Here is a 72,089-nt window from a genome sequence, read left to right on the forward strand (position 1 = left end):
GACAAATGCATAATAATGAATTTAGTAAAGATGCACAAGTCTGGTTGGCTCTCACACAGCATCAAGTACAGAATAAATGAAAAAAATATCACATTAGATTAGCTCATAATGGGAGCAGGACAACTGGGTGGCTCACTTGTAAGACAGTCTGAAAACAACAGCTCTGAAACTTTACCAGATCAAAATCCTTTTGAGTGGTATTTAGCATCTCATCAAAACAGAGGCTATTATTATAGGAAAAGATAAAAGTGCATTCAATGATACAAAATGTTCAAAATATTTTTCAGTGAGCTCATAAAAAGAAGCGAGGAGATGCAATTGTCCTATCTGGATTAGATAGGGTGGGCACACTCCAAGTTCCTTCCTTCCCTTAAATGTTTCATGGGACTTACGAAGTGGGCCTTTCCATTGCAGCTCACAAAAAACGCCTTCTTCCTGAAGTTTGGCAGCCCCCCTCCCCCACCTTTATAACCTTTTGAAAAGCACTCAAGACTTGGCTCTTCCCCAGTTTGATGAGATTGATGAGATCAACTTGTTACGGGCTGCATGTGAAAGTTTAATTATGCCATTAGGTTTTGGGTTGGGTTGGTTTGGTTTGAATACTCGTAGCTTTAATATTTATTATAAATGTTGTTTCCTTTTTTGGTATACATATATATATATGTGTGTGTGTGTGTGTGTGTGTATCTTTGTGTGTATTCGTGTGTGTATGTGCGCGCACACACACATGTATATAATAAATGTTATCTGTTTCTGACCAGAAGGTGGTAGCTCTTCTTCTTTTGTTGTTGCTCTTTGTAATGTTTGATGCACTTTTTGAAAACCCTTTCATCCTGTTAGTAAAAGTTCATAAACTGGAATTTAGGCACCATGTTTAATATGTTCCCAACTTCACTTTCTAGTCTGGCACTTTAGAACTGATAACCCGGTTGAAGCTCATAAGAAAATAGAAAATAAGTTTGGTTTCTGGTAAGCCTTATAATTGTAGCTCTGATACCTTTCCTTCTTATGCTGTGTGAGTACTTGCCACACCGCCTTAGCCTGACAATAAGGACCCACTTCTGTGCATACGAGGGCTTGCGATCGTTACGCCTTCATGTAGAGTCATGGATGAGGAGAATCATCTGCGAAGCATTTCCCTTATCTTTTAATCTTAGTTGGGGGAGAAGGAGAGATTGCAGTGGCTTTCAGAGCTTTGTAGGAGCCATTCCAAGCTAGAGTTTCTTCCGTCAGTTTTTCTTCAATGTTCATTTCCTTCTTGACATCTTGAGAAGGAAACTTACCAACAATCTTGGAAGCTTAGGACTGAGAAAATGAGGCTTTCAATCGAGGTGATTTAAAGCTCCTTCCATCCCTGGAATTGTCTTTTTGGGGCTCACTGCTGCCTACCTATCTTTAGACCTAATGCCCAAATAGACGATTTGCATGGAGTGTAGTTCCATCAGCAAAGCAGCTTTGCTTCTTGCTCCATTCTGAGTGCATTTCTCTACCAGCAATTTAGAGGATCTTCCAGAATAACCCAGGCATTGTGCCAACATCACTGTAAGGAGGAAACTTGGTACTGCTTCAATTATGGTTGGATGCAGGAATGATTGGGGTTACAAAATGATGGGCATGGTGATGGTGATTCAAATGCTCCCTTTTTAAGATGCGTCACATGCACTCTGTATTCAGAAAAAGAGGTGGGGCTTTGAAGTCAGGTCACACCTGCCTACCCCTTTGAAGTAAGTGACTGTCAGTGTAGACATCCCTGGTTGGGTGATGCCACAAAGATGCTAATGGAAAAAGAGCCTATCTTTTAGACAGTGTTAATCAATGGGATGACAATTGCTTATGTCTAATGTATACACATATTGGCACGATTGTGCCTGCATGTGATTTTATATAGGCACAGAAAGGCAAAAACACATAAATTCAGATTTTGAAAATTAGCGGGCACATGACTTGGAGCTTTGCCCATCTGTTTGGGATCCCTCCACCTCGGCCATCTGAATCTCAAGATTCCCTGGGACATGACCTCAGGGTAGCATGCCTACTGCTCCCTACAGTGCCCACAAAGGATGCCAGAACAGCAGTGCTTGTTTCCTTGTGCCTGCCCCAGCAGGAAACAGGCCACAGCATTCATTGCTGTGGTGATCAAATCTATCCCTGGGAGCCAAGGAGAATTTACTGCTGGCCTGTGGGAGGGAAACAAAACTAAGCAAGGGAAGGTTTTGTGTGTCCATGTGAGGAGGGAAGGGCAGAAAAGGCAGCATTTTGTTTCTCTTCACTTTCTGATTTAACAAACACAAACAGCTTGGAGAACAAAGAAAGGCTGAACTTCTCTTGAATTTGGGCTGGAAAAGGCGGGGGGGGGGGGCACTATAGTGTCTGAACCACTAGCTCTCTGCCTGCACACAAACTCTGCCTGAGTCTTGGTGTTATTTCTTAGCCTTGGCAGCTAGGTAGCAACATCATATGAGTATTGATGTTATCTGATTCCACTTGCAAGAGACAGACAAATGAGACAAGGCCGCATACTTAAAAAATGTAAAATTTAAAAAAGTATCTTAGATACTGGGTGCAAATTGGACATTGTTAGAATGCTAGAAGCAGAAGATCCACATTCAATTCGCCACCTTCTCCCTCCTAGTTTGTGGATGCCTTAGACCAGGGGTCACCAACCTGTGGTCTGTGGCCCACTACCTGACTGTGGGCTGTTGGCCACTGGGTCGTGTGAGTGGCTGGCCAGTGCACGCATGTGTGCACGCTTGCAACCCCCTCACTCATGCTAGTGTCACGGCTAGTAAGCATCGGGCAGGCACTAGCGTTGCCATGAACACACCGTGGCAGTGTGCCAGCGCTATCATTGCTGCAAGGACAACATCCCCACTCGCAGTAGCATTGCAGCATTCCACAGACGCTAGCGTCACCAGAGCATCCAGGGGCGCTCATGGCCCTGTTTGCATCAGATATGCAATCACAGCCCCCTTTGTGCATGCTCGGTCCTCTTCACACATGCACGTGCTCACAAGCAAGGTTGGGGACCCCTGCTTTAGACAAGACACAGTTTACCTAGCCTATTGTAGAAAATTTTTGTGAGGATACAGTAGGAAAGGAAAAACTTTCTATCCATTGTGAGCTTCTGGGTAGAAGAACACAATTAAAATATTACACTTTTAGGTACCAGAAATAATAAACTGGTTGAAATTAAAACGGAGGTTACAATTTTAATAACTTAGGTATCATAGAACAGCGGTGTCAAGACTGAGGTTCTTTCCTCTATTACAGTTTACATTACCATTATATCACTCTGGTGACTCCGGTGTTCCTCCTTGAGCACTTAATGTTGACCTGGTCTTGCTCCCAGAACATGTTTTAAGCAGCTTCATGCTGACTGCTTAAGCCAATGCACAGCCATGGTATGTAAACTTCATTGCACATTCTCCTTGTTATGGGGGTATCCTCCCATCATCAGCTCAGCTTTGATCAGTCATTGATAAATCCCCAGAGAAGGCACAAGGTCTCTTAGGAGACATGCAATTGGCTAGTCATCAGTCAGTCAGCAACCACCAAGGAGTGGTGCTCTTCTTAGCTGCGTATTCATGGAGATGGTGCATGTAAAGACAGAAATGAGAGTCAGGAAAACTGGAAATGAAACTATCTCAAGAATTCATATTTGTACAACAAAGATCTAAGAATCACTCGTGGAGAGAGAATATCTCTGAAATAAGCTACTCCATAGATTTAGCAACTGGGTGGCTATTAAAAATCTTAAAATTACACACACACCTAAACAACATTAATCCAAGTAGATCTGCTCACACGTATCTTTCAGGAGTTGAGCAGTATGTACAGATGAGCCTATCACACAGTTCATCTACCCAGGAACTGGGTTTCCCAACTAAACCTCCACCCCACTACTGCAAGCTTGAATAGAGGCAATTAGTCAGCTCTGATAACCCCTCCATGCCCAGACCGTTCAAGCTGCTGGGGAGAAAGGGGTTTTTCCCCTAATAAAAAGGACCTGGGAATGTCTCAAGCAACTCACTTAGGACAATAATAAAGCTATTTGTCCACAGGGGCCCTCCAAGCAGTGAATGGAGCAGACCCAAGAGGACCTTGTGTTGTGTAACACCAGCCAGGGGTTGTTTGGATGAAGGACTGGGAGCCTTACCTTGGCTTTCTCTTCCTGCCTCAGCAGCATGCAGCAGTTCTGCCACCCTTATTTCTGCTTAAAAAATATTTTATCAGGTCAGAGCCCTTGGCTGGCCCAGACTTCCTAGTAAAGAAAAAGCTCTGGGTGGAGCTTCAACAAACAAAATTAGCTGTTACTCAGTAAGCAAATAACTGCATTTCTTCTTTCTTGTTATTTGTAGAATCAGCAGAATGATCTGGCAGCCCCAGTTTTACCCCTGATCCTATAGTCCTGTCTGTGTCTTCTCTACATGATATATAAAGCTAGAAATTAAGAGATGGTGAGTCCCAACCCCACTTTAAGCACAGTGCCAGTTGGGTGACCTTGTCACTCTCTCTCAACCCTATGAATAAGGCAATGGCAAGCCACTTTTGAAAAGCTTTGCCAAGAAAACTGCAGGGACTAAGAGTCAACACTGACTTGAGAGCAAATCAATCAATCAATCTGTGGTTTAGGTACCTTTCCTCCTGAAATGATTCTCTGTGATGTATCGTACATGTAATACTCCTCCACTCCCTATTTTCCAGATAATTTGCCCACATGACTCTATGCCTAGGTAAGGTTTACCTAATGCAGGGGTAGGCAACCTTGGCTCTTTTATGACTCGTGGACTTCAACTCCTGGCTGGCTCAGGAATTCTGGGAGTTGAAGTCCACGAGTCATAAAAGAGCCAAGGTTGCCTACCCCTGACCTAATGGAAATGTCTCCACTTTGAAATTCCAAGGGGAATCAGGAAGACGTAATGTTTTGTGATGTCTTTTGAAGAGGGCTGAAAAATGTTCATCCTATTTTTTAAATAGATTTGAGGGAAGGGGAAGCTGAAGAATGGGAATAGGAACTGCCAGCAACTGTGTGCTTTTATTCCCTTCCTTATAGCCTTGTTCTTTACTCCAAAATGTTTTTCCCCCCCAACAAATGAAGTCACTTTGTCACTGAAGTATTTTGGCCTGTTCCTGGGGTGTATAGGACTTTAAGGGTGGGAAGGAACGTTTACCTCCCATTAGGACTACTAAGAAACTACTAGGAATGGCCATTCCTAATCATATTTTTTGTCTCCTTAAACAACAACAACAAAAAGTAGCATAGAATACAACTATTTTGATCATAGAAGTACAAGTGAGTGTTGTGAATGACAAATACCCTTTTTCTACATCCCTGAGACAGATATGCAGAAAGCTGCCATCTAGTGCTTCTCCTGGTTTTTGAAACCCAGGTTTGATGGCTCTAAATACAGCTGCTCACTTCCAGTTAGACACTCCAGTATATTATCTAACCACACATGCATAGTTAGCCAACCACAAGACATGAATGCTGAATTTGTTCAACACAGTAGATTAGGCTAAATGGGTTGGGCTGTTGACAGTCCCATGTTTGTGGAAGCTCAGCTATAGTGTTGTGCTGCAGGCTAATAAAACTTAATTTTCAATAGTTTTGTCAGGTTGTGTGAATTGAACTCTCATTTGATGCCATATTGCTTATTTTGAGGGTATTATGAGAACACAGTTATTGTAACTTGTTAATCCAAGTTTAAGAGTAAGTATGGTGCAGGGGTAGTCAACCTTGAATTTTATGACTCGTGGATATCAACTCCCAGAATTCTGGGAGTTGAAGTCCACAAGTCATAAAAGAGCCAAGGTTGCCTACCCCTGGTATGGTGGGAAGGAAACTTAATGATGGTCAAGAGTTAAAACTGCAAAGCTGATGCGACCATCATGACCAAAGGCTTACAAATAAAGTCCCATTTTCTTGTGGAAAAGAATTATAGATTTTTAAAAAGTAAAGTGGGATAATAAAAGAAGCATCTCTAAATGTATTCGTGATCAGCCATGTGTGCCTTTGCTGTACATTATTTTTTTAAAAGATGCACACTTACTGATCTCTTGGCCGCTGTCTCACTAACTGCTGCTTTTTCTGTATTCATTGGAGCTCTTCCTCAAATTAAGCAACATTATGGCATAGCAGTGGAATGAATGCCTCCCAGTTCTCATCCCTGCCCTGAAAGCTCTCCAAAAGACTTCTAACAAAAATGGGTTGAAATCTCATAAAAATACCAATACCAGGCTGGGGAAGGAAGTCAGTGCAGTTTGTTTCTCAGAATTGTCCCATCTCCATTCTCATCTTTAACTTTATTGTTGTTCTTAAGAAATACATTACTGAAATTCGGCCACTTTGATGCTGAAATTTAGTAGTACAATCTCCAGGAGTTTAAAGATCATGGTTAGAGTTTCAAGAGGCCAGCAAATCCTAGTCTTGTCTGGTTGCTAGTAGCAGTGGCTATTGGAAACCATAATTTCTGCTATAAATGTTCTAGGTATAAAATAAAAATAACCTGGGCAGGGGAAACAGTTAAAAGAGTCAGTATGGTAATCACAACAGAATAATTGAAGCCTTACCCTTTTCTATGTGCATGTGACACTGATAGTACAGAACTGGGTCTTTGATTCCATGACTGTGACTACTATCTTGTACATGCACGTGCACACACACACACACGCACACACACTCATATGTCCATGCTGCCAGCTTTATCTCTCTCTCACTATCTCTTTCAATTAGATTTTGGTATAGACCCCAGTGGTCTTGACTAGAACAATTACTATTTATTTTCACCTCAGACATTTCCTAAAGGTAAAGGTAAAGGTTCCCCCACAAATGCATGCTAATCATTTCCGACTCTAGGGTCCGGTGCTCATCTCCATTTCAAAGCCGAAGAGCCAGCGCTTGTCCGAGGACGTCTCCGTGGTCATGTGGCCGGCATGACTAGACGCCAAAGGCGCACGGAACGCTGTTACCTTCCCACTGTAGTGGTCCCTATTTTTCTACTTGCATCGTTACGTGCTTTCGAACTGCTAGGTTGGCAGAAGCTGGGACGAGTAACAGGCGCTCACTCTGTTACGTGGCACTCGGGATTCAACCCACCAAACTGCCGACCTTCTGATCGACAAGCTCAGTATCCTAACCCACTGAGCCACCGCGTCCCTTAAGACATTTCCTACTGGGGGTCTTACATGAGATTAACTAATAATTTTTAATATTTTTTTTTTGCTGTTGACAGTTGTTTGACAGTCCATTTGTGAAGAAGAAAGCCACTCCATGCCAAAAAGGTAGGGCTGCTCCAAATTCCCAAGAGCTTCTACAGTCCTTCTGTCTCATTCCCTGTAAACAAGCAGTTGAGTTGGAATCCAGAACTTCCATTAGATGAGACTCAGGGCCCTCAATGCACTAAGACTGCCAACTTCTTGAAGTAACTTTTGTCTGTTGACTTTTAGGATGCTGCCAGAAGATTTCCCAAAGGCATCCAAATAAAAAAAAAATCTGACTTTCTCAGAAAAATAATTTATCACTAACTTCCCCTTTCCTCACACTGTTTTTGCACAACCACTTTATTGTGGCTGCCTGAAATCAAGAAGAGGCCACATCATCCTCAGCTGGAATCATTATCCTTTGGAGAAAGAAAGCTGAGGGAAAGGGACACCTTTCCTTGCTTGGTCTTCTTCGGAACATGGGCAACAAGAGATGTTTCCCAAACAGGAACAAATTCCAGCTCAATTGATAGAACACCTCATTAAGTGTGGATTTGTAGGATTCACTCTTTTCTCTACATTTCAGGAAGAACGCAATATTTTTACATTAAGTTTGCATATTAAAAGGCTCTTTAAAACAAATCACTACCATTGAAGAAAATGTCATTAAATGAGGAGGAAGAAAAGGAAGAGGAAGAACAGGAAGTAGATATATCCATTGCCTCAAACAATTCTGGTAAAGTCTTCTAAAGAAGGCTAATCTCTAAGGATCTAACCTTTGATGTGCTTCTACTCTCACAGTATGTTGTATCTATGCCTTCTTTGTGTATGTATGCAGTGGGAAGCATAGAGCAGGCCCATATGACTAGGAGGGAGGAGGGAAAGGAGGCTTGGAATGGAGCAGTTGGCAGCTTTCTGAGCTATCCAAAAATGCTAGACAAATCAGTCATCAACAGACACATAGAGATGAACCACATTTACACACCATTCAAAAGCTAAGAAGGAAACAAAAATACCAGAACACATCCTCTTCAGCAGTCTACACTCAGATAAATGGGGATTAACACCAGACAAATAATTAAGCAGAAAAACAATACCCTAACCAAGGAACTCTCAAGGAGAAAACCAGAATCCCATTGGCAGGCAAACTACTGTATTTAAACAAGAAACATGCCTCACATTCACAAGCACTTATGATGTTACTTAGGTGGGTAATAAAATGTCTGCAAGCAAACAACCAAGCTCAGAGCACAAAGGACTCCATATTGTAAACTTGCATAGATGCATCCAAACATCCCACCCTCACTCTACACACATGGCAAAGAGGGTATATAAATAGTTAGCCTTTGCACTAGACTGCATTTACTGCACTTGCTCTCCATCTCACCAGGCTTGTTTTGTGGTTTTTATCAAAATGGGTTGCTAAGAAAACTCCATATTGCAGGAGTCAGGACATGGCTCATTGATTATTTAAGGTGAAGTGGAGATTTCACATCTAGCCTTACACTCCTACATTAGACCAAGAATGTAATATGTATGAATTAGTTTATGCTACAGTTAAGTGGCAAAAGTTCAGTCCAGGGAGATCCACTGAATACTAAGCTCTCTAATAATGTCATGGTCTGTTTATTAACTTCATATATTATATTTATCTTATCAAAGATAACTTACTAGGTTTTGCCTCCTATGAAAATCTCTTTCATTGGCTGGGAGGAGTTGGTTTAACACAAGATTTGGTTTAAAGGAGTTGGTTTAACACATCTGGAAGCCATCAGATTAATTCATGACCCTAATCAGGACTTGCTGCAAATTTCTAATTGGGGAATAGGGTAATCAAAAATTCTTCTGACTAAGTAATGAGCAGGATGTTCTGATTGCCACTTGGCAACATTGCTCAAATAAAAAGGCTGCCCAGAACTCTTGAGTCACATTAAATTCCCACTCACCCATGAGTCTCTGAGAGGCTGTGGATCAATCAATCTGCTTTCTTTTGTGGCATTTTTAAAATTGTTTAATTAATGTTGAACCAAATGTATCCCAAACAGGCACTGATGTTCTGAATTTGGTAACTTTAGTTGGCACTACAGGCATAAGAGTAATTCAAGCCAGACTAACTAACAAACATCCAACTAACAAACTTCAGAACTTGATGTCTACTGTTGTAAACCCTATTCAGTTGTCAACTCAGGCACAGGCCCATCTACAAGAGGATTAGAATGGGTGGGACAAATTAGGAAATGTGTGTCACAACATTGCAATGTCAACTCAACCCCCAATGCAAGTATGAAAGGCCAAGCTTGTGAAATGTGTCATTTTGGCTTTATTATGGTGAGGAACAGAGACTCATGGATTCAGTATAAAACTCTAAGACGTGCATCACTTTTTCTGTTTGTTCTGGTGATCAGCACAGTATTGGTAAAAGGATAAAAACAAGAGAGTGAAAAAAAAGTGGTGAGGTCCATCATTATAAAAGAAAAGAATCCTATCCTAAATGTTCATTTGAACTAGATCAACAGGGTAAGAAACACAGCTAGTGTAGCCAAATTACACTTATTCAGTTCATGAGTCAATAGCATTGCACACATTGATCTTAGCTGGTCAAGTGAATCAGACAGGAAGGAACACCCAAGAATAAGAATAAAAGGCACTTTGCAGGATGTTCTGCTTTTCAGTTGAAGTGCCTTGATTTGACAGCTGCCCTTCCTCTGATTAAAGGGCAGTGTTACAGATATGTTGGAGAAGGGTCCTCTTGCTGACAACTATTATTGGGTGAGAATAGTTGAGGAAGTGGCAGATCCACAAAGCAGTTATATCTCTCCAGAGTATCAACTGCCTCCCTCTAAGTGCCCAAGTGGTTCTAATCTGCCTTCCAGAAATAATTCTCCCCTCCCTAGTGCATCTCTAATGGGCTCTTCCTGCATTTACAGCTTCCATGCATTGTTGAATGTCATGGTTTCCCCCCCCCCCCCAGAATAACAGTACTTTCGAAAGGGCACCCAACTTACGTAAGACATCAAGCTGAGCAGTTGTAAAAATGATTTAGAAGCAGGGCTTTTTTTCTCATAGAACGCTCAGAATGGAGTTCCGGCACCTTTTTTGGATGGAAGCTTGTAGGGTAGGCAAGGCAGGTTGTATGATGTGTGAGTTCCGGCACCTTTTTCTTTTACAAAAAAAGCACTGTTTAGAAGTATGGGGCTAGGTAGTCAAATTGTCTAGAGACCAGCAAGGACAGAGGTGCCCAACCTGAGACCTACTAAATCCTTGGGTGGAGCCTCTAGAAACTCCCCGAAATGGTTTCCAAATGGTAATTTTTAATGGGACCCAAAGGGGAAAATTATTCATTTCATGACTAGAAAATAAACTTGCAAATTATTTTTTACTTTGCATTCAAAAGCATTTTAAATGAAATCGGATTCATTTTCTGTCCTGGCCCCACCAACAATCTTCTGGACTGCAGCCTCCAACATGTCATTCAAAGGGGATGAGTGGCTCTTGAACTGGTGAAAGCGGTGACCTCCTGGACGAAGAGAAGGAGAGGATGGGGAAGACCCTATCACTTCTGCTTCCTCCAAAGGACTAATTGTAATTGTAAAGAAATGCTATAATTACTAAACAAAAAACAAAAAACCTTCTACCAAATACGTAAAACAGGAAATGCAAACTAATTGCTCAGAGATATAAATCTGGAAGTTTAAAAGAGGCCATGCATGCCGGTGGCTAGAGCTTGCAATTGTAGCGTTTTGGACCCCCCTCTTGTTCTTTTGTTGTAAGCTCAACAGTTGCAATGCTGTATATTTGTCTAGGGGCTTCCGAGGAGCAATTACATCTTAGAAAACAGCTATCATTCAATCATTCTGCTATGGAAAAGGATTCAGTGCCACATGGTAGCTCCTGTTACAGTTGTGGGTATCTGAAGCAGAGGGCTACCGGGAGAGAATTAGAGTGAAGACGGAAATGGGTCAATCTTTCCCAGACAGTTTTGTAGAGTATTTGAAACATGATGTCCTAGGTAAAACCTAGTTTTGTAACATATTCCATCTCAGTCCATCAAACACAGAATAAAAAAAACTTTCCCCAAATTGATCCAAATATACTGTATTGGAACTTGCAGACTTTCTGGGCACACAATGGATCACATTGCCACATTGGGGAAGATTACACTAGTCATTGCCCATTGATGCATTTATTCTGAAGGCTGGTATGAGCAAATTCTCTTTGCCAACAAAATATGTTTCATTTCCTTGGGACATTTCATCTGACTGTGCCTGAGATGGCATCATCTCTGCCCTGACCCCCTCTGAGTTTCTTGTTATGTCTGTAGCATTCTCTAGACAAGCAAAGACCGACTCTACAATAGTCTCTTTGGCTCCAGGGAAGGACTGGACAATGAAAATTGCCACACATTTCTTTCTCCTCTTCTTCAGTTCTCAATAGTTCTTCCAAGGGCATTGCAAGGACAAAAAGGGCCATTTTGTCCCTGCATCCAGAATGATTCAAGACTGCTGGGAAAATTATCAGAGAATAAGCAAGAAGGGAAGATTGATTATGAAACTGAGAGAGGGCCGGAGAGGCAGGATCTTCTGAGATTGTGCTGCGACCCTTTGACTATTTCTGGCTGTGCTCAACTTTGAGGCCAAAGTTAAAGCAAAGTTGGAGCTGGCCTTTCAAATAAATAAGAGGTTATCCTGACATCAAGCAATCAAGAAAGTGAAAGTGTATATACCACTTCTGATTTAATGTAGCAATTCAAGTTTAACAAATCAGATAGCTGAGAGGCATTGGCAGCAATGAGTTGGGGAATAGTGCTGCTGAATTGCTCAATGCTAATTTTGCAGAACTTTCTGGTGGAATAAAAATAGCATTGGAACGTAGAATATGTCTGATTGCTGATCTTAGTGGGAAAAGATCTATGTCCATGTTTTTTTTTAGTCCTTTGAAGCAGGAAACATAAAACTGTGTGTATCCCACCTGGCATTAATGTCTATCTCTGTCAACATCATTGTCGCGGAACAATTAACAGTCCGACCAGAGGTGGATGGACCGTGGTTCATTTGCATGGTCAATATCAAAGAAAAGAAATCCAAGACATATTCTATAGTAAAACTTTTAATGAGAAAACAAAAGATCTAGACTGACCACATTCTCTGTCAGGCAGAAGAAGAAAGTAAAACTGAAACTGAACTTTTTTAGGCCTGCGCACAAAACAGTTTAAAACCAAAACATTGGCTGGACATATCTGGAGTCACTATGGTTACAAGATAAGATAAGGTGCAGAGCAGAAAGAGATGTACAATTAGAAATGAGCGAAGCTGGCAAAACTAAAAAAACACGCAGTGACATTCATCTTCTTTTCCAATATTTTTACTGTGACCATTAGCCATCAGGGATGCCTAACTACCTCTTCATTGATTGATTGATTGACTGATTGATTGATTGATTGATTGATTGATTGATTGATTGATTGATTGTGTGCCATAAAAGATGATCCCCAACTGTAGAGGAATACAGAGATAACTTGGAGATGCAATGATCATTACTAAAATGAGTTTATCCCAGGAAAACAAGGACTCATGAGAAATAAACTTGCTACTCCTCGACTCTCTTTGGTATATGGAGGTAAGGGGAAAACTTGTCAGTTATTATAGGTTGTATCAATAAAGCAGAGTTCTAATATTTCTTGTGGTGTCTGTCTGGCTTACCTCAAAGGGCAGACTTCAATCTTGAAAGCCTGACAGCATTTCTTTTTCCCCATCAGAAAACTCCAAGGAAACAAGAGAATGATTTGACCATAACAAAGGACTAATGGAAATATTCCCCATCCTCAGATCTAACCTCATTGGTCTGAAAGAGAAAATAGGTCTATGGGTGGTCTTCTCTGTGGGTTGAGTCCATGATCACCTGGGACAATCTGTGGTTGTCATGGTGCCCATGAACTCACAATCTCTTTCTCTGTTTTCCTGTTCATGGTTGGAAAGCTACGAAGCAGGCCTTTTCTGTTGCTACCCCTGCATTGTGGAACATCTTGCCTCAGAGGTGAGGAAAGCCTCCAATCTCTTGGCCTTTCACAAAGGAGTCAAAACTTAGCTGTGTAGGCTTACGTGGAGGTCAACGGGCCCACACAACCATGTTGGTTCCATGAGAATTCCCCCCTCCCCCGTCTGTATTAACAACTGCTAATCTCCCATCTTGGAATACTTAATCTTTTGGAATTTTATAATGTTGTTTTATAATTTTAAATTTGTTAACCCTAAATTATTTATTGATTAATTTTACACTGCCCAGAGCCCCTCTCTGAGGGAGATGGATTGTTAAGAAGTATGAAGAATACATGCATACATACATATATACATACATACATACCAAAAAGTCCATCATAATAAATCTTCAGTGGAGTTGAATGACCTTAAAAATTGCAAAATATTGTTTTAACTTACCCAAAAATGATTTGGTGTTTTGTCAATGATGTTGCAGTATTTTCTGCTGAACATGTTGTATAGCAGGGGTGTTAAACTGCTGGCCCGCGGGCTGGAAGCATCACGACGAAACCGTGCCCTCCCCATTTCCGGCAATGGGGGAAAAGTTGCGATACGTTGTGCGATGTCACGTGATGTCGCGAGTTTGACATGCCTGTTGTATAGCATGTATAGATTTGGTTTACAGCTGAGTAATTACAACAATAGGTAATTCCTTTCCAAGTACTGGCTGTAAGGGGTGCAAATCTTACTTCAAATCATTTGATGAGTGCTGGTTTCCTTATTTGTGTTATATGATGATGCCACTAGGAATTTTCATGTATCTGGAAGTACCCTAGTCATTGTTGCAATTCCTATGGCAGCACAACAATATGTATGCCCTTTTACTACTAAATTTTAGCTAGGTTGTTGTATTTTTTTTTGCGAGAGTATTCTCCAATTATCTGTACATTAAACAAAGTAAGCATTTATTGCAAAACTCAAAATCCATTTGGTTTTTTTTAGACTTAAAACCATAGCCACTTCTATCAGAAATAAAAATAGGTTTCTAGGTTTGATCTCCTTTGAAACTCTGTGCATTTGCCTCAAAAGAGGTGATGGTGGGTTGAGATCGACTTGACTATGGATGATAATTATGCTCATTTCAGACCAGACCAAATCAATCTTTCCTCTTTTATTCAGCATCCCAGCAACTTTCCAATCGTTGAAGAGCCAGCATTTACTGGTTTGTTTGATGTTTGGGATAAAAAAAAACCCTTAGTGGTCCATAGCAGTGTGCTGGGAGTACAGTTTAAAAAGTCCATCTGCAGTGGTGGCTGCAATGGTTTGATAGGAGCTCCAGATGTTACTATATGTAATGTGATGCTTTCTTTTGTTCTTTCCTGGAAACAAATTTCAGAAACTAGAGCTTCTTCTTCTTCTTCTTCTTCTTCTTCTTCTTCTTCTTCTTCTTCTTCTTCTTCTTCTTCTTCTTCTTCTTCTTCTTCTTCTTCTTCTTCTTCTCCTTCTCCTTCTCCTTCTTCTGCCATATCCGTTATCGGATGTTAGCAATCATGTTGGCAATCCTTCTTTTTATCAGCAGCTACAGAAAAAACTGCTGAGTTTTGTCCAAACCAGTCCCTTAGATTTTGAAGCAATGAGGTTCTTGTTCTGCCTGGAATTCTGCCTTCAGTCATTCCCTGGAGGATTAAATGGAGTATGCCGTATTTTTCTGGGTGTCGCATCACATGTTGGAAATATTCTAACTTTCATTTTTTAATTGTTTTGATGATTTCCCTTGGCTTTCCCAGGCTGCTTATCACCTCCTCATTTCTGATCTTGTCAACCCAGCTTATATGTAACAGCCACCTGTAAATCCACATTTCAAATGTTTCTAGTCTCTTCAGGTGGGCCTTCTGTCAGAGACCAACTCTCTACTCCATAGAGCAGGATAGAAAAAATATGACATCAGACAAGCCTGATTTTCAATCTAAGGCTTATGTCGTGACTGCAGAAGACCTTTTTCATTCTGAAGAATGCTGTTCGAGCTTTCTTTGTCCTTGTCTTTACTTCAGTGGTCATGTCCCAGCTTTCATGTAAATTAGAACTGAGGTGAATGATCCTTTCAACTTTTTCTAATGGTATTCCTTCTGAATTTATTGGTGGTAAATTAATGGGTTGTCTGCTGACAACCATGATCTTGGTTTTTGAGGTATTAAGCTTCAAGCCGTATTTTTCAGATATGTCTGTGACTCTGTTGATGAGGAGCTGAAGGTCTTCATGCTTACTGGCAAGCAGTATCGTCGGCATATCTTAAATTGTTGATCCAAACACCATTTACTTTGATGTTCTCCAGTGCCTCATCGAAGATTGACTCAGAGTAGATATTGAACAACAGTGGAGATAGAATCTATCCCTGTCTGACCCCTCTTCATATTTCTGCATCAGCTGAGTATTTTTGGCCTAATCTCACATTTGCTACCTGATGCCAATATAGATTCTTTATGATTTGGATGCCTTTGTCATCTACTCCCCCTTGTTTCAGGATTTCTAATAGTTTGCTGTGTCTTATTTTATCAAATGCTTTTTCAAAATCAAAACTAGAGCATTGTTTCTAAATATGGTGCTTCCATAATGACCTCGCCCTATTAATTTTTCTCATACCTTTAAAGCTCTCTGAGCCAGCGTAGTATTCTCACTTCGCACAAATGACCAGGCTCAAATTATCCTACTAAGAGGACCAGCAGCAGCAAGTTGGATGGTGCCAGTTATAGTGGCCTTGGATCAGGTTAGAGACAGATCATGATGGAGAAAATCTATCCATGTAGTTGTTACAAATCAAAAACAACTTGATGGCATATTATCAATGAACAAATTCATTTTCTTTGTTCTGAATTTATTTGCATCAATTGCATAGGCTCTGTTGTAACAGGAAATGCTGATTCTTCTCTTCATCTTTCAACATTTCTATAAATATTGCCCTTGGCCTTTCTTCTGAGCTTGAAAAAAAAATCTCACAGTTCATTTTGATAGCCTATATTTTTTCCAGGTGGACAATAATATTTTTTAAGAATAGTGGATTCGTGTTCTATTTATATTGAATTTCATTTGCGTTATGATTGTTCTGGAGTTTTCAAACCGACTTTGGTTTACAATTCAAAATGTGTTGGTGTTAACCCAGAATCTTGCATTACCTCACTGAATATTACTGTCATCCATACATTTGGCTATACCAAAGGAAAGTTCATGTTTTCACAAAAAGAAGTTGATTGCTTTGATCATTTACATCAACATAGTCTTAACTTATAGATGTGTATCAGAACAACATAACTGTCTGCACCTCTGGATTGCGAGCAGATGCTGAAAAAGACTGGAAATTATTAAAATATCCTTGGAGTAATTATCCAAGATAATATTTTGATTCAGAGCCATCAGAGCTACTAGAATGCATGCTGGTATGCAGCCTCCTGAATTAAAGATGGGCTGATAGAGACCAAGAATGGAATAGAGAAGAAGTGTCCATGGGGAAGAGGTTAAAAAAAATGTCCATATGGCAGCCACAACCATACAATTGAAGCTCTGCTCTTTTTTATGGCCACTGTGACACCTTTGGAAGAGAACTCCTATGCTCTCATATCTTATTGTCATCTTACTGGAGCCATCTGTTTAAGTACCGAGTAACACAGGATAATGGGTTAAATGAGCTTTTGGGCAGATCCAGCAGAGCCATTTCTTCTCTTATTTTTGTAATAGCATCCATATTATGTAGAAAAATCCCTCTATATCAAATTATATCCAAACATGTGCAGCAAATAAGCATTAACTTTAAACTAATGTTTGCTTTTTATCTTGTTTGCGCCAAGTATTTTGTTTTATTTCTTTTTTCTCTCTGCTAACAATTAACCAAGCAAAACAAATGTGTTTTTGGCACATGTGAGACATTTGATACAAATATTCTGTTCTTCACCAAATGGTAACAGTCATTTGAGCTAATAATACGTTTTAATTGCTTTGCAGCCAACTTTACAAGCAGAAAAGTGGATTTCAGATTCTAAATTTTATTCAGAGTCAGATATGTACCCTGCTTTGCAGAGGCCTGGCTTGCACAAAATAATCTGAATTTCTCACAAGGCTATTATGGATGCTATGCAAACCCCTATTTGAATAATCTTTAAATGTACGGTATATTGATACTGCAAAAACATTTAATAGATTTTTTTCCTAATATATACTTGTCCTAAATTTTTTATGGATCCATAATATGGACTGGCAAAGGACCACTAGAGACTATGGATTTAGAACACATCCACAATGACAAACTGTATTTGAAATTGCTATTATTTAAAGAAGAATACAGCCTTTATTTGATCTGATAAAATTTAATTAGAATGAGTTAATTCATTTGGGACATAGCAATAGGAATAGCATTTAGACATATACCATTCCATAGTACTTTACAACACTCTCTAAGTGGTTTACAAATAGTTACTATTGCTCCTAGTCTACTTTTTAAAATTACATTTTGTACTTCAGAATCATTTTTTTATGAATTCAACTCTGTTTATTCATCATATGAAATTCTACAGTAGAAATATATTTCTACTATCTATACATAACTTTTCTATTCAGTATGATTAAATCAGATACTATGAATGAAATTATAGCACATTTACTATTGGCAGCTAGCTGCCATCTTGTTGGATATCAGACAGATGACCAACAGTTTCCCAAATCTGGATGCTAAATATCCATGTCTTTAAACATTCTGTACCCAGAAGATAGTTTAGTGTACACTGTAATGATGCCGTTACCCAAGTTCGGAAGAATGCCTGTTGGAGACTGTGGGTGGACACAATTAGAGAAATTTGGGGTCATTGCATATCTCACACAAGCTATCCCTGTCATTATCCCAAAAGCTCAGAATTCAACATCATGTTAATGATGTTAACCTTTCCATTCATAGCCGTAGCACTGGCATTTCTAAATCTTGACACAGAGCTGGATGGGGGCTATTCATGTTCCTCAGGCAACACTCCAAGATCAAGTAATCTGGTGCTGGCAGATAAATAACTATTCTTATTTAAATATCTTTCAACTCATGATAACTAAGAACAAAATTTAAGCTGTATACAAGAGTTAAAATAGATAAATCTGGATATATATTTTTAAAGAATAGGATTAAAGCCAGTAAAAGAGAATGACAAGCTAGTTGTAATTGATCATATAGATTATATTAAATCTAGTAAAAATAGAAATATCCTAGATACTATTAAACCTTCAATAAACAGAAAATCCTAAAAAAACCCTAACCCTAACCCTTTCTGAATCTATTTTATTTCAGGATACTAGCTAAGAATATCTGTGTCTGAAGCCTCCTGCTTAAAAAACTTGAATCATCAAGAAAAAAAATCAGATGTTTGTTCTGAAATGCTCGCTATCCATCAGTATATCCATCTCTGAGTGAGAAAGACAGCTTCATATATGTTATACTTAAAGTTGCAGAGTCCCAGAAGACAATATTATTCACATTCGCTAAAACTATGGATTCTATTCTTGGTGAAAAAAAATAAGCGAGGACATTATGAAAAGATGGCTATCATAAAAAGCCCATTGCTGTATTACTCTGCCCTGCAGTTTCATTAAGACTTGTTGAGATGAATGTCCTGGACAACAATTAACCCATAGTTTGTAATAGGAGGCAGTGACTGGTTCCAGTCTTCTCAAACAATCAACCATATACATCAATATAGGTTAATCATCCTTGACCACAGTGTTCTTTTCCTCAGAGGTGCTGACTTGATTGAAGCCTTCTTTGAAAACATATTTCAACTTAGCACCCTGGTCCTCGCTCTCTGATGTTCTGCAGAGATTTCTTTGCTAGCTCACCCGAAGAACTAAGCTACTTTTGTTTCATGTCATGGCTGGGTTCCAAGGGAAAAAGCACCAGAACTCCTGCATCCTACTGGAAAGCTGAACTTTGCCTGTTAGAATATCACCATAAGATTTCTCTCACAATGGGTGTCATTGTAAGGACTTCTCTTGGCTTGGAAGACAATGAGGAGGAACTCTCATATACAGTAGGCCCTCCGACTTGAGTGTTAGGTGGCCTATGGGAGGCCTTTGACTTGGCCGTGGTCAGGCCCTTTCCTTCCTGCTTCATTGGGTAGGGCAGCTTGTTCCTTCTCCTCTTGCACCCAATCTAGCATTGTTTTAAAGATCCTGTCCATTACCCTCTGTAATATTCTTCTTATACTTATCTTTCCTTGTCTCTGTAAATTGGCTGAAGACTGATTACTGGGATTCACGAAAGCAGCAATAATAACAATGATGTGACAGTGTTTCAGAGTGTCTGGCATCTTCAGAATAGAAGCCAAATAAAGAGAAAATCGCAAAGTACAATCCTTGCAGGCAACAGATATTTGTCAAGCAATGTAGACGATAAAGCTGTTGAACAAAATCCCAACACTGACAGAAGGCCTTGCAGCATTTGCTCACTTTAACAATATAGAGATCAAGTGAAATTATGAGATCTGCCCTGTCAGGAAACAGTCTGTTACAAATAGGTTGAAAATCATGGATTCCATTCCTGCTTTTTCCAAATATCTCTCAGCTCAAAAGCTGGGTACACAGATGTGTGTATGTGGGCACGTTGCAAGCAAAACATATAATTGTGAGGGTTACAGGCAAAAAATGAATATGTTTAGTGAAAAGGCTTATTAAAAAGTATGTATTAGAAACAGATGCTCACAAGAATCAAGTCAGTAAAAGTTATATATAAAACAAATGCCTATTTTTGTGGCTGTTTTCAATAATTTACAAAAATGTGGGTAGTACTGGCTAGTAATGCATGCTAGGGTGACCTGGCTTAGACTCACTTCTTTCTATTCATCTTAATTCCTTCAAAATTCGGTATTATTGTAGAATAAATCAAGAATGCCTCTCCATAATCTGATATCTGAGCCCACATCTCCTCCCTAATGTTAGTCTCCAGCTTCCATAATGCTGGAGATGATAGAAATTGATTACCAATATATTTTATGTCCATTTTGGGAAGTCTGATCTGGAGGAGCCATGAATTGTTTTGACCAACAGAATCTGACTTCAGCTGTTCAGGGGTGAAGTCATGAAATATAGAATTTGGAGACAATTTGAAACTGGGACAATCAAGGCTCAAATAAGCAACATAATACCCTAATGTGGTAAAGGGATTTTCTTATTTTGCTGTGATGTAGTCATAAATACATCTTCAAACTTTGTGCATCTTTTGTGATACCGTATATTGGTTTCTTTTTGTCCATATCATATTGCCATTGCCTATAGAGTTACTCATTTATAATGACTCATCATGTCACCACCACTTCCAAACCAGTTCTGCTATTAAGCCCAAGCAGCAAGAAACAAAGCAGGCATAGAGAGAGGGTTTACAGACATACAGGTGAAGTTCTTTAAGAAGCTGTGGAAAATCTAAAACCATAGTTAATGACCAAGTTAGCAATAATCCTACTAACATGCCAGTAAGCCTGAGACTCCATTTACCTGAAGACTCGGAAATTGCACACGAGGCATAATGCTTTCACCATTGCATAAAGCAAATGGCCAGAAGTGGCTGGGAAGAAGATATTCAGTAATATTGCCCTATTGCTGAGAAATAATGTGGAGTAATAGTAGGAAAACCTAGGTGGATATTAACTCTCCCAACTTTATTTTCTAAATCCAAAAGAAGTGGATCTTAGTAGACTAAAAGTAGAGTTAGGATAAGCAGAGTTTAAGCCTTTTGGAGATTTAAACGTTCCGGAGAATGTTCCTGATATTGGACTCTAATGTAAGCATTGCTTAATGAAGCAAGTTTTGTAACTATAACAGAAAGAAGATTTATTAATAGGAAACACATTTATAGCTATAGGCAAAACCTAGAATCAAGCTAGTTATAAATTATCAGGAAGAGAGTCCAAGAACATCTAGTCTCTGTGTATGGCTGAGAAAAAAGGATAGAAGGAAGCAGCCCAGCTCCACAAAGTTGTTTCCCTCCTCCCCACCTATCCTGCCTTTAATTCTTTTGTAGTGCACTTGATTTTAGTCAAGTTTTTTTTCTAATTGTCTTTATCTGCCATGCTCAACTATAACCTGCATTCTTAAAACAACCTTTTCTTTGGTGTGATGAATGACTAATCTTTACAAGTTTGGCTTGAGGGTGTGGTAGATACCACATTTGTTTTCATCTTCTAGTATGAGAGTTTAGCTTCCCTCAAAGGGCACCATTGTTTGGCTATGCGTAGAGCATCAGTTGGCCTTAATCCAGCCCTGGAAGGAAGTGGTCTGAGATTAGCAATCTCACAGACAAAAATCAGGCAGACAGGTAGACAAAAAAGGAGAATTGTTAGCTCTCCGTATGTGCCCCACTGTTCCTCAAGCTCTGTAGATCACAAGATCCTAAAGTAACTGTGTTACTGTGCCATTCAAACAAAGGATGCCTATCAGGGCCAGAGTAGCACATTATACTTACCTGCATTATAACACACTTTTACAATTGCTGAGTTGAAATGCTATCCAACCCTCCTCAAGCTGGCTGGAAAACAAAAATATTCCCAAGAAAATGGTTGCCCCCATTGCTGAATCCTATGCTGCCTCCTCCATAGATATTATGGTATTCCATTGATTGGAAAAAAGATAATACAGTCAATGGATGTCTAAAATGTCGTTACCATTTTAATCTTGATGTGCCAGCAATTAAAAACTTCTGCCTGCAAGGTATTTCTTTTTTCATTGAGTTATGGGTTGACACTAGAAGCACAGTGCTTTGGTAGCAACTTAAGTTCAAGGGAGTAAAAAATATAATAATTTCCAAACTGATATACAATATTAAGATAATTGCTTGAGAGAAGATAGATTGGATTCTAACCTGTGAAGACAGAGACTATGTGATAGGACTGTGCAGGTTTTTGAAGGGGTACTCATGTAAACGAAGTTCAAATGAAGCACCACTTTGTATGTGCTTTGTGAAGCAATCAATGTGTATTCTTGCTTTTCAAATCAAAATAAAGCCATGACGATGTTTTGCTTGGCTTTGCTTTTAAGATTTTCTCTATACATTCCAATACCCAAAGGACTGTAGGTTTTTTTGGGGGTAACATCTATGTGTATATGCAGAAGCTTCTCCCAGGCTTTCCAGAAATATTTTAAAAGCTTTCTTTGCTTGCATTTTGCATAGCTCATCTAGCTGTTTGATCTACAAGCTAAAGTTTCAATGGGTTATGATGCAGAGACCTTGGTGCTCACAGCTATGGAGACTCTCAGTCATTCAGGTCATGGTTGTCCCAAAGGTGCTGTAAGGACCTACTTCAGCTAAGCCACCCAAGAAAGCAGAACTCTTGAAACAGGCATTGTCTCAAAAGGAACTTTTATTAGGGGCTAGTGACAGCAGGGATTCAAGGCAAGGTCTGGAGAAAAACCTGTGAAAGCAATATAATAAAAGAAGCATTCAATACTCCTCCCAGTGTCCCAGTGTTCATTTGAAATCCAGCCAATCCACAGGTGGCATAGTGTTTTGGTAACTGAGATCTTTGGCACATTCATTCAAGGTCTCTTTCACTTTCGTTTCCTTCTCGCTCCAAGCACAAACCATCTCTTAGATAAAGGTGAGACATTCCATCCCCTGGGGGAAGGGCATCATAGGGGGACAGTATAAAGCAATCCCAAAAGCCCCCCCCTCCCAACAGAATGGCAGGTCACAAAGAAGGTTTAAAAATTCAACAATATGCAAAGGGAAAGAATGCATTTCTTTAGTGATCTGTCATACAGACCCCCTAGAAAAATGGGTAATCCACCTGCAAAAAACATAAAAAGGAAGGGGAAGAAAACAAAATACGACATTAATCAGGCTTATCATTTTCACTTACTTAGAGTGAAAATGCTTAAGTAGCTTAGAAGCCCTAACATGCATTTTGTATACCCATTCATTGCATGTAGGTGAACACTTGTGCCAGGAAGTACCCCAATCACTTTGGGTGTCCATCAAACTTCACTCTGATCAGAATTGGCTTCACCTCGGCTGTTTGGGGTGGTTTGCCTCTGGTTCCTTGAGATGGATGGCCTCATCGCAGTGCTGCCTCCTGGGCTCCAGCTGCTGCTGTCTCTCAGACCTCTGATTCCTCCTCCTCCTCCGATTCACCTTCTGACTCTTCCTCTGATTCGGGGCTTTCTTTCAGCTGCATCTTAAATTCGTTGAGGTCTTTTTCGCATACTCCATCACAGCTCCCATCGTTCCTGATTTCAATTCTTCCTTTACTCCATCTTTATCAGGAGGGGCAGGCTCTGCATTTTTTTATTTGCCTTTTTCTTTCCTCCACCTCAGGTAAGGGTGACTTTCGAGGCTTTTTCCTCCCATCCTTCCTTTTTCCCAACCCCAGGTGACCATCTGGCTTGATCTTCTCCACTAGGAGGTCCAGCTTCTTCCAGGTCCCTGGAAAGGCTTTCATCTGGTTTTAAGCATAGGAGATCCTTGGCCCACTTCTCTGCCTGGAGTTCCTCCATGTGAAATTTAGTTGCAACTCCCCCAGTAGGGCAGCAGCTTCTCTGGGTTGAGTACTATGCAGATTTCACCTTATGTAAGGAACCACCTCAGCTAACCACTCAAGAAAGCAGAACTCTTGAAACAGGCATTGTATCAAAAGGAAACTTTTATTAGGGGTTAGTGACAGTAGGGAAGTCAAGGCTAGATCTGGGAGAAATCCTACTTTAATGGTATAGTTAAGCCAGCAATATTCCTCCTCCCACCAGACTCATAATGTCCATTTGAAATCCAGCCAATCCACAGGTGCCAATGATGTGCAGGTCACTGGAATAGTTGGTGCACATCTCAGGGTCTTCTCCAGTTTCATTTCTCTGTAACCATCTCCCTGATAAGGGAGACACATTCTTTTCTCAAGTGGATAGAGGCAGGAGAGGAAAAGTAAAAAGCAAAAGCTATCCCAAGTGCAAGCAAATATCCTCCCTCCCCCAGCAGAATAGCAGGCCCCAAAACAAAAGCAAAACAGGATATATGCAAGAAAACAATAGGGATTTGATGCCCTGACAGGTACTTTAGTGGGCAGTTCCAGAATGGGGACAAATGTTTGGCCTTTGGCAACTTGGAATGGGGTATAAACAGTACTCAAGTGCACAGTATTATTATATGCAACTTCAACAAATGGCAACAGATCAGTCCAATTATCTTGTTGATAGTTGATAAAGCATCTAAGGTATTGTTCTAGAACTGAGTTCAGACTCTCTGTCCCCCCATTCGTTTGAGGATGATGACTAGATGATAACCCTTGACTAGAATCCAAAAGGTCCAGAAAAGCTCTACAGAACATGGAGGTGAATTGAACCCCCCTGTCCAAAATTATGCACTGTGGAACCCCATGGAATCGATAGATGTGCTTCCCAAAGAGCTTAGCCAATGTTTTGGCTGTTGGGATCTTTGGGCATGGGATCAAATGGGCTTGTCTGGAAAACAAGTCTGTAACCACCCAAATAACTGTATTCCCAGCGCTTTCAGGAAGCTCCACAAGATTCAGAAGTCCATCTGCATTTAAAACACAAAGGCCTCTCTTTTTAAGACAGCAAAGTCCACATTTTAGACATAGAAGACCACTGGTTTGAAAGAGGGGTCAAAGAGGCCATCTATGTCAAAATTGAACAGCCCTCTCTCAACAGAGGGGGAGGGATATGACATTATCTATCTCCAGTCACAGCATAGTCCTTTCAGCAGTCCCAAGAAGGCTTCACACCCATTTGCATTACTCAGGTGACCTTGAGGACACACATAAGTTCTAAGTGGCCTCAACAACTCTCTAAAAGAATGCAAATGACCAGAGGCTTCTGGTTTTGCTCAGCTAGCACTGCAGCTGAGGGATCGAGAAGATCTGAGCTGTATGGCTGATTTCTCTGTTTGGGGACCCTAAGTGGGCCCAAAGCCACCCCAGAGAGGTTACAAGGAAGGAGGGAAGCCCCGCTGATCCTGGGGAGATGGTGGTCGATCCGGATGTCTGGGGAAAGCTCTCCAAAAACCGACAAAAGAAAGGCTAATGTCATCCGTGAGTGTAACCCAAGCTACATGCAGCTGAAGCCAAAAAGCACTAAACTAAGCATGATTGTAAACAGCGTGAGTGAACTGGGTAAGAATATTGATTCTCTCTCTTCTATCTGACTGATTTCCTTAAAAAAAGAGAGAAAAAAACCCAGAAGTAAAAATCCTCCAAAAGTGAAAGAAGGGGGGGGTCCTTTGTTCTACCCTCCTCTAAACAGAAGTGAGGATTAAGTTTACAGAAAACAAATACAGACAATTGAAAGATGGACTGGTGCTGACATCTAGTGGGGAATGAAAATCTTGCCCTAAATATACAGCCCAGAAAGAAAAGCCTGCTGTGACCTTCAGGGCTTTGATTAAATAAAGAGCAGCTGTAACAAAAGAAAAGAAAACATTGTGGACTATCTACAAAGTGAGAACTATAACATTTAGAAAAAAATTGTCCTTCCCGGATTATAAATATTTTTAAAATTGTGACTTTAAAGTGATTGGCAGAGAAAGAATTTTTGGTCATTATGGAGCATCAGAGATCTGCAGAAAGAACATATCAAGAAAAAATAAATACTTACCAGGAGGAAATGTATGTTCTATTACAACAAAGGCAAATGATATTAATTTCAAACCATGAGGAAATTAAAAATGAATTTGAAAATTTAAATGAATGTATTTAATGTCACAACAATTAAATTATCAGAAAACAAAAAAAGAGAGATCATGTAAAGCAGACAACTGAATATAAACTAGTGGAGACTTGAGTGGAGAATGACTTACAAGAAACATTGAACATGGAAAAGATAACTTGTACTCTAAGACCACAAAATAAATTTGAGGATAAGGAAAAAGATTTGACAAAATGGATTGCTGAACTGTTGGGAGTACCACAAGAAATGGGGAGATAAGGGATGATGAGAAAAATCTTCAATGAATATGAAGGGGCAAATCTTTTTACAAAGACGTGATGTTTCATTTGCCTACTACATCTACAACAACATTTACAAGATTATGGAAAGACTCTTTGATTCAACAGAATATATTGATTAGGAAAGATTCTTGGCAAAAGAAGAGGGCTAAAGTGAGAATTGAGGAATTAGACGATGGGGTGTATCAGAGGGAATATTTAAAAATTAAACACCTGTTTGAATTTGGTTGAAGAAATAGAAAGATTTTAGTTTAAGGGGGATGAACCCTCCAAGTAAGACAGCATTTTTTCTTTTCTCTTTTTTATTCTATTTTTTGATATGAGAAATATAAAAATGTTTGGGATGATCAATATAAAGGAAATGTTTTAGATATTTAAACGTAATTGATTTTAAGAAAATTCCAATAGATAACTAAAAAGGGAAAAATGTTTTGAGTGGAGTTAAAAGATTAGATGATTGGATTTATGAAATGGAACATTTAAAGATTAAACTTAGGTTTAATTATGGGTAAAAAGAACAGAAAATATTTGGAAATAAGTGTATACTAGTTCAGGATATGTATTTTACGTATTATATTATTTTCTTATTTTTCTCTCCCTTTTTTTCTTTTTCTCTCTTTTCTTTTTCTATGTTTTTCTTTTGTGTCTTTTTCTTACTTTTAAAGACATGAAAATAGATTTAAATAATTAACTCTGGGAAAATTTTAACTAGTAGAAATGTTTTGAACATTGTAGGGAAAATAAATTTAAATAAGAATTGTAAACAGGATTCATGACGAGGCAACCAAGATGACCATATAGAAAAAAGCATGATATTGATATGATTATCATTGATAGAAATTTTGGAAAAGTCTTTATATTTAATTGTTACCTATCAAATTAATAAGAATTGTATTAATTTAGGGTTGCAAAGAGAATATTATTGGAAGAAGAGAAAATCAAGCAAAGCTATTATGTGAACTTTGGAATGCAGAAAATGACTGTTAGTGATTACTTTGTAAATATAAACCCAGACAACACACTGTTTATAAAATATAAAGGTGTTTATATTTTAAAAAATCAATATTTTTTTTAAAAGAATGCAAATGACCAGTTGTCTGCAAAGAATATAAATTCTTCTATTCCCCAGCATCCAGTCAGTACTGAAGAAGTTTCTTGCATGAGAAGCGAAATGTCTTCAAAGAAAAACAAGTAAGTCCACGTGCCTCTTCAAAAAGGACCTTTGGATCACAGCTTCTTTGTTGCTTGCAGTCATTACTAAGCTAGGTAACATCATCAGCTGTAGTGAGCGTAGAGTTTGCTCCCTGTCTATATGGCTGCCCTGCCAGTGTTGTTGGTGGTGTGATTTTCTCCTTGGTAGAAAGTTGTGATGTTCCTCCTGGAGGAAAACCTTTGACTCCACAGTCTGAAATTCTCAAAATGAAACCAATCTGTTTCACACACCCCTGTAATGCCATCAACCCCATCTCAAATGTTTGCAAATAAAAGTGATTTTATTGTTTAGGAAAACTAAAATTATGAAAATGTTTTTTTTTTCCTTTTAGCCATGATCAGACAGATCATGAAAACTAATTCATAAGGATTTTGCACTGATTGAAGTTGTTTCTGTATAAAAGTGATCTTGCAACAGAGAACATGATCTTATCTCCACCTAATCCAGCTACTTGATGTTGGACAGATCACCAACTTCTTTTTCCTGAATTGGAAACCCCAGTTATTTTATTTATGTTCCATCATCATGTTGAGAAGTTGAAACTGCAGCTGTTTGTCTGTGTGGGAATAGCATTAATCTTTTCCTGGCAAGCAGGGATACCAGGCACATGATATAATCATGGAGGATAGATGGGAAAGTGACTGGAGGGGTGTGGATGGCATCAGAGCTTGATATATCCTGATGGTTAAAGAGATCAAGCCATGAACTGTAATCTCTCAATTTACCAGGTTGCTTTACCAGAGATGCTTCCAGCTCAATTCTCCATCTCTGATGTGGTGATAACGCTAGGGAATGATTTTTTTAAAAAAAAATTAGAGCAGCAATTATTGAGATTAGGTAGCTAAGGCATTTTTAAGATTCAAAAGGTATATTATAAATACTTATTACAGATAGTCTTTTAGCTACTGAAATTAGGACTGTTAACTCGGTCATTCAGTGAAACAGTTGCTAAGTGAAACCTTGACTGTGTTCAACAATCTTGCTGTAGCTTTCTTTTGCTTTACACACTTGCAAAGATTGCAAATGTGACGGTTAGCCATAAAGTTCTTTTTTCATCAGTGTTGTAACTGCAAATGGTTGCAGATTGAATAAAAATATACCTGTAGGTATAATTAGAGCGAGGGAAGAAAAACAATTCTATGCAAAATGGTTAAGCTGAGGCATTTCCAGTCATTTGGTCAGAGTATATAACCTACCATAAGCACTTATTAATATTCCTGCCTGTGAAGAAGGGAAGGCAATAGGGTGTGGCTATTGGCTTCCAAAGACGGAAAGTGATCTGTTTCACAAGGGCCTCTGATGCCATCTCGTGATGAAATTTTCAACTACAGCTTTGTTTCATCCTGAATAAATACAGTACTTCTTTAGGGCAAACCTCAAGATCAGGGGTCTTCAAACTTGACCCTTTTATGACTTGTGGACTTCAACTCCCAGAGTTCCTCAACCAGCTGGCTGAGGAACTCTGGAAGTTGAAGACCACAAGTCATAAAAGGGCCAAGTTTGAAGACCCCTGCTCAAGATAATCATTGGATAGCAATGACTTGCTGTCATCTATAGTAGTCAACTGGAGTTTTGCAGCTCAGATAGGACAATCCTCAATTAATTTAATTTAATTTTATTAGATTTATATACCGCCCTTTCCCGAAGGACTCAGGGCGGTTTACAGGGTATTTAAAATCAGCAATACAAAATACAAAAGTTAAAAAACAATTAAAAAGATTAAATTATCCCTTAAAATAAAAACCCCGGTTAAAAAATTCTCAGCCTGGGCCGGAGAGCTCGAAGAGCCAGGTCTTCAGGTCCCGGCGGAATGAACGAAGGTCGGGGCCAGTCCTAAGCTCCACGGGCAGCTGGTTCCAGAGGGCAGGCGCACCCACAGAGAAGGCCCTCCCCCTGGGTGTTATCCGCCGGCAGTCTTTTACTGGCGGCACCCTGAGGAGACCCTCCCTGTGTGAGTGCACTGGACGAAGGGAACTTGATGCTGGCAGCAGGTGTTCCCTCAAATATCCCGGACCCAAGCCATTTAGGGCTTGGGTAATTATAATAACTATAGCTGCAGCTGCTTTTTTTAAAAAAACCAATAGATCATTTTGAATGCAGAAATTAGGATAGAGAAGCAATAGAGAGAAAGGAGGTGCTTAAACTATCCTACCCCAGACTCTATCAAATGTCCTTTCCTTTGGGTGGGTTTGCATATGAGGACTTGCAAATGGTGCAAAAATAGATCTAAACTCTACGGTAAAGTTTTTACATAAAAACCTTTTCTAAACTTTTTGTGTCTTTGTGTACTTCCAAGTCAGGCTTGACTGCTGTCCTTTCAATTTTCTTGGGAAGATTTTTGCTGTCACCTTCTTTGTAGGGCTAAGAAAATGGGACTGGCCCAAGGTCACCTGTCTGATTTCATGCCTAAGGTAAGAATAGACCTCTCATTCTGCCAATTTCTAGCTTAACACCTGTAACCACTACCCCAAACTGCAAAAGCGGAAAAAATGACTTTGCCATAGGTGTATACTATAGGCCGCCCAACCAAGCAGAGAAAATAGATGAACTTTTTCCTAGTCAGCTAACTAAGGTATGTAGGAAGCGCATCACAATAGTAATGAGGGACTTTAATTACCCTGACGTCAACTGGGAGACAAACTCTGCACCAAGTGGAAGATCAAACAGATTCCTGACAAACCTAGCAGACAACTTTCTCTCCTAAAAAGTAGAGAAGGGAACTAGGGGATTAGCTATATTGGATTTAATTCTCACAAACAGAGATGAAATGATAGAAAGTGTTGAAGCCACAGGAACCTTGGGAAGAAGTGATCATGCAATATTGGAATTCAACATTCTGGAAGCACAAGCAATAGAACACAGCCAAACTAGAGTCTTGGACTTTAAAAGAGCTAATTTCAATAAACTTAGAGAGACCATGGGAAGTATTCCATGGATGAGAATCCTAAAGGGGAAAACAACTCAAGAAGCTTGGGAAATTTTGAAAAGTGAGATAATAAAGGCCCAGTCTAGTAGAATACCAACAAAGAAGAAAAATAACAGCTCTCAAAAGAAACCAGCATGGCTGCATAAAGAACTCTCTGATAAATTGAAAGATAAAAAGGACAAGTATAAGAAGTAGAAAGAGGGGCACATAACTAAGGCAGAATATCAGCAAATAGCCCGTGCCTCCAAAGATGAAGTGAGGGAAGCTACGGCTCAAAATGAACTAAGACTTGCGACCAAAGTCAAAAATAACAAAAATAAAAAGCTTCTTTCAACATATAAAAAAACAAGAAAAAAGGAAATAATTGGTCCATTAGTGGGAGAAAGTGGCATGAAGGTGACAAGCACAGAGAGAAAACAGAACTATTTAACTCGTTTTTTGCATCTGTCTTTACACAAAGGGAAAAAACAGTCGAAGCTACCAAAACCAGTGCCATAAAAAACAGAATAGAAACGCAAGTTAAGATAGGCAAGAAAATGGTAAGTGAGCACCTCTACAGCCTAGACGAGTTCAAATCACCAGGACCAGATGGATTACACCCCAAGGTTCTCAAGGAACTGGCAGACGTGATCTCAGAACCACTGAAATATATTTTTCAAAGATCCTGGAGCACTGGGGAACTACCAGAGGACTGGAAGAAAGATGATGTAGTTCCCATCTTCAAAAAAGGGGAAAAAATAGATCCAGGAAACTACAGACCTATCAGCCTGACCTCAATACCTGGGAAGATTCTGGAAAAGATAATCAAACAACAAATCAGCAAACACCTTGATGCAAACAAGTCATCACTAAAAGTCAACATGGGTTTGTCAAAAACAGATCATGCCAGACAAATCTTATTGCATTCTTTGACCAAGTGGCAAAATTAGTGGATCAGAGGAATGCTGTAGATATAATTTACTTGGACTTCAGCAAGGCATTTGATAAAGTAGATCACAACCTACTACTTGATAAGATAGAAAAATGTGGGTTAGATAGCATCACCACCAGATGAATTCGTAGCTGGCTGACAGGCCGTACTCAGCGTGTGGTCCTCAATGGAACTGCATCTACATGGAAGGAAGTGTGTAGTGGGGTGCCCCAGGGCTCTGTTCTGGGCCCAGTGCTCTTCAATATCTTCATGAACGATTTGGATGAGGGGATAGATGGGGAACTCATCAAATTTGCAGACAACACCAAGCTGGCAGGAATAGCCAATGCTCCAGAAGATAGGTTTAAAATACAGGAGGATCTGGGCAGACTCGAACACTGGGTGCTATCTAACAAAATGAAATTCAATGGTGAAAAAGTAAGGTTCTACATTTAGGCAGGAAAAATCAAATGCACAGGTATACTTTAGGTGGTACCTTGCTCAATAGTAGTAACTGTGAGAGGGATCTCGGAGTCCTAGTAGACAATCACTTCAATATGAGCCAGCAGTGTGCTGCAGGTGCCAAAAAAGGCTGCATTAACAGAGGGATAGAATCAAGATCACGTGAAGTACTAATGCCACTTTACAATGCTTTGGTAAGGCCACACCTGGAATACTGCATCCAGTTTTGGTCACCACGATGTAAAAAAGATGTTGAGACTCTAGAAAGGATACAGAGCAACAAAAATGATTGGGGGACTGGAGGCTAAAACATATAGGGAACGGTTGCTGGAACTGGGTATGTGTAGTTTAAGGAAGAGAAGGGTGGGGGTGACATGATAGCAGTGTTCCAATATCTCAGGAGCTGCCACAAAGAAGAGGGAGTCAAGCTATTCTCCAGAGCACCGAAAGGCAGGACAGGAAGTAATGGATGGAAACTAATCAAGGAGAGAAACAATCTAGAACTAAGGAGAAACTTCCTGACAGTTAGAACAATTAACCAGTGGAACAACCTGCCTCCAGAAGCTGTGAATGCTCCAACACTAGAAGTTTTTAAGAAGAGACTGGACAGCCATTTGCCTGAAATGGTATAGGATTTCCAGCCTGAGCGGGGGTTGGACTAGATGACCTCCAAGGTCCCTTCCAACATTATTATTATTATTATTATTATTATTATTATTATTATTATTATTATTATTATTATTATTATTATTGTTGTTGTTGTTGTTGTTGTTATTATTGTTGTTGTTGTTGTTATTATTGTTGTTGTTGTTGTTGTTGTTGTTGTTATTATTATTATTATTATTATTATTATTATTATTATTATTATTATTATTATGTCCCAATAGGAATAGCTGTGTTTCTCAACAGAGACAAAAAAAACTGTAAAATCAACAACCTTCTAATTGCTATCTGCTCCAAACTCTCCTATTCAAAAAAAAATCCTGCTTCTGACAGATTTGTCTGTATTCATATGTTAATGTGTCCCAGAAGCTAAATAATAATTAATATTAATTAACTATTTAAACTTAATTGCCCATATAAGAAATTTCATTTATGAAATTGATTCCCATCCACATTCTCTGCATTTACAAACATAAGGGGGAATTTGTGAAGGTTAAAAAAAAAAGTCAGAATGGGCCCTGTGATTGTGTGATAAAATCTCCACTCATTTTTTTATGTGCTGCCTGCGTGACATACCTAAAAAAAGGCAGGACTTAATTGCACAGTCATGGCTGTGGTCGTAACTTTTTTGACCCTGCACTGCAGCAGAAGCCTCTGACATACTCATTCATTCCTCTTGTCAGAAAGAACAAGCAGAGAGAGGAAAGCCTAAGTTGGAAATAGATGGATGGGAGAAAGAAAGAAAGAAAGAAAGAAAGAAAGAAAGAAAGAAAGAAAGAAAGAAAGAAAGAAAGAAAGAAAGAAAGAAAGAAAGAAAGAAAGAAAGAAAGAAAGGGAAAAGAAAGAAAACCCCCCCTCCAATTTGGGCATGATAACACTCAGCAGATCAGGAATCTCTCAAAGCAAAGACCAGTTCTCAAAAGATTGGTGCTAATTCTTCTGCCAACTAGCAGTTTTATCTGCAGTCATATTTTATTTTACTTTATTTTACTTGTATCCTTCATCTTTTCTGCCCTTTGGAAATAGACGTAGTTTTTCACTAGTTACTGATGGCATACCCAGGTTTAAAGCAGCCTACTACTCAAATTCAATCTATTGTTTATGTCTTAGAAGAAGAAGAAAGGCGGGGGGGAGGGGACATTTAGCTCCCATTTTTAAGGTCCTCTGCTTGTGTCCTTGCTGTTTGGGAATAAGACTGAATGATGATTACATTGTGACAAATTAAATAAATTATAATAAATAATCTAGTGATGTACCGTTTCATTGTTTTTTCCATCACCCAAGACTTTAAAAAAGCACAGGAAAAGGGGGGAAGTTCAGGGAAAGAAAAACTGGAATAAAAAAAAATGTACCCAGTTTCAGACCTACAACATTCTATTTATCAGGCAATTGCTATAAGTATTGTGCTATTACATCATTGATGGGAAAGGATATTTTAGAAGATGTTAGAAAGCAAGAGGGCGAGATGGAAGGATTATTTCTTAAAGAAGTTCTGTATGCTTCCAGCATATAAGTGCAATTTGATGCCTTAATTCTCTATATTATAAATTCAACTGAATTCTTGGAGATTCGTAAAGATAAATTCCTTCTTGGTTAACTCATGACTTTTGAGAGAAATCAATACACATTTTAGGAAAATGTCTTCATTAGGTTAAAGACAGTACAAATAATAACCTTTTTTAAAGGAGAAATGCAGGAAAGGTTACAGAGACCACGATATGTACCAGTTCGCACTGGGCATATGACGTTCATCAGTCTTTCAACAGACTTTGCTTGCAGACCAGAAGTGAGTTTGCAATCCTCTCTCTTGCCATGGGGCTCTGCCAAGGACAGCTGTTTTACAGTTGTTCAGGCAGCTAAACTGATTTGACAGTGGAAGATGGGTCTCTTAATTAAAACAGTGAGAGTCAGATGTGGCCAAGGGAGCTGCGTAAAAGAGCTACTCTAATCTCCATGGTCTGTTTAGCATACTCCCTAAAGGCTCTCCCACATGAGCTCCTGCTTTTCAGTCATTAGTTCTGAAATATCTGGAGAGGGAGCTTTGGTGACATCTCCAGTATCCTTCTGTTCTCAGAGGTATCGCAGCATTTTGCTCTTTGGATACGTATATCGCACCTTGCCTACTCATGCCTGGAGTATGCTTTGGTTTGAATGTTGCTTGCAAGAGAAATATTTCAAAGCTTCTGTGCAAAATCTAATTTGCCTAGAGCTGGGGCAGATTCTGCTAGTACGGTGAAGAGAGGATTCACTGATATTTAAAGAGTTTTGGCCATAAGAAATGTTCAATCTTGTGCACCCAGTACAGAAATATTGGAGAGAGCAGGTACACAGCCTAGAAAATCAGCTAGCAAAGAGGCCCGGAGAGGTGTGTGTATGTGTGAGAAGATACCCACTGCCTCTCTGCTCCAGACAATTATATTGTCTTTTCACAGCAAAGAAATAATTTATGGGTTGTAGTGATATTCCTTTATACGAAACTTAAAAGCTGTAGTTCGAGACCTTGATTAAATTGGGGGCAAGCTTGATTTCCAGACTGGTCTTTAATGAGCAATAGGATAAGGATAGCCTTTTATTCTTCCAGTGTCACCCACTGTAGGGTCCCTGTAGAGGTAGATGAAAAACATTCTATTTTCATCAAAGCAATGAAACATTATCTTGCTGTAGACCAGACTACTGACTTCTACATCATTACCTTTTTAAAAAAAAGATAAGTGAATAATAATTGGCCTTTAACCACTTCCTTGATTAAATTTATATGCTCCGACAATTGCCCTTTCAGGATATGGAGAGCCAGGTGAGTTCATTATACAGTAAATAAACAAAACAAACCTCACCCCAAATAACTAATCTTTATCATGTTGCCAAATAGAACTAGGGCAGTTTTTGCAATTGAAGTGTATATCCTCGGCAAATAAGCAAGGACTAGCTCATTAACAGAGCAACTGAATTTTGCAGCACCATCTTAGCAGCTTTGGGCATAATTTTTTGATAATTTGCTTGAAACTTTTCTGGAAGCATCAGGCTGAGAAGTCTCAGAGACAGAATAATTTCAGTATGATCAAAGTCATGTGTCCTCCAGGTGTCTTGAAACCTCAAATCCAGAAATTCCCGAAGAAATTCATGCCTAAGGAGCATGATAAATGAGATTCTGGGACTATAATCTACTGCTAAACTTGTAAGCCGCCCTGAGTCTTCGGAGAAGGGCGGGATATAAATGGAATTAAAATAAATAAAATAAATAAAAATAATCTCAATTTTTCTGGAGACCAACAATTTGGGGCACTACAGTTTACTGGAATTTAAGGCAGAGCTTTAAATGTGTTGAACTGGACAGAAGCAGTAGTAAGTGGGGAGACAATGCAAATTTGGTAAATTTTGGGAGTTTGAGGAAGGGGAGAATCTTGCAGTTTAATATTTAGAGATTTTATAAAACTATATTCAATTTATTTAGGAATCCATCCAAACTTTTGCATGTATCCTATTTTCAAAAGGCAAAACTGTGTTGGCAATTTTCAGCAAGTGTTCTTAAATGTATTTTACAGAGAATGAGCTCAACAGAAAGCTATTAGGAAACTTTCTAATTAGAAATACATGAATAAAATATTCTCTGATTAGAAATAACTCAGAGAGAGAGTCCTGAATTAGAGAGCAATGAATAAGAGAGGAAGGATTTTGCAAAAGTCGTGTACCAAGATAACCTCCACCAATGTATTATTTTTTTATAAAACTGAGGACTGTGTTCAAAAAAAAGGGAGGGAGGGAGGGAGGGAGGGAGGGAAGGAAGAAAGAAAGAAAGAAAGAAAGAAAGAAAGAAAGAAAGAAAGAAAGAAAGAAAGAAAGAAAGAAAGAAAGAAAGAAAGAAAGAGAAAGCACCAGTAGTAGCAACAATGAGAACCTGATTAACAACATCTAAGTGGGAGGCCCAAGTCATCTCTCTCCAATAAACTCTGGATATATTCTGAAGGGCAAGATTTTGCTGTATTGATTTCATTTAGCATTTGTCTTTGTGGTCATTGCCTTTCCTTGGTTTTTTTTTTGTACTTCTGTTTCCCCAATAAACCAATTTTTCTATTGAAAAAATTGACTTTATTACTTTAAAAAAGGAAGAGGTTTCTTAAGATTTTCCCCTCCTGCATGCCTGCCTGGCTGCACAACTATCTCTTGTGTTTCAAGATTGGTTCATTGATGGAAGAGCTAAGAGTTTCCAAGCTTGTCAGATTGAAGTACATCAACTGCTACCAAACATCACAAGTGTATTTTATTGAGAATCACTGGAAAAAAAGGATAATTTTCATATGACTGCTTCACCCATTGATTGGCATGATATTAGGAAAACAAGGTTATGAACTCTATTAATGTTCCCATTAACATTATCAGAATATAAGAGCCAGAACAAAAGCAAAAACACCGGGTTTTTCCATTACAAGATAAGTCAATTACCTTTTTTCTTAGTACAGTACATTGAATTATATTTAGCTTACTTTCCTTGCAAGGTGTTCTGTAAGTGCACATCTGAAAGCTTTCAGTCAAAATTAATTTATAGGAAATCTGCTTTCATGACTGTGCTCTGGATTAAAAGGAGACATGAGAAATATTCCTTGAGTGTCCCATCTAGTTGAAGACCTTTGGTTTGGCAGAGTATGTTTTGAAAGATTGTTCAAATCCCCCATGGTGATATCAAACCTATTTCCTTTTGTAAATTAATTTGAACTCAGATCAAGGAAAATTGTTTCCTCATATATTTAAAGGACTTGGCCAAGTGCATTTGTGAAGTTGTGAAGTTGGTTAGCCCCAAGCCTTTGTCCCTACTGTTATTATTCTTCAGAATCCCAAAATAGGTGCATAATTTTAATGAATTATTGCTTTTGACATAAGTATTCAAAACATGCAGGTGTTACAAGATTGATTGAGATTCATAGTAAGGGGGAAAAGAAAATTAATATTTTTCTTCCCTGTTGATGTCCAGACTTATCCCAAAAGCCATTATTTGGCCTGGGGAGAAGACTTCATCTGATCCTACTGGAGGTTTTTCCTTCCAATGCTGATATAGCTGTTTTGCAGGAACAATTTTTCTTCTCAGAACAGAAGGAAAGTGTTAAAGAATGATTTCATTTACTTTCCTCTTATTCATAACTAATCTTTGCAATTTATATGTCTGTATAGGTAGAAAGGGACGTGGTGGCTCAGTGGGTTAAGACGCTGAGCTTCTCAGTCAGAAGGTTGGCAGTTTGGCGGGTCGAATCCCGAGTGCCGCGTAGCAGAGTGAGCGCCTGTTACTCGTCCCAGCTTCTGCCAACCTAGCAGTTCGAAAGCACGTAAAAATACAAGTAGAAAAATAGGGACCACTATGGTGGGAAGGTAACAGCATTCTGTGCGCCTTTGGCATCTAGTCATGCCGGCCACATGACCACGGAGACGTCCTCGGACAAGCGCTGGCTCTTCAGCTTTGAAACGGAGATGAGCACCGGCCCCTAGAGTCAGAAACGACTAGCACGCATGTGCGGGGGAACCTTTACCTTTACTATAGGTAGAAAATAGTCTAAGAATGCTAGATGATGGGTGGATGAAGGAAGGAAGGAAGGAAGGAAGGAAGGAAGGAAGGAAGGAAGGAAGGAAGGAAGGAAGGAAAGAAAGAAGGGCATTTGAATAGACATTGTTAAGAAATAGAAGTGGCATTATTAAAATCTGCTTAAACATTGCAACCATCCAAAGCTGCTGCCTATCTAGATAGTATTGCCTGAAATTGGACAGAGAAGCAGGCTCTGATCGGACAGCAGGTGGCATTCCAAGCTTTCAGCAATAAATGACTGAACTGCAGGAGTTGTGTGCTAAAAAGGAGCATTCAGAAATTGTTACTGATCTATGCCAATTCTAGTTAGACACCCCAGAACCAATTTTGGGAAGCATCTAAGAAACCATCACAGTAAACTCATTAATGTTATCTATTACAGACCTCCAAAACTTTAGCAACTCATTTTATGACTATTACCAGGGCTTTTTTTGTCATAGAACGCTCAGAACGGAGTTCCGGCACCTTTTTTGGATGGAACCTTGTAGGGTAGGCAAGGCGAGTTGTATGACATGTGTGAGTTCCGGCACCTTTTTCTTTTACAAAAAAAGCACTGACTATTACCAATCAGCCTGACAGTCTTTCATCCGCAGAAATGCACAACTTATTAAGAAGCCTAGAATAGAAGGTTGAATCTGGCCTTTGTGTGTTCTTAGCTTTATGGTCACAAATTGTGTGGGTCTAATCTAACAAATGACTCATCGCTCTGTCTTGACCTGTTTAATCAACAGTAAAATCTTTGCAACAATAAAAAATTTTGTAACAAAGATTTTACTGTATTGTAACAAAGGCAATAAAAGTAGCTCCTTGAAAACCCATTTGAATGTTAACTGCTTTACTGAAAAGAATCAAGGCCTGAACTTTTTAAGCTTGAGCTTCCATTGTACATATGTAAAGTGGATATCTTTAACATGCATCTATTTTTAAAGTATAATCTGCAATGTTAAAGTCACGCCGAATTTGTTACATACACATAAGCTAATTTCAGCGAACTGAAGTGAGAAGTTCTTGTTGAAGCTTAACACATCCATTTTTTGCCTTAAACCCTATACTTCTCCCAAATCAGGGCAGATTCTCCTAGTTGTTTTTTTTAAAAGTCAGTTAGCTGCCCCCTTCTTCAAAACTTTACCAACTTCCTAAAACTGTTGAAAATATCTCTTTGGCCCTCTCTTGTGGCTCTCACAAGTCTTTCTCAAATTTTTTCTTTCTTTGTGGCTACAAGAAAGTTGCCTATCCCTGCTCTAAAGTCTTAATGGAATGTTACAGTTCTGAGTATCTTGGAATATGTCTCCACTGGAAAGATATTGTTACTGTACTGTATATCAACTCAATACTGATTTTGCTGACATTCAGCACTCCAAAAGGTGAGTCTCCTATTTTAGGTGCCTCAAATTACAGCCTATTCCATCCAGGTTTGCATGGAGTGAATGACAAAAATAGCAGCCATGATCACAATGTTCCTGCAATTAAACAACCTGTCCAGTTTGATCCATGTTTATTTATTATGCAGAAGCCTGTGAACAACTCCCTGATTAGCCTCCATTTTGAGCGCCCCTTCTGAGATGGACCTCATTAGACTTTCTCAATCATTTTTCAATCTCCAAGGTAACATTGGCAAAGTTACATCAAACATCAAGCATTTTCTGCAGCACTTTTTGGCTCTCTCACAGTCCCAAGCGAGACCTGGCCCACATCCAACCCTTAAAGCCTTATACTTAGCCAAGCACAAACTGAGCTACCAGGAGCCCAGCTTTCTACTGCTAAAATGGGAGAAGGGGTGCTTGCTCATTTAATCTGACTTGTATCACAGTAATTCATCGAGACCTTCAGCCACTGTTCCTCTTTAATGCAACTTTTGATTTAATCCATGAAGCCTCCCAGAGAGCCAATCAGTTAAAGATTGTGAAGCAGACATTCCAAAGCCAGACTGTAGATCATAGTTAGAGCACTAAGAATGTAATTAAAAAGCTACAACTTCCCTTTTAAAATCAATCTGCAGCCAGAATATTCCACTCTTGCAGACTTGGCTAGGACTGAAGGTAGAAAATCCACCATAGCTAGATGCTCATGATAAATTTTATTAGTTTTTATAAACCGCCCTTCTCCCGAGGGACTCGGGGCGGTGTACAGAGGAAGGAAGGTATACAGACCGAACAATAAAATAATAAGAAACACTAATGAACACAAACTGGGACCCCAATTAACGCTATCATGCCAGGCCAGCCTGCTGGAACAAAAAAGTTTTTAAGTCGCGACGGAAGGTACGGAGGTCAGGGGCCATCCGGATTTCGGTAGGTAAGGTGTTCCAGAGGGCTGGCGCACCCACTGAGAATGCCCTCCCCCTGGGGGCCACCAGCCGACATTCCTTGAGCGGTGGCACCCTGAGGAGGCCCTCTCTGTGGGAGCGCACAGGACGGTGGGGTGCTGACATCGGCAGAAGGTGCTCCCGTAGGTAGTCCGGACCCATGCCATGTAGGGCTTTGAATGTCATTGTTAGCACCTTGAACTTCACACGGAAGGCAACCGGAAGCCAGTGCAGCGCACGGAGGAGAGGTGTGATATGGGAGTATCGGGAGGCTCCCAAGAGTGTCCGTGCCGCCGCACTTTGCACCAGTTGAAGCTTCCGAGTGGATCTCAAGGGCAGCCCCATGTAGAGAGCGTTACAATAGTCTAGGCGAGATGTCACAAGGGCATGGGTGACTGTACGTAAGGAATCCAGGTCCAGATAAGGCCGTAGTTGGCGAACTAGTCGAACCCGGGAGAAGGCCCCCTTGGTCACAGCTCCAATGTGGTCTTCCAGGGAGAGCTGCGAGTCTAGGAGGACACCCAGGTTGCGGGCCCTATCAGCAGGGGGAAGTAACTTGTCCCCAATGTTAAGCAGTGGGACGTTCTGAATCTCCTGGCTTGCCGGTACGTACAGCCATTCAGTCTTGTCCGGGTTCAGTTGAAGCCTGTTTCTCCCCATCCATTCCCGGACCGCTTTCAGGCAGCGGGACATCACGTCTAGGGCATCACTGATATTGTTAGGAGTTGAGATAAAAAGCTGGGTGTCATCAGCATACTGATGGTACCCTACTCCAAAACTGCGAATGATCTCACCCAGCGGTTTCATGTAGATGTTGAACAGGAGAGGCGAGAGGACCGACCCCTGAGGGACTCCGCAAGCGAGAGGCCTCGGGGTCGACCTCTGTCCCCCTGTCAGCACCGACTGCGAGCGACCCTGGAGAAAGGAGGAGAACCAACGCAGAACCGTGCCTCCCACTCCCAGTCCCCTGAGGCGTCGCAGCAAGATACCATGGTCGATGGTATCGAAAGCCGCCGAGAGGTCTAATAAGACTAGGACAGAGGAATGGCCCCTGTCCCGGGCTCTCCAGAGATCATTCATCAGAGCGACCAATGCCGTCTCCGTGCTGTAGCCCGGCCTGAAACCCGATTGGTACGGGTCTAGATAAACCGCTTCATCCAGGATCTGAGGAAGTTGGTGCGCCACCACGCTCTCAACAACCTTCGCAAGGAAGCGAAGATTGGAGACTGGATGAAAGTTATTCAAAGAGGATGGGTCCAAGGTGGGCTTCTTGAGGAGAGGTCTCACCACCGCCTCCTTCAAGGCGGTGGGGAAGTGACCCTCACTCAGAGAAGCAGAGATGACCGCTAGGAACCAGCCTCGTGTCGCCTCTTGAGCTGCATAGGCCAGCCAGGAAGGGCACGGGTCCAGTAAGCATGTGGAGGAGCTCAACCTTCTCATAATCCTGTCCACTTCCTTAGGAGTTACAGGATCAAATTCTTCCCAGATGACGTCGACAAGACTGTCCATGTCTTGTTCTTCCATCTCAGCCCAGTTGGAGTCCAGACCAGTTCGAATCCGAGCGATTTTATCCAGCAGATATTGACCAAATTCCTCGGCTCGACCCTGCAAGGGTTCCTCCCTCACCTCTTGGTTTAATAGGGAGCGAGTCACCCTGAACAAGGCAGCCGGGCGATTATCTGCGGACGCGATGAGGGTGGAAAAGTAGTTGGATTTTGCCACCCTTATCGCAGCGAGATAAGACCTGGTGAGGATTCTTAGTCGCAATCGGTCGGATTCGGATCGACTGGACCTCCAACGGCTCTCTAGGCCCCGTCTCCGACGCTTCATCTCCCGGAGCCCCCCTTTTTTAGAGCACCTCTCAATAGAAACAGGAACTCCCTACTGGATTATATGGAGTAAGGAAGATGAGTGACAATGGTAGACTAGATCCATTGCTAAAGCCATGAGAGGTAAAACAGCAAGGTCAAAACAAGCTAGAAATCGCTCAGGCACAGACTTCCCTAATTCATATGGATATAAAGGGAAGAGGTACAATGTAACCAGACCTGCAATATTTAGTTATTCACAATAAAATTAGTTTTTAATTTGTGGAATTAATGCCTGATCTGGTGGGGCTTATATGGATAGAACTGGTCATGAGCTTTATAAAGCAGAGTTAAATCCCTAATAGGATTGGGTAATTTGTGACTCTATGAACTTGCTGAACTACCTCAGCCAGTATGGTCAATTATGGCAAATGTTGAGCATTATAATTAATAATACCTGGAGGTTTTGGATGCCCAGTTCCTACAGAAAGTCAAATATGTTCATTCAATACAGGAATGGATGCATTCAATACAATACCAGGCAGAACAATTTGGAAGAGGATGGCTTTATTGTGAGGATACATTCACAAAATATATGTGCATATGAGTGGGCTGTTTCAATGTCAGGGCTTATCTGCACATCTTTCTTGCCCTGATTCTGAGTCAGCCCTCTTACCATTTATTTAAGGAGATACCCTCACAATAAAGCCTCCGTTTCAGTGTCAGCCCACTGCTGAAGCTGGATCAAGATGATCTGTCAGAAAAGCTATGTTTTCACTGAAAAACTAGAACATGTGCCATGCGTACAGGTAGTTCTTGACATTTGAGACCAGAATTGTGATAATACATCTTGCCAGTCATTAAGTGGCTCATCGTGTAGTCATTTTTGGGAGTTGTTAACTGAATGCCATGCTCATTAAGCAAATCTGTTGTCCAGAATGGGCATTTTCTTCTCCAGAAACTGGAAGAAAACACGCATTTCCAGCAAAAAAATTAAATAGTTGTCATATGACTGTGGGATGCTGCAAATGGCCATAAATACTGTCTTGTAGCAGTCGTTTCTTCACTACCACGACAGCTTCAGTTGTTGGATTAAGGAAAACAGAAGCTTCAACATTGAAGTACAAATAAATCCTCCAGTGGCCTCAATGACTCTCAGAAAGCTAACCACCAACCTTCAGAGTGCTAATGACCAGAGAACTGCAAAGAATAAAAATACTTCCATTGCCTAAAATTCAATCAGACCTGAAGCAGCCTCTTGGATGAGAAGCAAAATGTTTTCAAGGAAAAACCCAAGAAAGTCCTACTGCGTTTTGAAAAGCACATTTGGGACAAGGTCTCATAGCTTTAAAATACATAGTGGCCAATTTCTGAAAATGCTTAGAAAGTTGTGAGCTAGTTGTGAGCAAGATGGCTGATCCTTTCATCTCTCAGCACTCAAACCCATGGAAGCCCATTGTCCTGTCTCCTCATGAGAAGCTGTTGTCTGGAGTACATGTGAGCCATCTCCCACTCTCTCCTTATCTGTACAGGTTCTGAAGAACTGGTTGACTCACTCATAAGACTTTGCCGTAGTTGTCAACTATGCTTTCATGGACATCTTTATAGGTCATCAAGGTGCTGGTGATGACCTATAAAGCCCTAAATGGCAAGGGTCCAGGATATTTGAGGGAACACCTGCTGCCAGCATCAAGTTCCCTTCGTCCAGTGCGCTCCCACAGGGAGAGTCTCCTCAGGGTACCGCCGGTTAAAGATTGCCGGCGGGTAACACCCAGGGGTAGGGCCGTCTCAGTGGGTGCGCCTGCCCTGTGGAACCAGCTGCCTGCGGAGCTTAGGACTGCCCCCAACCTCCGTTCATTCCGCCGGGACCTGAAGACCTGGCTCTTCGAGCTCTCTGGCCCAGGCTGAGAATTTTTTAATTTTAATTGGGTTTTTTACTGTTCTCAGGGTTTTATTTAATCTTTTTAAATTTGTTTTAACGTTTGTATTGACTCTCTTTTAAATGCCCTGTAAACCGCCCTGAGTCCTTCGGGAAAGGGCGGTATATAAATCTAAATAAATAAATAAATAAATAAATAAATAAAATCTTTTAGTTTGCCATGACTCCATCAGAAACCTGTTACTATAACTATTCTTATAAGAGTTGCCTGTTTCTTAATCTAGTCTATTTTACAGGGCTGACACTATGTGAATATTCTATGTCTCATGGTGGAGACATCTTTAGGGGACCAGTGACAATCTGAGCTTCAATTGAACCTCTCCAGCTGGCAATGGAACTTTAGTGCCTAAGAATAAAATCTCTTTCATGAGTTATTTTCCACCTGCTGTCCTTTTTCCATAAGGGGAATGATGACCTAATGTTAGCAACAAAACCTGGAATAACTACTGGAGTCTGATTCTTATGTTTTCTATGTGACTTGCCAACCAGCCTCCTTCAGATCCAGACTGAGCCTTCCAGCTGCTTCTCCTGTGTTAGGTTTGTGTGTCATTGCTTTCTAATTTCAGGCAGTTCTCCATGAGATCTATATTTATGCTCTGATGTAATTCTTCTGTCAATCCAGTTCAGTTCACCAAGAGGCTATTGATACATTGCAGAAAGTAACAACTTATTAAGTTGTCATCCCTACTTACACTTGACCTAATCATTCATCTCAGCACTGAGCTAAATATGCTTCACCTCTTGATCATCCATAGAGCATGGGTGGAATCGGTTATGGACCCTAAAGAAAATGTTCCCCTGGTCCCATTTTCATCGTGCAGATTTATGTCTGTTAAATGGTAACTGAGAGCACATATACAGCAGCACTTTATTCTAAATCTGCTTTGGCACGGCCTTTGCCGCTGGAGTATTTACAATGTCATAAGCAATTCTGTGTTTAATTTCATTAAGCAACCGCTGAAGAGCCGTTGTTAGTTCTGAGCATTCCTGTGGAGCCAGAATTAATGATGCTTTCAATAGTTGTGTAACTTCTTCTGCCCAGTTGAGCAGCGACCTTCATTCTTTACAGAGAGTACAGGAGGCTGCTTCTTACCAGGTTAGTCTATTGGTCCATCTTGCTGATTACAGCCTGTTCAGATGGGCAGTAGCTCGCTCAGAGGGCCAGCCAGAAATCTTTCCTGCCATCTGACCCACTCGATGGGAGGTGCCTGGATGTGTGTGCCACACGTGAGTTCCCCCTCTAGGCCACACTCTATTAATCAGGCAGAGCTAATCAGGGGGGAGTATTTATCAATGTAAATTATGAATGAGAGAAAGCAGCAGCATGGATAAAGATTACTGGAGCGATGCGTCTTAGGTAATACTGAGCCATCATGAGAAGTTTTAACCTGGGAGAATATGATGGCTGTCAGAATAGCCTATGCACCCTGGAATTGGAAGCTATGTCAGAACCTGGGATATGGGGAGTTCTTAATTAATTAAAGGAATCCCCTGATTTAATCAAATCATACCTTGTAACCTTAAAAAAAATTATCGCATAAAGAAAAAGGCAACACCCTCTTTGTTTCTCCTCTATTATATCAAGATTACATCTACTTTCTTTTGCAAACCAGTTTAAAGTTTAATAAATTCCAACCAAGGCAGAATAGTAGGACTAAGTATCACCTGAGTCAAATAGAGATGTTAATCCTTAAAGGTAAAGGTAAAGTTTCCCCCGCACATGCGTGCTAGTTGTTTCTGACTCTAGGGGCCAGTGCTCATCTCCGTTTCAAAGCCGAAGAGCCAGTGCTTGTCCGAGGATCCTGAAGCCGTGTGGGACACATATATGAACACCAACAATTCTTCACAATTGCAGAAAGCTGCACTCTCCAAGATACCTTGGAGGGAAGCCATGAGGATTTAAAACAGGTGTATATAATGAGAATAGAAACTAACTTTCGATCTACTAATAGTCTAGGAGACTGCTTGATGTTTATTCAGTGAAAGAATAAATAAGTACGGTAATAAATAAATAATAAATAAGATATCCTCCTGATGACAGAACTCTTTCGTCAGTTTTTGAACGTAACACCTATCAAAGGCCTTGCATGAAGAAGCTGATGTAAGATTTACAAAGTTGTTGCACTGAAGTTGCAATTGTTTTGCTTTGAATACAGTATGCCTCCTTTATTTTATCTGCAACTTGATTTGAATTTACAGGTTCTCTCATCCAAAGAAAACATACCCTTTGGTATATGGCCTGGAATTCTAAGAGAAATAAAGCAGGCAATGTATATTTGAGTCTTCCTTTAGAAAACTCTAGTAACTTCTATGGAGATCTCAGAAATCTGATATCTACAATAATCTTGAACATGCTCAGTCCCATTCAGTGTTCACACAGCTGCAGCATTGTTGATTCCAGGTTCTCATTGGGATCATTTGTATAAAACAAAAATGGATTTGAGATTGTAAATAAGGTATTGGTGGGAAGAAATTATTACAGCAGGTCACTGAGTTGCTTAGCCTTGAACATCATCTAGAGCTGGCTGTCTGGTGCAGGGAAAGGCCTATTCTGTCAGTCAGCTCCAATAAAAAGAGTGTGCTTAGTGGTCACATGAACAAGTCCAAGAGGAATCATTGTTCGTTCACTAATAGGCGCTAACTAGAAGGTTATTGCCAAAAGTGTGATGGAAACATAAACATGAATTCAGTGAAATGTAGGGAAGGGGCCATTGTTCAGTAGGAGATCATGTGCTTTGCGAGAAGTAGCTAGCAGATTTAATTTCTCTTGCCTCTAGATAAGGCTGAGAGAGGCTTTATTCTGATCTTCTAGAGCAGGGGTCCCCAATCCCTGGACCGTGGTCCACTAGTGGGCCATGGCCTATTTGGAATTGGGCCACCTGAGTGGATGGCTGGAGTGCATGTGCATGCACACAGCTCAACTTGCATGAGTGGCAGGCTGGCAGGCACTCTCATGTGTGCCTGCCAGCCTGCCACTTACACAAGTTGAGCTGGCTGCATGTGTGTGCCAGCCCGCCAGTTGCACAAGTGCTATGTGGGCACATGTGAGCATGTTGGCCCGCCACTCACATGACCCAGTTCTCTCCCCCCCCGCTAGGCCGCCAAGCTGCAAAGATTGAGGACTAGAACAATCTAACTCAACCTTGACAACTTTAAATTGTGTGGCCCTCAACTCGCAGAATTCCCAGTCAGCATGGAAGCTATGGGAATAGAAGTTGACACTTCTTAAAGTTGCCAAGGTTGAGAAATGCTGCTTTGGAGTGCCAATGCTGTTGCACGAACATAAAAGACTAGTGACTTATTTAATCTAATATTCTTATCCAATAATGAGCATCATATGGGCCCAAGAAGAATAACATTTTCCTGGTCATATTCTCAGCAAAGATTACTTGGAAGCTTCTTATCTTTGACACTGAAAGTAATATGTAGCTTTTATAATTAGTAGAATTGTCTTCTGTGAATTTATCTAATCCACATTTAATATTGACCATCTTCAAGTAGAAAACTCTATATTAAATACAAATTATGCAATGTATATCCATCTGTTTGTCCTGAATCTGGTAACACTGAGTTTCATTTAATTGATATTAGTTTGATGAGACAGAACAGAACCCATTCTGCTTCCTTTTCACCAAACATTTTTTTTTAATTTTTTTATATACTCCCTTCATCATTTGCTTTTCTCTTACCAATATTCCAAAAAGAGGACTGTTTGGTGTAATAGTTAAGGGACCAGACAAACTCAAAACTGAACTTAGTCCTGCCTTAAGCACAAAGCCAGCTAGGTGAGTTTGGGCCAGTCATCCTCTTGCAGTCCTAAAAAGAAAGGTATAGAAAACCACTTTCAAAAATCATTGCCAAATAAGTGTCAATAAGTATAACACAAAAAACTCTGGATAATGAGCATGGCAGAACCTGGAGACAGCAGAAGAGAAGAGAAAGAACTGGAAAAGTTAACAATATACAAAGACCTGCAAATAGAAATAGAGCCATGGTGGCAAAAGAAAGCAAAAATAAGTATCTAGTAATAGGCACCTTGGGTGCAATCTCAAAACAACTGGAGCATCACTTTAACACCACTGGCATTGACAAAATCACCATCAGTCAATTGCAAAAGGCAGCCCTCCTCAAAACAGTTTACATCCTGCAACGATACTTTTAACACCATCAAACATCCATTTGTGCCTATCCCAGGTCTTTGGAAAGAACTTGATAAGTGGATAAAGATGCCAAATCCATAATAAAAGCAAAGCAAAGAAGGTACCAGCAAAAGCAAAAGAAAGTAAAGACAGTACCAGTAATAACATGCACTTTCAGTGCAATTCCATACATCTGGAATACCACTTGAACACAACTGGTATTAACACAATCACCATCAGTCAAGTGCAAAAGGCAGCTTTACCTGGAACAGCTTACTTCCTGTGACAATACTTAATACTGTTTAATATCATCAAACAACAACCTCTGTCTATCTCAGGTCCTCTGGAAGGACTTGATAGGTGGAAAAAAATGACAAATCCAATCTAAGCAAATCCAATCCAATCTAACAAATCCAATCATAATAATACATTTTTAAAATGTTCCCAATGTAAGATGCATTCAAACTTTCACAAGAAAAGAGTGCTGAATCCTTGATAGAGCCTTGGTGGAGCAGTGGGCTAATGCCTCCTTAAGTAACACCAGCTGCCTGCAATTAGTGCAGGTTCGAGTCCCACCAGGCTCAAGGTTGACTCAGCCTTCCATCCTTCCCAGGTAGGTAAAATGAGGACCCAGATTGTTGGGGGCAATTAAGCTGACTTTGTAATAATGCCGCTTGGGTGTGTGTGTGTGTGAAAAAACCCTAATAAGCAGGCATATACATAGAATGAAGGCTACTGCTAAGCTTGTAAGCCGCCCTGAGTCTTCGGAGAAGGGCGGGATATAAATGGAATTAAAATAAAAAATAAAATAAAAAAAAAGATAGTAGGAGTAGCATGGGTGGAAAAAGACCTTTCCACTTGCAAAGTAACATACTGTATGATTTATCACCTATAATTTATCACCTACTGTATATTTTAGTTGAAAAATTATAGGTGGGGTTAGTTGTTTCTTAATTATGGCAGGTGGGAGTTACAAATAAAATTAAAATCTCATGAATCCACCCTTTTTGACTTAACAGAATATCAAATTAATTAGAGAAAATGTGGTAATTCTTCTCTATTTTCCTTGATTGAGCTTCACGATGACACTGTATACTGAATGGAATTTTACTGAATGATTGTGTCCAAACCCAGCAAAGTGAGGGCTACAATTTCAATGGGTGTCCTCTGGTAACTGGTGAATAAATAAGGCATTTTCACCAGCAATCAGGATCACCTTTTTTTCCTATAAGACCTTTGCTCGTGATTTTTTTTTTAAAAACAACAACAACCCTGTTCATCAACATTTAGCTTAGTCCACTACAAAGTAGACATTTTTCTCAAGTTCACTATATACTGCAAAATGTAATGCCAGCAGCGTCACCTCGCTTGAAAGACTAGAGGTTCACAAATATAATCTTGCTCAATGCAGATTCAGGGCATGGCTCCTGATTTAAGCAATTTGGTGGGAGGGACCCGCTTGTTAATCTATCCACCCAATGAGGATAGAGAAAATCCTTCAGGCAGAGCAAGATCACTATCTCCCAATTATGAACTGGAGCTAACTGGCATCTGATTCCCAGGGGAAGGCTCAGAGCCATGGAAATTTTTACTCTACTGATCAATTTCTGAGGCTGCCTCTTTTGCAAGGGTTGGTGAGCTTCCAAAGATTTACAGGGAGATAAACTGAGTATACTAATAAAGGAAGAACATCACTGACGGCTGCTTTGTCTTATGTGCTCGTCTCTCTCTCTCTTACCCTCTGGGATAGAGCCTGTGGAGATTCTCAATCATCCAAATCATAGTTGTCTCAAGGGTGTGGGGTTTTTTTTCCAAAAGGGAACTGGACTGTTTTTTTCCTTGAGGAGAAAGAATAAGATGTTTTGTTTCTCATCCAAGAAGCTTCATCAGTTCTGGCAGGATGGTTGGGTCATATTCAGTTTCTTTCAATTTTCATATTTCTTTGACCCTTCCAACCCTCCTCATCCATCTTGTCAGAACTAATCCTTCCATTGCCCCCACCATCCTGCCAGAGAAACAAAACTCCTCCTCCTCCTCCTCCTCCTCCTCCTCCTCCTCCTCCTCCTCCTCCTCCTCCTCCTCCTCCTCCTTCTTCTGCTTCTTGTAAAAAACAGTCAGGTTGCCTTTTTTTGGGGCGGGGGGGGGAAAGCACCTTTAAAAAAGCACCGACCGAAAATAGAAGTTTATTGTTGCTCTCATGTTTTGTAGCAAGATTTGCAATGCAAAAATGTAGTGGTGATGCAGCCAATTTGGTTGATAATTTTCTTTATTATCAACCACTTCTCCAGTTCAAAGCCTTTGAACAGAGTAGTCAGAAACCCACCTATCAAGCCATCAATTTAACATCAATTTAGAAAAGGGAAACATAAAGTGATATTCAGGCTTGTTGTCTGGGCAATTATCAAAAGGCTTATGAGTGACAGCAGATCTATCACTTATGTGGCCTCAATTATTTGTAAATGTGATAGGTGGGAGAAAGAATTATTTTAAACAGCTAAAGCTGCAAAAAAGCACAAAGTCTAAAAAAAAGCCCGTTTTAGGAAAAAATATCTTCCCATCTTCAAATAAAGTTACTGATGAATAGAAGTCATGATTTTAGAAGACCAGAATTTTCACCATTGGATTTTGTTTTTAACCATCCAGGGTTATGGCTAGTGCTTCAAAAGTAATAATAGTATCAAAAGAAAGCGAAAGTATTGGTGAAGGAAAAAAACCATTGTTATACCAGGAGAAGAGCTACCATCATCACGAACAGCTTAGATAATATAGAGAAGTGGGGTATCATTTAGAAAAAAAAGAAGATAAACATCTCCACAACTCTCCCCTTCATGATTAAGCATGCAATTATTTTTCTGGCAAGCTTAGTGGTCTTTTAATAAGCAGTCCTATCTGTTAGGTGGGATAAGCCCCTCCCCCACTTTTATAAGAAGGTGCAATTAGGTTCTTTGTCCTAGTTTACAGATGGAAAGTTTTATGCTCCAAGGACTATCTAATAAAGAATAAAAAAAGGTTAAGGCATGGACCTTGCAGTTGCCTATTAACTCAGAACCTGGAAATAAAATAACACTGGCGCATAGGTTGCTTGGTAATTGGTCACTGGGCCACCTTCAGTGAGATGGGCAGCTAGATAAATTTTATTAATAAAATAAATTAAAATGATTTATTTGTAATTAAAATAAAATCTTCTCTCCCAAACCTATTATAGTTGGGAAGGAGAGATTAGACAATGTTACTGATGTTCTTTTACCATGGGAATCTCCACAATGCTTGGGCAACCCATTACTTTTTCCTGACTTGGGAGTTTCAATATCATTAATTTACAATCAAAGTTTAATTTCAGAAAGAGTTACTTTCAACTAAAGCGACAGACAGAGAAATAGTAAGTTAGTCTGGCCTTGAACTCAAGAGCCAAACTGGTCCCAGTCAAGATTCCAGGGCAGAAAAACAAAAGAGCAAATGAAGAGCCAAAATACCAGGGAGGTTTATTGAAGTCCAAAGATAATTGATCACACAGGCTCACATGCAGCAGATGGAGCTCCATCTGCTGCTTGTATGATCAGTTATGAACAATGAATGACTCCTAAGTGGAATACTTTACACTAAAGCTATTCCAACTGCACATATAATACTCATTATATCTGATTTGACAACCAAGTCATAGGATCCAAGAACTGAAAGAGATCACTTAAACCACTCAGTCCAATCTCTGCTTATTGCAGAAATCCCAGTCAGAGCATCTCTGACTGATGGCTATCTAGCTTCTCCTGAGCACACCCATAAAGGAGAGGCCAGCATTTGTCAGGATAATTGGATCCATTGTCAAACCAATCCTACTATAAGTGTTTTTTAGAAACATTCAAATGAAATCAATCATACTGTATTCTAAAACTATTGCTTCATATTTGGACAGGTAGAGAACTTGTTCTTCTATGAGACACACTTTCTTGTATTGGCCTTCTCTCATAATAGTCACTGTCATATCAATCATCTTTTTTGAAGTTCCTTTGCTTCTTGACACCTGATCATTGTCACTATCCTTCTCTGAACGTGTTGCATCACCACCATTTTACCCCATGGCTGGTCACAGCAGAGGCATTGTCCATGCAGGTATATACACACAGAGAGAATTGGGAACAACCCTCAAAGCAGCTGAGAGAACCCTCCAGGCAGTGGTGGGATTCAAATATGTGAACAACTGGTTCTCTGTGTGGATGCCGCTTCTGGAAGTCCATTCTGGGCCTGGGCAACAAAAAAATAGCTACCAGTTCTGCTGAACTGATGCAAACCAGATGAATCCCACCACTGCTTCCAGGGGATGTAGCTGCTTTAACTCTTGAAGGGGTGTTTCCCTCATGTTCATGTTTGGCAAAACATCTTTTTCAAATGCTTCCCACAGGTCTGCATTTATTGACCTTAAAATGAAATGGAGAAACTTCAGAAGCAGGTGCGTGTGTGTGGTGTGCATGTGTGTGGTGTGCATGTGCATGTGCATGGTGAAACAAAAAGAAAAATCCAGATTAGAGACCCAATTGGGCTGGGAAACTGGAAGGACTCACTTCTACTCCAAGGTCTGAAACTCTGGGTGGCCTTGGCTAAGTCCCTGATTTTGCTTTCCTTTCTTTCCTAGCCTATATTCAGACTGTTAAGTTCCATGGGGACTACCTGCATATGCAGTTGTCAAAACTACTGAAGTTCAATGAAGTCTTTCTTGATCATCCTAGATATTCAGAAAGAGCTTTTCAGAGGATTATCTTCTTTTTTGTAATTTTATTTAGCCATTGTTTAATCCATTAATACATAACTGTTGCGTAAAAGTACTTTTACACATCCATAAAGATAATTATACAGATACAACGTCTGGAACCTTTCCCAGCATTTCAAATGTGGTAATAATAGAGTTTTGTCTCTAGTATTAGGATATTGCCTTGATTCTTCTTCCTATAATTCCAAAAGAGAACTAATTTTCTGCAGCCATTTGTATACTCTAAAGCCAATCAAGTTTATCAAGCTATTGGTCCAGGTTCTAAGATCTTTTCATCTCATTGTCATATAAAAAGTTAATATTTTCCCCCAGAGTTCATCAATTTGCACTTTTTTTTGCTGTATAATGCATTTTTCACCCTTTGAATAATTCATTTGAAAACTTATTGTCATCTCTTTGCATTATGTAAATAATATGGTAACATCAAGAAACTTGACTATTACTTAACCCATCCTTATATCTGCATCTTCTAAAAAAAGTTAATCAGAAGGAAATTTTACTGATTTCATTAAATAGTAGAAGGATTATTGGGTTGCAGCCAACAATGGCTATCTTTTCATGACCCTATAATATACCCATGTTTCCCTGAAAGTAAGACCTACCCCCAAAATAAGCCCTAGCTTGATTTTTGGGGGTGGGTTTAATATAAGCCCTGCCCCCCAAATAAGCCCTATTTGGGGGCGAGGTGCAAGCCTAAAAATTAAGCTAGGGCGGGGGATGTGTGTAGAGTTGCCCCATGCGCTCTGCACCCACTTACCAGGCCTCCCATGAATTGACACCTGCCTCTCCTCACTGGCCCACTTCTTCTGTGGGCATCCCCCAGCCTGCATGTAAATTAAAACTGCCTGTTATGCAGCATTGGGATTGAATACTTATTTAGTTTATTTATTCTTAAATTAACTGAGGCAATCAACAGAACTCCTAGTATATTCCGTGCTAAATGCCACATGTAGCATATTTGAGATGAAAAGTTGAAAATAATGTCTGATTCTTCATAGCTGGGTGGTCCATCTTCAATTTATTGTGAGATGAATTTTTAGGAAGGCATATCATCCATAGAAGTAAACATGATAATAGGGATAACACCCCAGTGTAGGCTGGGCGTAGTACACTTATAGAAATGGTGTCATTTTTCATTAAGTGTGACAGATTTGTGGACAGGATTCAAAAACTGCTCAGCATTGTCTACATTTAAATTGTTTTTGCTTAACTCACCAGCAAGTCTCATTAGAGAAAGACTCAACAACCTCTTAAAGTGGTGGATTGTATGATTTTACATAATGTCACAACTCAGAGAGAGACAGAGAGATCCAAATCTCATGATACCCTATGTGAGTTCATGGAGAGTTTTATTTTTTAAAAAAAGACTTGGTTATCTAATGAAGTTGGGCCATTTTACTTTTAAGTGAGTGGTGGATACCGTCTAGTGGTATGACTGTCGGTGATGCCTATTGCCAATCTCCAAGTTAGAGTATTTGCATGGGAGATGTTATTAATCAACCAGAATTGAGCTGGAAGGGACCTTGGAGGTACTTTAGTCCAACCCTCTGTCAAGCAGGAGACCCTATGCCATTTCAGACAAGTGGCTGTTCAGTCTCTTCTTAAAACCTCCAGTGATGAAGCACCCACAACCTCTGAAGGACAGCTGGTTAATTGTTCTCACTGCTAGGAAATTTCTCTTTAGTTCTAGGTTGCTTCTCTCCTTGATTAGTTTCCATCCATTATTTCTTGTCTTGCCTTCTGGTGCTTTGGAAAATAGCTTGACTCCCTCTTCTTTATGGCAACCTCTCAAATACTGATACATACTGATACCCTTCAAATACTGATACATACAGAGATCCAGTTAACATATCGTTGTGGGGATGCTTCACATCTCTTTCTAGGCTCCGCTAGAATCTTAGAAGATCACTTGAATTAGGCAGATTCTCTCCTACCAATAATTAATTAATATCAGTTTCTGGCATATTTCTGAAATCAGTCCACATAGAACATGCTGCTTCCGATACACATTTCTCCTTCTCCTTTTTCCGATCTATCTGTCCACATTCTAGTTCAGTAGCTAAATATTAACAGTTTACATCTGCAGTAACATGGCCCCAGAGGTCAACAGATGACATCCCAGCAAGGTTTCTGGATCTAAAGCTAGGCTGATATGACGCCAGTGTACAGAACTTTTCTAGGAGAACAGAGTTGGTGCCAGTTCTTTGGCATAGGGGCTCTACTAGGGAGGTGATACTTCAGCTGAGTGAATTCTCCTGTGTAGCAACTGGTTTTGATTACGAGGCAAAGTAAGAAGCCAGATTGTCTAAGGATTCCTTTTTCTTTCTCTTTCTCCCAGAAAAAAAAGGTTCAGAAGAAAATATACAGCATGATGAATGTGTAAATACATGTCCAAACATTGCATGACTCCAGCCTAACCTTTTGATCTGGCAGCTCTACGTGGAGAGAGAGTGCTACACTGTGAACATTGCTTGCATTGCCACCTTCTGCATCAGAAAAAGCTAGTCCTCTGTCACTTGTCTCCTGATTCGATACAGATATAGATATTGGAAAGCAAAAAATAATGAAATGTTTGAAGTGTGTACAGAATCAATATCTTTGAAAACTGTAGACAGCCCCTTGCAAACAGGATTTGGAACATTGTATGGGGTGAATCCTTCTGTTCTTGCACAACAGTCTTCATGAATGCTGTCCTGTTCTACATTACAAGGGACAGAAGCTGTTTCTAGCTAATGGGGACAGGGGGTAATCTAATATGAAAATCAGGGGTGCACATTGAATGTGAATAAATACCATAGTGAACTAGGATGTTTCAAATATGCATAATACCCAAACTGAATAAAGCTTCTTCAAAGTAATACAAATTTACTCTGAACCCACTTTGACATTTCAAGAGACCACGCACCTGCAAAATTCCTTATGTAAAATATAAGGAAATAAAATGTAATGTTGTGATGGACAGCTCTAGTTTCTAAACACAGTGCATGATTTTACCAGGCCTGTTTAAACCTAGTGGTAGAGGAAAAGAAATTAACATAATATTGTATTCAAGCAAAAGAAAGATATTTTAACATAATCTGCAAATCCAGTGAGATAATCTCTTCACTTTTTCATCTAAGTCATTAGAAAGTGTCGAAAGGTACAGACTGCAGGATTAATTCTTGTAGCAATCTTCCCAAGACCACCCTCTGATTTCAGGAGAAACTGTGCTAATCTCTGAAATACAATTTTCAAAACCAATCATGCATCCAGTTAATTGTCACACTTAACTAATTTGCTAACCATTATCTTATCTTATTTATACAATCATTCCTGTAATCCTGTAACCAAGTTAGCTATCAAATAATAATGTAAAATTAGTCTGGTAAAGTTTAATCTTTTCTAACTTTTAGTAATCGATGCATTGTTTTTAAAATGCTTATTTTACAATCTGCTATAGAATTTTCTGGATCTGTGTTTTCCCTTATTTGAAGATAGGGATGAGATCTGTGCTCTTCTGAGACAAGGCATGTAATTTACCAAATAATCAAAATGGGAATCTGTCTTGTAATTGTGCCGTGAAAATTACATACAGTACTAAAGCTGGTTCTTAGTCATCTATAATCCTGTTAATTTCAGAAAACATAGTTTGGGCTCAAGAGTATGAGTCTTTCCACCAAGAACTAATATAGATAGGGACAGCTGAAGAGCAATTTCAGCCATGTATACCCCTTTCATTTGCTCTGTCTGCATTCACAAATACTAAATTGGTTCAGGAGTCAGCCCAGAACCATGAAATCCAAGGATCAGGTCCATCTTAAGTCATGTGGCTGAGTTTGGACAAGTTGATCTCTCTGAGCCCAGCCTGCCTGCCTCCCAGGGGTGTTCAGGTGGGGGGACAAATGAAGGGAAATCCTCATAACTTCTGTCCTTGAGTGTCTGCAGAAAACCTGGGATATATAGAAAAATAAACAACTCACAATACTACAATTCATACCCTGTATATTCTTGTACTATTCGATGCCTGACTAATCAATAAAAGAATCCATCATTTTAACGTGAGAACTTTGTCTAAGGCCTTTTTTCTACATTTGCGTGTTTGTTGACATTTTCAAAAAATTTAAACATTGGTGATGCAACTACTGCCAACTTTCAATGCAAATACTATCAGCTTCCTGTACAGCGCACTTTGTTGCTCCAGTTTCTAGGAACTGAAGCAGATGTTGTCTGTTTTTTAGAGTTGCCATTAGAAATAGCCACTGCTATGCGTGATTAGAAAGTCACTTTGTCAGTTTAGAGTAAGCCTTGAACTTCTGATCTTTACCTTTGGTGAAAAAACAACTTTTTCCAGAGTGTTTCTAGTTTACAAAATGATCAGCATTTGTGGGCTTTTCACCGCACTTTCTTTCTATATATCTTGACACAATGCTGCTTACTCCAATGTTTATTTGAAATAATTTTACTATGTTACAGAATAAGCTACAAAAGTGAATATAACATATCTTACTCTCAGATTTACAATGGAAATGACACCGTGCTTAAGACAAAGATAATATTTGGACCAGCATATTCAGAATAATGAAATATTGGATGGATATAATAAAATGATAAAACCTTAGGTATTGCATTGTTCTAAATATTTTTGCAGAGTTGGTACGTCAGTTTGTAACTGGATGCAGAGATTTTGGAATGAGTGATGTATTAATGGAAGCATTCTGCAATAAACTAACATTCAGATATAAAGCTCTCTAAATATGGAAATTAAATATGGAAATATGAAGTATGAAAATAATTTTCTGTTCATATGGAGTAGTACTGTATAGATAGCAGAACTAACTGTTTGCCATGCCTATGTAGTTGCCCAAAGCTGATGTTCAGTCCAGCCTAATTTGGAAAACTAGAAGTAGAGAACTTTGTCCCAGTAGAATGTAAATTGCACAAGAATGAAAAGGTGGCCAGGGCCCCATACCTGGGTACCTAATACTATGTTGAGGTTTCAAATGCCCCTTGCAAGGTAATGTTGCAAAAAGCTAATCAGAATTCTTCTGCACAGAGCCCTTATTCGCTGGTCCCTGGACGTTCTCCACCAGTTAAATTCACAGAAGCTAGAAGTAAATGCTATTGACTACCCTGTATGGATTTTGCTTTATCTGAGCAATAAATCACAAAGCTACAATGGAGATACAGTGCACCACATACATAGCTATCAAGGAGAAAGGTAATCTAACATTCTGGATAAAACCTGTTAAAAAAATTATAGATATTGCTTTTTATTTGCTATGCATGGGAACAACAGCAAGAGCAAGAAAATTAAGCTAATGAGCCCAGGCTATGGAGTGTTGGTTTACTTACGCACGGACACGCATGGCTGAATTTCTGAGAAAAGGAGCACAATGTGTTGGAAAGGCCCCTAGAAAAATATTAGATAGCACGCCCACCTCTAGGTAATGTATACCACCAGGTAAAACAGGATGTTAATGCTAATAAATTCTTGCATGTGGATACATTCCTATTCTGCCTATTTTATAACTGCTAGAGCCCCACTTTTTTATCAGGAAGTCTGAGAACCTGTCAGTGTATTGGAAAATACTCTTTCTCTTGATCCAGCATCAGTTTCTAAAAGGGATGAGCTGAAACTATTCCAAAGTTGTCTTTTCCCAGATATTTTCAGTGATACAAATAGCTGTCTTGTTTCAGAATTTGGTAAGATAATTTTTTAAAAATGTTATTATTAATTTTTGTGTGTGTTCCATACTCACTCTCCATCGAAGAACAGCAAGTAAAGTCACGTAGACAGATATAGTGTCAATATAATACTGTAACTTTTTGTTCACTGCATGATTCCTAACAACTAGCATGCCACTATGATTAATTCTGGAAAAAGCAAGTTGAAATAAGTGAGAGACAAGAAGCCAATATAGAAATGGCTAAAGGAAAAGCGTTGGAAAGTACAAGTTGCAAAATTAATTCCTGTATCAGCCTTCCTATTACCTTCCCCTGATTTCAGGAGCAACTCCCAATCTCCTAATCCAGTTTCAAAGCCAGCTATGTGTCCAGTTCAGTGTCATGCTATCCAGATCATACTTAACTAGCTTGCCAATCATTATGTCATGTTATTTATAAACATTGTCAATATATTGGCTTCTGAGAGGAAATATATTGGCTTGTTATCAAACAATTATGTTTTACCTCAGTCATTAGAACATTGGGAATTCTATATGTCAAATGTACCACATGTGATATGGGCAGCCACATACATCTAATTAATTAATTAATTCTGAGTATCCGGAGGGTTTCATACTGGGGAAATTTATCTTAATTCTTCTTCTTCCCCCTCCATTGTAATGAATGAGGTGGATAGTAGTACTTTTGCTTTCCTCTTCCCTGCTAAGAAGGACACAAACATCCAATGAATGGGCTGGGGCCAGGATCAGCCCAGCCATTGGGAAATTTGGATACTTGTTCCTGTCATAAATGGGGATCCAGTTTGTTAATTATTTAATTTATGTTTATAGTGACAGAAGCTTTTGTTCTGTACTTTGGTTGGTTTCTTTACATAATTTGCCAAATCTGGCATCTTAGTTTACATGATGGGGAGATGACAGGGCTTCAAACCACATAATAACTTGGGTCACATTTGTCTATGGAAAAGTGATTGCAGTAACAAAGGAAAGTGCATGCTAGCACATTCCTTCCCATAATTTACAAAGATCACAATTGCCTGGAAATTATTGCAATCCAACATATCTGGAGGGAATCATGGTTGGAGTTGACTCTAGCGTTATTGATATTGCATATGCACACCTCAGGTAAGTAGAACCTAGATTTGGTCACTCAAACTTTAAATATTTAAAAACTTGTCAGAAATGAAAAATATAATAACAGAAACACACAAATAATCTTTATGGCCTGTTTATGTCAGGTAGAGGATCTGAGGAGGGCTGTCTTACTGTAGGTCATCTGTAATCCTGTCAGTTTGAAAGGCAGGTTGACAAAGTTGAAGGATTTTTCAAATGTTGGTGGATGTTTGTTTCAAGAGGATCTCCATTTTCTTTTTTAATTTGGTTTGATGTTTTATATCTTTGTTCTTAATTCTGCTTGCCACCCAGAGTCATTCTGAAGTTGGGTCACTTTAGAGATGTGAATCATAAATAAATAAATGACCTATCAAATATGAAAAGCAGTATTTTTAACCCATACAATTTCATCTTATCCATCCCAACTCCCCCTTCCCCTTTCTGTATAGTATTCTGTGGAAGAATTTTCCCTAACAGGTGAGCTATCTCCTACACAATGTCCTACACACGTCTATCTTATACTGGCACAAGAACAGCCTGCTGAGTATTTCTTAAGATCAGAAATGCACTGCATGAACTTCAACCACCTTAAGACTGCAGAGTTAATCTCTGCCCAATGTTGCTTTTCCCACAACAGAAGTTGTGCTTTCAAACTTGTGTTGGCTCAAGTGGTGCTGTCTAGTTCACCTGCTGCAATTCTCTTCTTTGAAAGCCAACGTCTCCTCTCCAACTGGCTCCTGTGTGCTGTGGCAGGAATTGTCCTTCTCTTCCACTCAGTGGCCACTGCCCTCCATGGTTGTTGCAACCTGACTACTGGCTGCTTAACCCCCTCCTAACAGCATCTTCCACAGTAGACCAATGAAAACAGTGGAGCACCTGCCCTCATGAAATTGACAAGAGCTCTGCCAGCTCCTCCTCCTGCCCAATGACAGGAAGGAAAATAAAAATTGAGTGTTTTCTTTCCACCCCACCCTCCTCAGCTAGTTGATACATCGGATCAAAGGTGTTAAGTACAAGGAGGAGTCAGAAAGTGGGTGTTGTATAAAAGGTCTATCAATGGAAATCACATGTCTTCAAAGAACTGACCATAGAAAGGAAAGCAAGATGATAAATAATATACCAGGAGAATCCTCCAATCAGGGCCTTGGTAACAAAACCTGGAAAAAACGATTGAATTCTGAAACACAATTTCCTAAACAAGTTTCATTTTAGACAGTTTTAGCACAGGAGATAAGCAGCTTAAGACTTGTGTCAGCTTTTGCTTCCATTCCGTCCAGAGAAACAATCAGAGGTGTCTCAAATATTTTGTCAGAGAAGGAGGGAAAAATCATAAGATGTACTAGTTTGGTCTAAATTAGTGCAAAGTACATTAATATTTACAACATGGTCAACCTTGGTCTCTTTCAGAACTGAAATAATTGTACAAATGAAGAAAGGCCAGAATGGAAACTGCACAATGCACACTGGCAGCAGCAGATGAAGAAGAAAGAACTACCTGAATGGCAAAAGTATGCACAAAAATATATGCCCACTGGGGCATCTCTCTGGATGTTAGAAAGTGAAGATCTTAAAATTTAAGCTATTAAAAACGTCCAAGGTTTTAGTAAGTAGTATACTGTGGTACATGGTGCTTGCATTTAATAAGGCATGGAAACTGACATTTGACTTCAGCTTCCTTTATCCAAATTAGACTCTTGGTTTCAGCCTGGCTGAAAGCTAGACCCCAAGTCTAACCAACATGACAGTATTGATCACTGAAGATTCAAAGGTTTAGAAGCCCTTGAATAGTCATTTCACTACTTCGTTACTTGCCTGCACATTACGCAAAATATGTGTGGTTCAGAGTTCACATTATGTAGAAAAGGGTCCAGCTATGGGTGTTATCCTGTGTGGTTCTGTTTATATAAAATCTTCCCAGCATGTTGCTGCTCATTTCTTTCACAATTGAGCAATTGTGTCTGTTGCCATAAGCATCAATGGCCAATCTTCTCAGATAGGTATTTCTCACACACACACCCATGGTATCCAAAGTCACTGCACCAATCATAATTAGATATTCATCTGCTTGATGTAGTGGTGGCTGTGGATTCAAAAGAGTTAAAGCTGTGCTGGTACCTTTGGTTTACTTAAAACAGGGTCTTGCTCAACTGATCACAAGTGAGGTCTGTGACTCAGCTATTAGCTTTACAGCCTACCTTGAACTTCAAAAGGCTTGGGCCAGCCAACTCTTTCGGAATTCTGGATGTCACCAGTTTGATTCCTCTTGGCTCTGTGGTCATTTGGAATTAACATTTAGCATCTGTCTTGCAGAACAAGAGCCTATGTAATATGAGACAATGCCACACAGGGCTGCGGAGTGCAAGGACAGATCTTGTGACTGCATCACTTTGAATATTTAACATCTTAAGTGTATGCTATGGGTTTGTAGTTTTTAAAAAAAGTTGTGCTTTTCTGGGAGTGATGAAGAATCAAGAAATTCTTGCAAGTTGCAGCACACTCTTCTGGGCGTAGAATGCTTCTTTCTTTACTTTTGTTTATAATATGGGGGGGGAAATCCTAATAAAAGAACATCATTTAGCACAGGTTTTCAGAAAGGCAGGTTGACAATTTTATGTTAAGGTGGCCAACTATAAGTTTTAAATACAGATTTAATTTTTTTAAAAAAACATTCAGTTAGATTTCATTTGTTTCCTGTCATCTTGTCATTTCAAAAAAAAAAATCCCATCTTCCAACAAATGTAATAAAAGTTGAGAAATATAAAAAATGTCATTTTTCAGGTGGTGTTATAAAACATATACAAGCCCACATCATTTATTCTACTCAAGTTAATCAGCCCAAATAACTCTTTGTCCTCTTTTTCAAATGGCATTTCAATTCAGAGGACATCCAGATCTGACTATGATTATAGTTGGGGTGTCTAATTTAAGGTCCAAGTGCACATGAATCAAAGTTTTGGTTATGGATCCCAAAGTAATCCCAACAGTTGCTGCTGAATTATAATTTCTAGCGTGTCGGAAAGAGAAAGCTATGAAATATATAAGAGAGGAAATACATGCATTATGTTTAATTTCATTAACTAAATCAAATATAGGTTTCATTCGCACTCATTCATTTTAGCTAATACAAAAATACACCTTCAATTTAAAAAAAATGCCCTCCTGAGTTAAAAGATTACTAGAAGTTCATGCAAAAGCTTCTTGGAAATACGATTCCTTTAAAAGATACGGTACATTGATTACAAGTTGAAATCCACATTCAGCTCTCCTGTGTGACATAGATCCAGTCATTATTTCTTTGCCTAACCACAAGGTTTTTATTAATAACAATGGGTGAGGGCATGCTGTAATAAACTGAAGGAAAAGCAGGAGATACATATAATGAACAAAATATTCTGACCATGGAATATTTTCATAATACATTTTTGCAGGCAGTCTTGCCACTATCAGAAATATTTTAAGAAGGTACCATATCATATTCTTCCATTATTTGACATCCAGATAGGTCAGTCTTTGGTAAAGTTACCTAAGATGAGGGTGTTTATACTGGAAGGAAACAGGCTTGGCTCACTTGCAAACAGTATTCAGAATTGGCCAGTCAAGACTTGGCTCTTGGATTGAAGATTTTCAGTAGAAGACATACTAGTTGCTATTTTTATGGCCCTCGTTTTTACATACTTGGGGGGGTTTTTCCTCTGATTCTGCTGTACTTCATTCTATTTTTCTGTTGTTGATTTTGCATGGAACAAAAACATTTGAAATAGCTATAGAATATCCAAAAGTGATTTTGATATCATACTATCTTGTCATACACATTTGTGTAGAAAATGCTATGCAAGATGAGCCAAAGATAGATAGCAAATTCCTTCCAATGAGACGATATAGTCTGAATCCAGGGCTCAGAAAGCCAGGGATACAGCTCCATAATCTGCCACCAAATTGTAATATTAATTTTTCAGAAAAAAGGGTTAATATAAATTTATAGTGTATTAAATGTTCTTAGTCTAATAATGTTTCTATTTACGTTATTATTCAATTATATTTAGGGGGTTGTCTATTTTTGGTTTGGTTTTGGTTCGCTTTTGGCCTAATATGACTTCCTACCATATCAATTAAAAGCCAAAGACATCTTTGGTCCCTAAATGGTTCAATCCTGCCTTAAAAAATAAATATTAAATAGATTTTTTTGATTTTTTGAAAAAGGACAAATAAGAAGGAAACATGGCAGGAAAAGAATTGCAGAAACAACAATTCTATTGGCAACTACATCATGCACATGGTGCTATGCACCTGCTAACATGATAATAAACTGCTTAACTCTAGTTAGATCTTGTTGTTAGTTGCGAAGTCGTGTCCGACCCATTGCGACCCTATGGACAACGTTCCTCCAGGCCTTCCTGTCCTCTGCCATCTTCTGGAGTCCATTTAAGCTCATGCCTACTGCTTCAGTGACTCCATCCAGCCACCTCATTCTCTGTCTTCCCCTTCTTCTATTGCCCTCAATCTTTCCTAGCATTTGGCTCTTCTCCAGTGAGTCCTTCCTTCTCATTAGGTGGCCAAAGTATTTGAGTTTTAGCTTCAGGATCTGGCCTTCTAAAGAGCAGTCAGGGTTGATCTCCTCTAGGACTGACCGGTTTGATCACCTTGCAATCCAAGGGACTCGCAAGAGTCTTCTCCAGCACCAGAGTTCAAAGGCCTCAATTCTTTGGTGCTCAGCCTTTTTTATGGTCCAACTTTCACTGCCATACATTGCAACAGGGAAGACCATAGCCTTGACTATACACACTTTTGTTGACAGGGTGATGTCTCTGCTTTTTAGTGTGTTGTCTAGATTTGCCATGGCTTTCCTCCCGAGGAGCAAGCGTCTTTTAATTTCTTGGCTACAGTCCCCATCTGCAGTGATCTTAGAGCCCAGGAAAATAAAATCTGTCACTACCTCCATTTCTTCCCCATCTATTTGCCAGGAATTGAGAGAGCCGGATGCCATGATCTTGGTTTTCTTAATGTTTAGTTTCAACCCAAGTTTTGCACTCTCCTTCTTCACTCGCAACAAGAGGCTCTTTAGTTCCTCTTCACTTTCTGCCATTAGAGTGGGATCATCTGCATATCTTAGGTTGTTGATATTTCTTCCGGCAATCTTAATTCCAACTTTTGATTCATCTAGCCCTGACTTTCTCATGATGTGCTCTGCATATAAGTTAAATAGGCAAGGTGACAGTATACAGCCTTGCCGGACTCCTTTCCCAATTTTGAACCAGTGTTTCCTTGTCCAGTTCTCACTGTTGCTTCTTGGCCCGCATATAGGTTTCTCAAGATACAAATAAGATGGTCTGGTACAACCATCTCTTTAAGAACTTGCCACAGTTTGTTATGATCCACACAATCAATGGCTTTAGCATAGTCAATGAAGCAGAAGTAGATGTTTTTCTCGAACTCTAGCTTTCTCCATGATCCAGCGTATGTTGGCAATTTGATCTCTAGTTCCTCTGCCTCTTCGAAATCCTGCCTGAACTTCTGGTAGTTCTCGATCCACATACTGCTGAAGTCTAGCTTGTAGGATTTTAAGCATAACTTTGCTAGCATGCAAAATGAGTGCAATGGTGCGATAGTTTTTTACATTCTTTGGCACTGCCTTTCTTTGGAATTGGAATGTAAACTGATCTTTTCCAATCCTGTGGCCACTGTTGAGTTTTCCAAATTTGCTGGCAAATTGAGTGTAGCATTTTTACTGCATCATCTTTTAAGATTTTGAATAGCTCAGCTGGAATACTGTCACCTCCACTAGCTTTGTTGTTGCTCAGATTTTCTAAGGCCCACTTCACTTCACATTTTAGGATGTCTGGCTCAAGGTCAGTGACCACCTCATTGTGATTATCAGGGATGTTAAGCTCATTCTTGTATAGTTCTTCTGTGTAATTTTGCCACCTCTTCTTAATCTCTTCTGCCTCTGCTAGGTCCCTGCCATTTTGGTCCTTTATCATGCCCATTTTTGCATGAAACATTCCCTTCATCTCTCCAATTTTCTTGAAAAGATCTCTGGTCCTCCCTATTCTATTGTTTTCTTCTATTTCTTTGCACTGTTCATTTAATAAGGCATTCTTATCTCTTCTAGCTATTCTCTGGAATTCTGCGTTTAATTGGGCATATCTTTCTTTTTCTCCCTTGCCTTTCGCTTCTCTCCTTTCCTCAGCTATTTGCAAAGCTTCCTCAGACAGCCCCAGACAGCTTAGGCCCGGGATATCTGCAGGATCGTCTGCTGCCGGGGAAGACTTCCCATCGCCCAGTGCGCTCACACAGAGAGGGCCTCCTCAGGGTGCCGTCGGCCAGACAATGTTGGCTGGCAACCCCCAGGGGGAGGGCCTTCTCTGTGGGAGCACCAGCCCTTTGGAATCAACTCCCCCTTGAGCTTCGGATGGCCCCGGACCTCCGGTCCTTTCGCCGCGACCTCAAGACGTTCTTTTTCCATCAGGCTGTCCTGGATTGTTGATGGGTTTTTAAAAGTTTTAATTTTAACTATGTAATTAATATTTGGGGCTGTTATTTAATTTTTTCTTAACTTTTGTACTGATGGTTTTTTATTGTTGTTAGCCGCCCTGAGTCCTCTGGGAGATAGGGCGGCATATGAGTCCCATAATAAATAAATAAATTTTGCTTTCTTGCATTTCTTTTTCTTTGGGATGGTTTTGGTTGCTACCTGTTGTACAATGTTGCGAACCTCTGTCCATAGTTCTTCAGGCACTCTGTCTATCAGATCTAATTCCTTAAATCTATTTGTCACCTCTACTGTATATTCAATAGGGATATAATTTAATTCATACCTGAGTGGTCTAGTGCTTTTCCCTACTTTCTTCAGTTTAAGCCTAAACTTTGCAATGAGAAGCTCATGGTCTGAGCCACAGTCAGCTCCTGGTCTTGTTTTTACTGACTGTATAGAGCTTCTCCATCTTTGGCTGCAGAGCACATAGTCAATCTGATTTCTGTGTTGACCGTCTGGTGATCTCCATGTGTAGAGCCGTCTCTTGGGTTGTTGGAAAAGAGTGTTTGCTATGACCATCATATTCTCTTGACAAAATTCTATCAGCCCATGCCCTGCTTCATTTTGTACTCCAAGGCCAAACTTGCCTGTTATCTTTTGGCTTCCTACTTTAGCATTCCAATCCCCCATGATGATAAGGACATCATTTTTTGGTGTTAGTTCTATAAGGTGCTGTAGGGCTTCATAGAACCGGTCAATTTCATCCTCTTCAGCACTGGTGGTTGGGGCATAGACTTGGACTACTGTGATTTTGAATGGTTTGCCTTGGATTCAAACTGAGATCATTCTGTCATTTTGAGGATTATATCCCAGTATTGCTATTCCTACTCTTTTATTGACTATGAAGGCTACTCCATTTCTTCTGAGGGATTCTTGCCCGCAGTAGTATACCTGATGGTCATCTGAATTAAATTCACCCATTCTTGTCCATTTTAGTTCACTGATACCTAAGATGTCGATGTTCAGTCTTGTCATCTCTTGTTTGACCACGTCCAGATTTCCTTGATTCATGGATCTTACATTCCAGGTTCCTATGGAGAAAAAATCTTTACAGCATCGGACTTTCCTTTCACCACCAGACACATCCACAGCTGAGCGTCCTTTTGGCTTTGGCCCAGTCACTTCATTCTTTCTGGCGCTACTAGTACTAGCCCTCTGCTCTTCCCCAGTAGCATATTGGACGCCTTCCGACCTGAGGGGCTCATCTTCCAGCATCATATCATTTTGCCTTTTGGTACTGTCCATAGGGTTTTCATGGCAAAGATACTGGAGTGGGTTGCCATTTCCTTCTCCAGTGGATCACGTTTTGTCAGAACTCTCTGCTATGACCTGTCCATCTTGGATGGCCCTGCACGGCATAGCTCATAGCTTCATTGAATTATGCAAGCCCCTTCGCCACAACAAGGCAGTAATCCATGAAGAGATTAGATTTTAGCTAATGCTGAATTTGAAAAATTTCAGATTTTTCTAAGTTTTCTAAATTCATGCAATTGGAGCTCAATGGCTTTTTCCAATTTTGTAATTTTTTTCCCTTAGTATCTGGAATTTCCATATTCAATCCCAGAAAGATTTAAGGAACCCTTCTGCCAATAGGCTATGCTCTGATTTCCCATCTGTTTTAAAAACTATGTTTGCTAACTGATAAACTAGATTCATTTTTATACCAATTTCAAAATGTCCTCATGTAATTTCGATCAACCTGGATGATAAAGTCTGTAAGCTGTAATTAATGCCGAGGCATCCATAGGACAAGAAGTTGGAAAAGAAGGATTTAAAACCTTTTGGAGTTAAGATCACATATTTGAAAGTTTGCCTTCTTCCTTACAGACCTGACCATGATTGAATGAATCTTCAGAGGCCTTCTTCTATCTTCTCAGGCTTGTCAGAAATAGGCTAACTTGGAACCATGGACTAGGAATTTCCTCCTAATAGAATTTTGCATTGGTCTGTGAATTAATGGCTTTGATAAGTTTATAAAAGTTTATAAAAAAAGAGAAATTTGGTTTAGGAAAGGGGCTCATATTGCTTAAACTGGTTTTAACTGTACCTGAGTTTTATACGGTATTTATGCTATTTGCTATAGTTTTAGTATTACATTGCGAAATAATGCTTTAAATAGTTGTTCTAATAGTGGTCTATTGAACTAATTTGAACAAAGGAAAGTTGCACATTTTAAAAAATGTCTATCCATCTATCAATCTACCTATTTTAGATAATTACAGGTACAATCCTAAGCATATCTTCTGAGAACAGATGTTGATTTTGGTTACAAATCTGTTATGGGGCCTTGGTTTTATACTATAATTATTTCAAAGCCTGTTTTATATTTTATTGATAGAGCTTTTATTATTTATTACATATTTTTGTGGATTGTTGTTAGCTACTCAAGATTATATATGCATAAATTTTCTAAACAGGCAAAATATGTCCAATGGTGCTTACTTCCAGATAAGCGGGTATAGAAAACATAAATTTAACTCAATAGATTTTGATTGAGAAAAACCTGTTCATATTCTGCTTTAATTATAATGATGGTAACTTTATCTTATTATTTTAATGATTTTTCCATTGCTTTTTACATGATTATCTCATTTATATATTTGAGACATATATTATTAAACAGTAGCCATATATCATAATTATTATCAGTTTGTCATCATGTATGATATTATGTAAATCAAAGGTGGACAACTTTTCACTTGCCAAGATTTTCTGTCAATTTATTTTGGTAGCTGAGGGATGTATAGGACTAGGTTTTGTTGAGAGATTGGTAAGGTTCCTAATATATATAAATATTATACCTATTTTAGGAATCACAGTACAGTTTTCATGTATTTTCCCACATAGAATTGCCAGCCTTTTGAGTATCTAAGTTCACTGAAATACATACTTTAACAAGACTTATTAAATGGAAACGAAGTTAAGTTACAAAAGAGTAGCAAGAGGATTGCTCTCCTTCTAGCTGGTTAGGGATTAGAATGTTTCCTTAATTTTTATCAAGGTGTGAACAGATAATTATGAAATGGTGGGAAACTGTTCCATTAATTTTCAGCAGTTACAATCAGAGAATTTGAGGCCTGAAAAAGGATTGCATGCAAACAAAGTCATCATTAAAGTCAACATGGGTTTGTCAAAAACAGATCATGCCAGACAAATCTTATTGCATTCTTTGACCAAGTGGCAAAATTAGTGGATCAGAGGAATGCTGTAGATATAATTTACTTGGACATCAGCAAGGCATTTGATAAAGTAGATCACAACCTACTACTTGATAAGATAGAAAAATGTGGGTTAGACAGCATCACCACCAGATGGATTTGTAGCTGGCTGACAGGCCGTACTCAGCGTGTAGTCCTCAATGGAACCGCATCTACATGGAAGGAAGTGTGTAGTGGGGTGCCCCAGGGCTCTGTTCTGGGCCCAGTGCTCTTCAACATCTTCATTAACGATTTGGATGAGGGGATAGATGGGGAACTCATCAAATTTGCAGACGACACCAAGCTGGCAGGAATAGCCAATACTCCAGAAGATAGGCTTAAAAAACAGGAGGATCTGGGCAGACTCAAACACTGGGCGCTATCTAACAAAATGAAATTCAATGGTGAAAAAAGTAAGGTTCTACATGTAGGCAGGAAAAATCAAATGCACAGGTATAGTATATCTGGTACCTTGCTCAATAGTAGTAACTGTGAGAGGGATAATAATTAATAATAATAATAATAATAATAATAATAATAATAATAATAATAATAATAATAATAATAATGTTGGAAGGGACCTTGGAGGTCATCTAGTCCAACCCCCTGCTCAGGCAGGAAACCCTATACCATCTCAGACAAATGGCTGGCCAGTCTCTTCTTAAAAACCTCCAGTGTTGGAGCATTCACCACTTCTGGAGGCAGGTTGTTCCACTGGTTAATTGTTCTAACTGTCAGGAAGTTTCTCCTTAGTTCTAGGTTGCTTCTCTCCTTGATTAGTTTCCATCCGTTACTTCTTGTCCTGCTTTCAGGTGCTTTGGAGAATAGCTTGACTCTCTCTTTTGTATTGATTCAGCGATAAAATAGTGTTCAGAGCCTTGTCTAGACATTTTTCACGTTTTGTAAAAAATGGGTACTGTCTCGTTAAAAAGGCAAATTGTAGCTTAGACAGGGTTTATAACACAGTCCAATGTACAGAAACAGTTATCAGCATGCACAGGAGATGTTCAGTAAGCTTGTGCGACCATGTGCTTTCACAAGATGGCGGATTGCACTGAGCTTGCTTACAGATATGACACACACATATGGATTGCAGGCTGTAGGAATTCTACTGTCTTTTGAGTATTCTGACTCTGAGTGTTGTTTAATGATGTATTCCCTTTCTGAGACCCCTGTGCCTGGCCTGTATAAGCGGATACTATCACTGTTAACAGCCTTTGCCACATAGCAGAACTCATGAAATTACCTTTTAATCATCCAGAAGGACCTTTATTTGCATGCAGAGAAGATTACAGCAGACAAGGTGTGGTAGATGATGAAATGGACGGTATTTCAAGGTCAAAAGACAGTAATGTTCCTAGCATGAGAGACTGCATGTAGAGACCACCGCATGTGAGATGGTGGCAGGAAGTGATAGAACATTCAGGGTAAGAAGAAGGAGGAAGTAGTAGACAATCACTTCAGTTTGAGCCAGCAGTGTGCTGCAGCTGCCAAAAAAGCCAACACAGTGCTAGGCTGCATTAACAAAGGGATAGAATCAAGATCAAGTGAAGTACTAATACCACTTTACAATGCTTTGGTAAGGTCACACCTGGAATACTGCATCCAGTTTTGGTCACCACGATGCAAAAAAGATATTGAGACTCTAGAAAGGGTACAGAGCAACAAAGATGATTGGGGGACTGGAGGCTAAAACATATAGGGAACGGTTGCTGGAATTGGGTATGTGTAGTTTAACGAAGAGAAGGGTGAGGGGTGACATGATAGCAGTGTTCCAATATCTCAGGGGCTGCCACAAAGAAGAGGGAGTCAAGCTATTCTCCAAAGCACCTGAAAGCAGGACAAGAAGCAATGGATGGAAACTAGTCAAGGAGAGAAGCAACCTAGAACTGAGGAGAAACTTCCTAACAGAACAATTAACTAGTGGAACAACCTGCCTCCAGAAGTGGTGAATGCTCCAACACTGGATGTTTTTAAGAAGAGACTGGACAGTCATTTGCCTGAAATGGTATAGGGTTTCCTGCCTGAGCAGGGGGTTGGACTAGATGACCTCCAAGATCCCTTCTAACCTCTTCTTCTTCTTCTTCTTCTTCTTCTTCTTCTTCTTCTTCTTCTTCTTCTTCTTCTTCTTCTTCTTCTTCTTCTTATTATTATTATTATTATTATTATTATTATTATTATTATCATCATCATCATCATCATCATCATCATCATCATCATTATTATTATTATTATTATTATTTCACTCACTCATTATGCAAATAATCAAAAAAGCTTAGGATTCCATATTCTCAAAGATAATTCACTTAAAGATCTTAATGTAGAATATGGTGAAAGAGTCTAGAGTCTAATGGAAATTATAGTAATTCTTCATCCCTAAACTGTTTTTGTTTAGTATCTCAAAATGAACATGATTTCCAAAAGGCAGCAGTGATTATTAATTAAAAAGAGAACTTTTCAGATAAAATATACTAGCATTATGGAACCAGAGCGTCCTTCACCCATAAAATATAAAGAACTTGAATAATTTTCAGTTGTAATTTTAGCAGGAAAATGCAGAAGCACCCTGTGAAAATTGGTCACAAATCATTCTATTTATCAGTATGTCTTACAGACCCCTGAAAAGTTTAAATAACTTACCAATGGACAAATGGGATAACGTTACTCATTAACTAATTCAGTTTTAGGATTACATTGGGACCTTGAGTTCATTCTTTTTCCTGACTTTGGGTACTTGCATTTACCTCATAA

Source organism: Vipera ursinii, assembly GCF_947247035.1.
Source record: "Vipera ursinii genome assembly, chromosome: 2".
Lineage (NCBI taxonomy): Eukaryota > Metazoa > Chordata > Lepidosauria > Squamata > Viperidae > Vipera > Vipera ursinii.